General features: G+C 33.7%; 2 protein-coding genes across 3 annotated transcripts in view; both read right to left on the bottom strand.

Moving 5' to 3' along the window:
- Positions 1 to 2,388, bottom strand: part of LOC111057731 (probable tubulin polyglutamylase TTLL2) — a 41,266-nt gene extending 38,878 nt beyond the window's left edge. Inside the window, exons 1-2 of one of the 2 annotated variants that reach the window (XM_039438412.1) lie at positions 2,215 to 2,388; positions 1,331 to 1,461 (exon numbers count right to left, since the gene is read on the bottom strand). In XM_039438412.1, coding sequence (XP_039294346.1) covers positions 1,331 to 1,402 — 72 coding nt within the window. In that variant the 5' untranslated portion in view covers positions 1,403 to 1,461; positions 2,215 to 2,388. Of the gene's footprint in view, positions 1 to 1,330; positions 1,462 to 2,214 lie in introns of those variants that run through there. The other variant, XM_039438413.1, reaches the window with a different exon arrangement.
- Positions 2,389 to 30,401: 28,013 nt separating this feature from the next.
- LOC111057730 (endocuticle structural glycoprotein ABD-4-like) lies at positions 30,402 to 49,753 on the bottom strand. Its single transcript, XM_039438411.1, has 4 exons — positions 49,606 to 49,753; positions 42,632 to 42,756; positions 33,355 to 33,523; positions 30,402 to 31,414 (listed from the first exon to the last, which is right to left on the bottom strand). The coding sequence occupies exons 1-4, from the start codon at positions 49,615 to 49,617 to the stop codon at positions 31,271 to 31,273; spliced, it is 450 nt and encodes a 149-aa protein (XP_039294345.1). The 5' UTR covers positions 49,618 to 49,753; the 3' UTR covers positions 30,402 to 31,270.
- Positions 49,754 to 72,089: the final 22,336 nt, after the last annotated feature.

Genomic DNA, 72,089 nt, shown 5'->3' with positions numbered 1-72,089 from the left:
TTGTGTATTAAAACATTTTGGTGCAGATCAGGCTTCAGTTGAAATGGAATTTGTGGATTTTCAAAATTATCTGTCTCTCAGATCACTCTCTACAACTGGAAATATTATTTTGGCCTCAAGTCCCCAAAGAAAAATATCCAAATATTATTCGAGTTCCATTGAGGTTGAAAGCTATGTTCAGCTCTGATTTTTGTGTGAAACATCTTTTCAAGTATGAAATTCACAAAGATATAGGAACAGACTGACTGATAAACATTTGGACAACTGCATCAGAATGGCGGCTGCAGCGTACACTCCAAACGTCAAGAAAATACTTGATGACCAAAAAGAATTCCACTGCTCTCATTGAAATGTACATTTCAACTTTTGTTATACTTTTTGCTATGAGATAAGTAGATTTCAACACTAGAAATATATCTTTATAGGCAATAAGTGTGAAAATTTCATTTCACTTTCTTCATTCTAATATTTCTTGGTGGCTCACTAGGAGATTTATAAATGCTATTCTATCTCACAGGCTAATAAGTTTGGCGACCATTGATCTATACTATATAGGTGCGTACAGATATACGCGCCGCGAACATGAGCAATTCACTTTTAATCAGCTGATGCCAAGCTTTTTATATCTGTATCTTTCTGTACCGTTTCTGTGAAAATACAGATATAGTCAGCTGATTAGAAGTGAATTGCTCATGTTCGTGGCGAGTATATCTGTACACACCTTAATAGAGGAAATAACTGGCTTATACACGTACGGGATAGGAAAGTTATTATGTTTGAATCATCATTACGTATGAACTACTGGACTGGTTAACTTGAAATTTTTCATATAGATCCTTAATTAACTGAGGATGGTTATAGGCCTATCTTTGAATCTTCAAAAATCATTTGTCAGCCCGGGAATTTTTGAATAGTGGCGCTCATTGAATTTCCATCTAGCTGTTCATCCTGTTGTCAATATTAGCAGTAGCAGAAGTCTTCGAGGTGATTTACAGCAATTGATTTGGATTTCCGTTTGATAATAATAATTAATTCATTAGCGATATCTCAGTAATTTACATCTGTAGACCAAGTGACTCATCAAAATCCTTTAATTTAGTCCACCTTAGTGCCTTATTCATTTATTCAACTAAACAGATCTGTGATAAGACCTGTGATCTGATCAGATCTGTGATAAGACGAATGAGACATCAACATAAACCTACAATTTTGAGTGTGCCCCAACCACTTCAGAGTATTTCGAAAGCTGATAGGTGGTGCTTCTCAAACTACAAGTGTATGTTTATTAACACAAAATCTAATAATTAATCACAAAGAAAAATATTCATACCTGTACGAGAAGATTAGGTCCACAGCCATTATCGTTGATGCGAAAGATGAAGGGTCCATTCTCGAATGACATTCTGTCGCCAAAATGGGATCAGCGTTAGTTTGATGTTACTGTTATTTCTTCATCCATCCCTGTAATAGAAAAAGAAGATAAATATGAGTCCTATATTAAACAAATTAATAACAGAGATAAAATTCTCTGAGATCGCTATGCTCAGCATATCAGGAATTCATTGAGAATCACGACTTCAAAATGTCAATTCAAGAAGATGTTTTAAATAAGATTTTCTGTAGTAATTCTATAAAAATACATGAAATTCTGAGTAGCTGTGGTGTATAGATTTGACAAAATAATAAAGTTGTCAAACATTACAATAGTTGACTAATAATTGAGGTGTAAAATTCCTAATAATGAATCACCAGCTCTACAATTTCTAAATCGATAATGACTGAATATGTTGTCAATAATGTTGGACGATTTTAGGGTGCCCCTTCCCTATAGATTATTCAATCAGTTGGTGAACCCAAAATTTTCTATGAATTATTGTAAGTCTTCCAAGTAAGAAATAATAAACCTCTCATGATCACTATAAGTTTATCTCGGAACAATGTTTCGATGAAACAGTCATTCTATCCTATCCTACAATTTGAAAAAATAGACCAACAATATTAGAAAGTATAATCAATCATAAAATTATCTTTAGATCTTCTAAATATCTCTATATCTTCTATTATCTTCATCTTTGGATTTAGATGTATTTTTTTCAAAATATGGACATTTCAAATTTGAAGGTTCAAGTAAAGTATAAAAACTCAAAAGAGGTTGAAAATTTTCAATGGTTCAGAAAATTCATCCACTTGAAAAAGAATATATCTATTACTTACCATATTGTGCCAGATCCATTCCAAGATTCTCCTCTATCCCAGCACTACATCACGTGATAACAGAAGTAGGGTTAGGAGCCTCGAACGTCATGCTCCTGCTTCGACCCTCTGGAATACCACCCAGGTGGCAACTGTTAGCCGCGTTTATATAAGGGTTGATCGAGTGACGTCACAAGGGAGCTTCCCGCGCAAACTCCACTCTTTTCCCGCGTGTTTTCTTCTATAAATAGACCCACCATACTGATCCATTAGTTACGGCCTCAGCCACTATTTGCCATCTTCACAATCAATTTTCTTATATAGCGCGCGTATTTAGGAGACGGAGGAGCTACAATAGTCCAAAATACCAATTCATTCTGTTACATTCAAACGAAAACTTTTTAAAGGCTGCAAGGTGATATTAATATTGTATTCTAGTCCAGAATAACAATTCATTCTATTTTCTTTTACATTCAACAAAAAACTTCCTTCAGGCTGCGAAATTATATGAATAGTACATTTTTATTCATAGTATGGATATGTATATATTCATATAGTCTACTTTGTTGAAAATTGATAATAACTGGTTAAGTTAAAATTAACTTGAAAATGACCTATGACATAGCCACCTCTAATACAAGGCCCCGGCCTACGATATTGCAACGTCGCAGCGTAGGCCTAGAATCTAATACATGATTGGTGGAAAAGATCAGCTGGTATTTTCAAAAATCTTTTTCACCAATCATGTATTAGATTCTAGGCCTACGCTGCGACGTTGCAATATCGTAGGCCGGGCCTTGTATAAGAGGTGGCTATGCCTATGGTCCAAACTAGTCGTTGAAATATTCTAAAGTTTTTTTCAATAATGGGTTCTACAAGTTTTTATTAGTTTTTTCTATGTTTTTATTAGTGGTGTTGAATTGGTATTGTGATGGATATAGAATACAATAATGGAAATAGAAATAAGGAATATGATTTATTTTAATGCTAATGAATAGATAATAATAATTATAATTATTATTGAACGATAATCCAAAGTTGGATGCTGTTTTACTGTTTTTTTAAACCCTGTTGTCAATATTTGCAGTAGCAGTGGTCTTCAGGGTGGTTTACAGCTTTCAAATTTGGATTTTCGGATCATCCAATTATCTAATTATCATTATCCAATTATCATAATCCACTTATCAGAAATGAAATAATTAAAGCGTTGGAGTCTCAGGCTCGGTTGCACAGAAGCTGGTTAAATTTTAAACGTGATTAAGTCCACGAGAGCCAATCAGAGAAGGCGTTTTTAAAAAGACGGCTTCTCTGATTGGTTCTCGTGGAATTAATAAAATTTAACCGGCTTTTTTGCAACCGGCACTTAGTATCTTTGGAACTTCTACAATGTTTCAAACCATCAATGGAAGATCAGTAGACAATCAATGTTTCATAAAGATTATGCTGGATTTATCGACAAGAAAAAAATGTTTTGAGTGCTACTGTGATCACCAGCTAAAAGCAATGATTTTACATACAAATTCATGATACCTTGCTTGTTTTGAATAAATTATAGTGTGATATTTCAATATTGGATAGTCTCATGATAATCAATGCTAATTATTCATTAGAACAATACATTTTCGTCACTGAGTTATTTAAGTGATGTGAATATCATAGAAGCACAAAAGGTATATTTGGAAAAATGTTGTTTAGTTCTTACTTATGAATGATCATTATTGATCAATAATGAATGATGAAACATTATTGTGAAGTAAGGACAGCAGAGGTGAAATAATACTGATTGTAATTTATGATACATCCATGAATTATCCATTGAGAGTTGTAGATATTCCAAGATTTTCCTTCAAGAAAGTGCTTTTATTGAATTTCCTTCAAGAAAGTTCACATTGACAAAAAAATTCTAGATATTGTCAATACCACTAATCTATTAAAACGATTCGAAAAACTAGTTTTCTTATATAGTTGTATGGGTGAAGCCCTACGATTGGTCATAACCTGTTGGCCAATGAAGGTTGAGCTGTAGGTCCACTGTCATTGGTGGAGGCTAAACAAATCAAAGTATTCTGAACATTCCTCCATTGGTCAACAGCTGATGTTCAATCGTAAGAGTTAACTAAATTCTGTCGCGCAATGTTTACCAAGTGTATGATTGTATAACAACCGTGACTTGTATCTCAAATGGTTAAGTGGCTTCCACTATATATCAAGACGTTCCTGTTCTGAATCTTCTACAAAATCATATTCACTACACGGAAACTTCATTACATAGTTTATCCCTCAGAAATTACCAAAACAATGTACCCAGCTAGTAGAATGCTACTTTGGTCTTCAAATTAATGCATTTAAAAGAAAATTTGCTGTTCATGCTCAACTCTGAGACGTTGCATGCAAATATGCAAATACTGTACTTTATCCCATTCCAGTAGATGAATATGATTTATGACTTCAAATCAAGGCTAAATTTATTACAAAGATTGCTCCAAATTGTTCTAGTTTCACGAAGAATAATTCTTCAAACAACTTGCTTGAGTTGCTTAAGTTCAACTTATCTATCTTTGCATAGTACTGCCCTGAATAATCATCCTATGTATGGGTATATAACTGTAAACATTATCAACTTGATAATGCCAAAATAATGTACTTTATTCAAACATAAAAATTATTGTCCAGGATAGTTGAAAGAAGACAGTAACTATGCAATATGCAATGCATTTTTCGTCTAGTTTGTGCAATTTATTCTGTAGTGTAGTTTTCTTTATAGTTCAGGAGAGCTTTAGAAATTCATTTATTGTATTTATAGAACTATCTGCTTTACTAAACTACCTTTATTCACATATATATATCATGACTCAGATGATTTAAAGCAATGTCAAGGTCTTTATTTTCACAAACTTATTGTATTCTTGGTGTAATATGGACTATTTTTCATATAGAGTTTCAGCGAACAATAATTATTATTCTTTATACATAGGATAACAACTCCATCTGTCAATAGTTCCCTACTATATAAATATATGAAATAACAATCATCTTATATAGATGTATAAGATATAAATATAATCATAGAGGAACAATAGCGTAAGTAGATATCCTATGGTATAGGGAATTTATGTCGCAACTTCTACTGTTATCTCAAGCCGATTACTGTCGATTATTGTTAATTTTTACTGTTTTGTTGGGGTGATAGTGTAATTTGAGAGACTACCATTGTTGTTCTATGATATAATCTTATAAGATGATAAATAGCTTCATCATATCTCATGTTACAGCTATATCATATCTTATGTTACAGCTATATATAACCTTATATATAACCTTATAAGATGTTATATAGCAATATATTATTTATTTATTTATTTGAAAATTTACATATTTGAGGGCACAAGGAACTGAATCCCATTATTGCCCTCATAACACACATTGAGCATACAATTTAAAAAACAATACATTAAAATGAAAATAAAATAACTTAACTAATATACTATTGAGTTTTATAAGAAAACTGAAAACAAAATACAAACAAAAAAGCAGAAAACCTTGCAAATATGAAACTTATAGTAGCATATGAAAGAAAAAGAAAGACGTATGTAACCAATACTGAAGAAATCAAGAAGAAATGAAAAAAAAAACAAAGAATAGAGAATAATGAAAACTTTGCAAATATGAAACTTGTAGTTAAAAACACTACTATATTATGTAAAGATAATTTTGTTATTAGGACAACTATTGGCATGAACCTATTGTAGGAATAAGAGAAATTGAACTGGAAACATCAATAGTATAAACTATTAATATATAAATAGTATAAACTATATGGATATTGCATCTTTTGTTTACAGTAATAAGCAAAAATTCATGGAGGGTAACATTTCACACTGATACACCACAAGCCAAAATTTTTACTCTGCAGTACCCCACTCATAGTCTCTCGCTCTTGGAGGGGGGACCACATTATTCTGGTCTAAAAATTTTCAACCGTTTGATGGAAGAACTGAAGGGTGTTATTGACAGTCTTGGTAAATTTCATGAATCTCTTTAAGATTAACTGACTGAATGCTACCCCTAGAGATTGCTATAAGATGTTCTCAAATCCTCATTGAAATCCTAGAGATCAGAAAATCATTCAGACGATTTTGTAAAATGAAAAATTCTCCCTCAATGGAGGGAAACCCCCTATATTTGATATATTTGACATGCCGTACACCGTTTGAGCTGTGCTCATCGAATAATGCGGTTTAATACGACGAAATAATAATAATTTGGATTTGTGAAGTGTAATCTTCATAGATATACTGTGGATTTATCCTCCATTTAAACCGTATATGAATGTATATTACTACAAGTTAACAAGCTTTTCATAGTATATTGTAGTCTATTTGATATCTACAGTGATAACTCCCAGCAAAATAGAGCATCATGTCTGATTTATTAGCTCAGTAAGATGACGGTTGCATGATTTCTGAGCGAGAATCCGTAATGTTAGTAGCATGCTAGTACCTGCTTAATTATTGCATACTTTACATAACATGCACCGTCGCGAAATTCGCTGCAAAACAGTGATTATTCCAATGACTCTTTCAGCTTTGTTTGAACAATTTATAGCATTTTATGAAGCATAAGCATCCGCTGAACAAGGATTGTATATTATAGCTCTAGTACGGACTATTTACTATCTTTGTCTGCTGAAAACTAGGTGAGCTTCGAGAGTCATGTTTGCAACATTTCAATGTGATGCATAGTTGGTAGAGATGTGAGTTGAATGTAATTATTTCAATGCGAGTTGAGGAATTTTATTCATTATAAAAGTGTTCTTTTCTATATATTTCCGATTGTCCATGAGTCTCAAACAAGCTTATTTAGTAGCGAGTGGTAAAATGAAAATAAGATCAAATTAGTACAAATAAATGTGCTTACAGACTTCCGCTCTGCTCTGCAATTGAACGTGACACGAGCAGATCGATTGATGATCGACCGGTGAGCAAGAGTGGAACGCGAGAAGAGCTAACATCTCCCGTAACGTTCATGATTGGAGCGATCGCGGAGCGATTGCAGAGCGATTGCGAAGCGAGTGCGGGGCGTGCGTATATCTGTACGCACCTTTTAAGAGTTACCAGATTGTTCAATCTCTATGATAATATTGGACGAATAATAATATAATGAGAATAAGGATAAGACATTGATGTTGTCAATAACACAAAATTAATTAATTTGATTACAAGAAGTATAGTGGTATTGATGCCTGTCTTTCAATTATGGTCTTCAAAGTGGAATTTTCAATTATGAAGAAATACAGAACATCTCTCACTATACAATAAAATTATCTGTAATAGAAGTTTGGTAATACTTTTCATGTACATGCAGAAATAAAGGATATTATTATTATGAACTCTATAAACTAGCATAATACCTTTGTGATGAGTAAGTTTTTTAAATCTGGAGCTTGGAGTGATGAGTTCTTATTGAAAATTGAATGAATGTAGAACTTAATAAATATTTTCATATTATAAAATTATGGTCTTCTTGATTCATTCCGAAAAGCGGTGTAATCTATGTAAATAAAAATCGAGCCTCAAATTTTGACGTTCAATAACTTTATTATGTGTGCACCGACTTTGATTTTTTTTTTTTTTTTGGTTGTTTTCGTTATGTTCAGAACCAGGTTTATGGCCAATCAAATTCATAATCCAACTTGAGAACTCTTTTCTATGGTCCTTCAAAGTTTACATGTAATCCTTATGGGAGAAGATTTGTGAGCTGGCCGCAGTTAGAAATAAGAATCAAATGTTATAATCATTTCGTCATCCAACAGCTGTCATATGTATTTTATTCCAAACGTCCCGACTTGAAATCAAAATGACTGTTCTGTGTGTAACCATCCAGCGATGCGGCCTCAGGTTAAAGACTTACATGCTCTAAAGACATTGCATTGTTTCGAATAATTGTGCTGTCTTCGGTGTTTAGAATGTAAATACTGAATGTTGGATAATTTTCATGAAAAATAGTGATGCATCAATTATGCTAAGGCTAAGCACACCTGAGGAGGCGCGGCTTGGTGATACAAAGTGTTGATCTTATGGAGATTGCCTTATCACACCGTTCTACGGCATGCCCGATTCAGAGTGAGTGCTTCCATTCAAAGCACCTGGATGCAAAATGCTGCATCGTGCCTCCTCAGGTGTGCATAGTAACACACTATTTTTATGACGTTATTGACTGCATGTCGTTGTTTTGAACATCAAAATAGTATTATCATATCTCAATCTGTAGAGATGAGAATGATGAACTTTCCTCGGAAATTTCATATAATTCATGTATTTTGTTGTTGAAAAGTAGCTATGTTGTTGAAAATACTAGTAGCTATGTATTAAGAGCCTAGAGGAGAACTTAATTGCACGATGTTTACCTACCAAGAAATCAGCTATTTTCCAGTACATAAAGAAGTGTTTTACAAGCACTTACAGAAAAATTAATATACACGACCTTGAAGTAACTAAATAGATCGCAGCCACAATACACACTCAAACTACTCAATCCGCTTAAAATTGCACACTCAACACATAAAAATGAGCATGCGAACCACAACTCATACCCCAGAAAGATTCAGCGGAAAAATCAAAACTTTCCAGAACAGCTTTTTTGTTCTCCGCAAAATAGTATTCGTAAAAGAGCGCATTAATTGAATTGTTAAATGTTGTAATTGCCGGCAGACATGCGATGATTCCAGCATGCGTTTCTGTAAACGAATAACTTGATGAAACAATATTGTGGGAGATAAGGACTTGTGGAGTGGGGAAGGTCTGCTTTGTACTGAACATCCGCTTCAATTAATTCAAACAAAGTCACCAACTATACAGATATAACTTATGCAATCTCAAACACTCATTTACCAAAAATATAGATATATTGAAACTAATCCCTAGCTACACAGATATAACTTACGCAATCTCAAGCACTCATTTACTAAAAATATACATATATGGAAACAAGTCAACACGAACATCATCATGAAAATCTGCTTCCTTTCTGCAAACTCATAAATACATTAAAGTTATTGTGGCGCCGTTTCATAAGTAGGTCAACAATATTTAAACAATTGTTAATAGAGCTGCTCTCTTGTTCAAGAAAAGTTTGTTGTGAAGTTGGATAAAAATGAGGGTTGATTTATTTCTTGTGAAGTTCAGTTGTTTCTTTAATTTAAGCTTCGTGATGGATGTCTATGTATGAAATACTGTAGTGAGGTCCACGTTGTAATGGCAGACGTATATATAGTCTCCGTAGGGGTATTCCATCCATTTTCACTTGCCCTATCACCATAGGTAAGGAAAGTATTGCTTTCCGAAAAAATTAAAGTACCCCAATTTCCAAATTTCTACACGGACGTTTCAAGGTCCCCTGAGTCCAAAAAAGTGGTTTTGGGTAATGGTGTGTGTGTGTGTGTGTGTGTGTGTGTGTGTGTGTGTGTGTGTGTGTGTGTGTGTGTGTGTGTGTATGTGTGTGTGTGTATGAGTGTATGTGCTTCTATGTACACGATATCTCATTTCCCAATTAACGGAATGACTTAAAATTTGGAACTTAAGGTCCTTACACTATAAAGATCCGATACGAACAAATTTAAATCGAATGAAATTCAAGATTACGGCTGAAATTTCTCAATCAATTTCTCAATTTCTGAAAGTCTCAATCAGTTATGATTGAGACTCAGAGCCGTACGGACGCCTGCTGCTGCTGCTCTCGTTATCTTAGATAGTACGGAGTTCGATAAAAGTGTTCTTGTTACGGTCTGCTTGAAATATTATTCTATAGACTTTACGTATTTTGTGTTGAATTACAAGTTTAGTTATCACACAAATATAATGGCCGATATCTGCAACGTATGTCTAAAGTCACTTAAGAACGTGAAAGTGAAAGTGTTGTGTAGTGACTGCAATAAGAGTTTTCATGGGAAGTGCGTCAACCTATCCGCCGACGACGTGAACTACTTGTCGGATCAGGGCGACGTAAGGCGATGCACGCCGTGCTCCCAGCTGCGACGCAAGAGTATGGTGCTCGAATCCAAATCCACTGTCACATATGATGACATTTTTAAACTAGTCAACGAGCTCAAGGAAGATATCAAGCGTGTGGAAACTAGTCTCGGCACTTCGTTAAACTCCTGTCACGAAGAGCTAGCTGAAACTAAAAAAATCGTACAGGACCAGAAGGAGGAAATCACGAAGCTAGTCGAAACAATTAATGAGCTTCGAGGTGAAAATAATGGACTTCGTAAGCAGATTGCTGATCTCCAGTTGAGGGTCGATGAGGCTGAGCAGTATTCGCGACGCAATACAATCGAAATTCACGGCGTACCAGTGCAGAAAGGAGAAAATGTTGTCACCATAGTCATAGATATTGGCCGATCGCTTGGTTTCCCGGTGAATGATTCTATGATAGACGCCTGTCATCGCCTGCGTTCCAAGGTGGGTTCCGGAAGTATCCTGGCATTATAGTCAGGATGGTAAGGAGGCTGGATGCAGAAGAGCTGCTGCAGAAACGACGGGTGAAGCGTAATTTCAACACGCACGACATCGGTCTGACGGCGAAGCCAGCGGAGCCGGTCTACCTGAATGAGTGCCTATCACCAGCCCGACGTACCTTGTTCAGTGCGGCTCGGAAAGTGAAGAATGGAAAGAACTATAGCTATTTATGGGTTAGAGGTGGAAAAATTTTTCTTCGGAAAGAACAGGGTTTATCTGTGATCACGGTCACGGAAATGGAAGATCTAGAAAAACTGTAAGTCTTTTCAAATTCTTAATGTACTTGTTTTATAAATTCCCTATATTTTTTTTTCCGGTAAATTTATAAAATGTATTTCCTTTTATAACAATTTTTATTTGAGTTTCTGGTTTCAATTATTGTTTTCTTTAGAACTGTCAATGGTCAAAATGTAATAGGCCTACTCATTTTATGGTCTTGGTTATTATTCAGAGTTATTTTTCAGACTTATTGTTATTCAGAGTTCAAAGTAAATTTTAATAATAAATTCTGTTCATATTCATAGTCACTTCAGAATTGTGTGTTTCAAGGAATATATTAGTCGAATTGGTTAAGAGTAAAATAATAAGAATTAAATTTAATACTCATATCCGATTCTAGTCAGTGTATATTAGAAGTCTTAGACAGAACTTTGATTTGTTTTTGAGTAAGCTGAATAATATGAAAGTGTCTCCGGACTTTATCATCTTGACTGAAGTTTGGATATCTACAGATGAGATAAATCTGTTTTGCATCGATGGGTATAGTTCATTAGTATTTTTAAATCAGAATATTAGAAGTCTTAGACAGAACTTTGATTTGTTTTTGAGTGAGCTGAATAATATGAAAGTGTCTCCGGACTTTATCATCTTGACTGAAGTTTGGATATCTACAGATGAGATAAATTTGTTTTGCATCGATGGGTATAATTCATTAGTATTTTTAAATCAGAATATTAGAAGTCTTAGACAGAACTTTGATTTGTTTTTGAGTAAGCTGAATAATATGAAAGTGTCTCCGGACTTTATCATCTTGACTGAAGTTTGGATATCTACAGATGAGATAAATCTGTTTTGCATCGATGGGTATAATTCATTAGTATTTTTAAATCAGAATATTAGAAGTCTTAGACAGAACTTTGATTTGTTTTTGAGTAAGCTGAATAATATGAAGTGTCTCCGGACTTTATCATCTTGACTGAAGTTTGGATATCTACAGATGAGATAAATCTGTTTTGCATCGATGGGTATAATTCATTTGGTTTCTGTAATGATAATTATCGAGCAGGAGGCGTTGTTGTTTATGCCAAGTCCCGATATAGATGTAGCGTAGTGAGAGGTGTAGATATACAGTCAGCCGATTGTTTGCAGCTTTCCTGCTCTGTTGATAGCATTGAATTCATTATTTTAGCAGTTTACAGATTACACAGTATTCCGTTAGTACAATTTATCGAAGATATCGGTAGCTTGATAACTCCTTTCAAAGGAAAGAATTTAATTTTCACTGGAGATATCAATTGTGATATTTTGCCTGATGACAGATTATCTGATTCTTATCTCAGCCAGATGGCTAGTCACGGATTGAACTGTCTTATTGATAAACCAACTAGAATAGTAGGTGATACCCAAAGTTGTTTAGATCACTGTTTTATCCGATTTAGCCAATTGAAATTTACAGTTAAATACAATGCACATATATTACACCTTGGAATAACTGATCATTCAATGATAATTCTAGAACTGGGAATAGGAAGGAGTTTTAATATAAAAGATTCAAGTAATAAAAGTAACTTGGTGATAAACTTCAATGAATTGGAAGCCGAATTACAGAGGCTGCAATGGGAGAGAGTTTTAGATAAGAGTTCTGTTTCAGCTGCTTTCGATTTCTTCATCAGCCAGTTATCAGATCTGATAGAAAAATGTAAATAGAGTGAATCTAGAAATAGTACCAATGCACTACCTGATAAATTAACTCCATGGATTTCAGATTATTTATTCAGAGGTATTGATAGGAGAAAAAAATTGTACAAATTGATGATTTCAAGACCATATGATGTAAATCTTAAAGAGTATTACAAATCATTCAGAAACAGGTTGAAATCTGATTTGAGGAAAGCTAAGGAAGAGTACTACATGAATGAATTTGATAATTGTTCTGGTAATGTGAGGAATCAATGGAGAATAGTAAATAGATTGATAGGAGAACGAGAACCCAAGTAGAAGTTACTAGCTTAGTAGTAAATTCGCATACTGTCTCTGACAAAGAACGTATTGCTAAAGAATTCAATTCATTTTTTATTAACATTTCTCAACAGTTACGAAATTCAGTTATTTTTACAGAAGATCACGAAGAAATAGATTCCCGCTTCACTTGTAAAGATATGCCACATTCATTATTCTTATTTCCGACTGACAAAGCAGAAGTTTTAAAAATAATAGCTGATCTAAAAAGCAATAAATCCCCTGGAATTGACAACATTAATAGTTATAGTGTAAAAAAAATTGCCATTCATATTGCTGGAGTTCTGAGTGAACTTTTCAATTGGAGCATGAAGACTGGTGAATTTCCTGAATGTTTGAAGATTGCAATTGTGATCCCAATCTTCAAGCATGGTAACAGAGAAGAATTGAATTGCTACCGCCCAATATCGCTGTTGCCTGTTTTTGCCAAGATTTTCGAAAAGATAATAAAAATACGATTAATAAGTTTTCTCGAAAGATTTGATTATTTTAGTAAAAATCAATTTGGTTTTAGAGAGGGTTTGAGTACCGAAGATGGTCTGATTACATTTCTTGAGGATATTTATAATAGTAATATTAATGAAGGAAAAAATGTTCAGCCCTGTATGTAGATATCACTGAAGCATTTGATACAGTAGACCACTCAATATTATTGAAAAAGTTGTATGCAGCAGGAGTACGAGGTTTACCTTATAAATGGTTTGAAAGTTATCTCACAAACAGAAAGCAGTGTGTAAAAATTGGTGGATGTTATAGTTATTTTGAAGACATTGTATATGGAGTGCCCCAGGGTTCTGTATTAGGGCCTATTCTATTTCTTGTGTATATCAATGACCTATGTAATGCTAAACTAGATGGGAAATTGACTGCTTTTGCAGATGATACAGCACTTACATATTCAGGAATTGATTGCAATGCATTATATGTGAAAATGAGTGCCGACTTGAGAGTCTTAAACTACTGGTTTAGTGAGAATTACATGGTAATGAGTGAAAAAACTAAATATATGATTTTCAACCTAAGAGGAGATCTATTCTTTAATACACCATTGTCGTATCACCGTCACTCATGCGCTTCTTTAGATAACTGCAACTGTCTGACAATTGAGACTGTGAGCAATATTAAATACCTTGGTCTAGTTATTGACTCAAATCTATCTTGGAAGAAACATGTAGCTAAATTAAAAAAAGAGTTCTGTAGAGGGATTAGGAGTTTTCACATGTTGAGAGAGCTGTGCCCCACTGGTGTGATGATAAATGCTTATCATGCTCTCATTAGTTCCAGGATGAGTTATGGGCTCGTATTATGGGGTGGGACTTATGTCTCAACACTTTATCCCATCATAATTTCCCAAAAGTCCTTCATTCGTATTATAACCAGAACAACAAGACCTGATCATTCATGGCCGATATTTGTTCATCTCAAGATACTTCCAATAAGAAATCTTTATGTTTATAAAGTATTGAAGCTTTTTTTTCTTAGGAGTTTGAATGAAAATCTCATTAGAGATGTGAGATATAACTTTAGACGGTTTATGGTTCAGGTTCCACATTCGAATTTAACGATATTCCAACATTCATATTATTTTAATGGTCCTAGATTGTTCAATCTAGTGTCGCAATATCTAAATTGCCAGGAACTTTCACATTCATTTCTGAAATGTTTGAAAAACTACCTGCTCAGTGTTAATGACTGTGAATCATTTCTGAAAATTGTAAGATGATATTCTCATAGAAGAAATTCCATTATTTATTTTATTAAATAATAATCTAATTAACATATCTTTTCTTAGAGTATGCATTTTGCATTGTAAATTTTCTATTTTTTGGTTTTATCTCTGTATGCCTTTTATTTTTCATAGTGTAATTACTTCATCCTTGTTTTCATGTGATGGGCTACCGTAGCAGAAAAAAATGTATTTTCTTTTAAGTTATAATTTATTATGCCAAGTTTATTTATAGAGCGGAGCTGCCTACTCCTCTAAGTATTTTTAGTTGTTTTATTAGGAGTAGTACACCCCAATCGGGCTTATGCCTAGGGGTGTCCACTTTTATTTCACATTTTTTTATGTCTTTCTTTTCCATTCTGTATTATGTTTGTTTGTGAAATAAATGAATTGATTGATTGATTGATTGATTGAAATGTTGTCAATAACAAGGTTTTTCGCGATTTTCTCGAAAATGACTCAAACTATTTTGATCAAATTCATTTGAAGTCTTTGATAAGCTCTATCAACGGCCACAAGTCTCATATCTGTGAAAGTTCCAGGAGCTCCGCCCCATCTATGCAAATTTGGATTTTAGATTCCCAATTATAAGGCTTCAGATACAATTTAAACGAAAAATTTCAAGGGGAAAAGATTCAGCACGAAAATCTCTACAATTCATGTTCAGTAACATTTACACCTATAATTGAAAATAGCTCAAAATTCAAGAAAATGATATTAAATCATTCACCATGAAGAGATATCAGACTTAGTGTGTCTGCACCGCTATTGTCCTGTCACCAGCTGGCTTAGATCCTAGAATAGTAGACTTGGAATGCGCGTGAACACTAGCGTCAGTTGATCAATTTCATAACGGCAAGGAAAGTTGTGTGAGTGTGCCACACCAATATTCAATTGAATTGTCTTAATAGATTTTTTCTATTACAATTATTGAAATTGTATTCATTTGATATTTTGTATATGCATTTTTGTGGAATAAAATATTTGAAATAGGATCTGTAAATGATTATCATGGGTTTAGGATCAACTGTCACTCAAATAAAGTTCTTTATTTATTGCTATCCTCTTTAGGTATTGCTATCCTTGTCTATCGTTTAAAGGGCACGCCACACCAAGCTCGCTACCGCGGCGGTAGCGAAGTTTTAAAAATCGCTAGCCATGTACTCAGGTTGATCGCGCCACACCGAGTTCGCTACCGCGGCGGTAGTACGGCGCACTACCACCTACGACCGCCTGCTAGGCGATTCAACAAAAGTTCGCTGAGAGGTAGTACGGCGGACAAAGCGAGCTCAGTGTGGCGCTTGAATATTTATTCATTTATTCATTTACAGTATAAAACACTATAATCATAATACAATAGATTATGACATTGGAGGAAAAACTAGGCTGAGCCTGTACTATTCCTCTTCAAAAATTTTTATAAAAACTAATGTTGTCCAAAAGTTAAGGTTATGTAATCACACACTGCTTCGTCACTAGATTTTCTAGATTTTCACTAGATAGTCCAGTAATAATGATTTGAAAATTTTGAAGGTTGATTTTATACTCTGAATGAATCACAGAATTATCACAATAAATTTAAAACTCAAGAAATATTGCACTCATTTGAAAAATTCTAATACCAAATCAAAAACCTACTCACTATAAGTTACTCACAGCAGTTATTATTACTGTAATTTTTGAACATTTTCATTCATCAAATTTCCTTCTGCTATTTTGTTCTTCGGTCAATATTCGCAGTAGCAGAAGTCCTTAGCTTTATCGAAATAGCTTGAATTGGATAGCCTATTTGAATTAATAATATAATGTTATTTCAATATTATTAAATTTTGGACCAAGTTTATAAAAACTTATTATTGAACTTGGGATTTAAAAAAGAGCATAATATCTCTCCTATGACTGTATAATTCCTCCATGTGCACCATAGCAGATTCTCTCAAGATGAGAATAGATTCTTGTGTAACTGTTGAAAACGTTCAATGGACAACGCATGAAGTGAAAGATTGCATAGAGGTCATCAGGACATTCTAGAGGTGGAAGTCGTATAATTATTCTCCTGTGCTATAATTTCAGTACTGAACCAGTACCTTCCTTGTAATTTATGATCGTAACCCTTATTTTATCGCTGTGTATATCATATCAAATTGGATAATCGAATAATAAACGTTCTATGATCATAGACGAATTTCTCCTTATTTTTTCTCTTCTTCTTCTTTTTTTCTTTTTTTTTTCTTCTTCTTCTTCTTCCTCTTCTTTTTCCTTTGTATTTTCTCATTTTGTATCTGCAATTGAGAATATTATATCATAATACATGTACTGGCCAATAATAGGCCTTCTATACGCGTAGAATTGAGCGGCTATGAGAAGCAAGTTTCGCATTTTGACACTTACAACTGAACTCGTAGGAGTAATGGTCACTTTTATATTCATAATTGTCAATTCATATTTTTATTATAGCTCAGAAGTCTGTCCTCGGATAATTCATGAATGATAATTATTAGCAAAGTGAAAGTCCAAAAATCTACTAAAGTAATAGACAATAGGTAATATGCAATCGTCATACTATAATAATAGAAATAAACTGTCAATCACAAGCAAGCTCCACATTTTGACACCTATTAGGACACGCCTCCAAACTCCTTCACTCTCTCCTGATTGGTCGAAGTTCCACTAGATTGCACCTGGTGCTGGGTGATTATACATTTCATTTACATTCTTCTCTCATTTTTGAAATCAAATACTATAGTGAGGTGCACGTTATAATGACAGTGGAGAAAGATAGGAGAACAACGTTGCCGAACCTCTGTTTTATCAATGCATTCTAAAGATGGTAGCTGGAACAGGTTTATTGATGTAATCAAATCAAATCAAATCAAATCAAATTTTATTTGCCATTTCAAATATAATACAAAACAGTGATAAATGTCAAAACAAAGTTAAGCAAGATAGACAATCAAAGTATTCATATGAATAAAAACTTTGTTACACAAAATAACATAATAGGCGCTGCCTGCAAAACCAAGGGTTTGAGTGCTGGCAGCGAGTACCAAAAAAATTCATAAAAAGTACAATACACAAGTGAAAGAGAAGAAAAATTAATACAAATATGTATGACAACAAATGGAGTAAGTTACTGCTCTATTAAATTTTATGATTGGTTGCTGTTATAAGTCAATGTTGATATATATTGTGTTGGAAGGAATATATCTGAAATATAATTGAGAATTGATACAATTATTGATGAACTGTAGTTAGTGAAATGAGATGATGGTGATATTTAATATTATATTATGTTTGTAAGATTATTTATTTAGCGTATGGCATTTTTTTTGTCAATATTATTAAAATTTCACACTTTTATAAGTGCACGTCAAGGGATACTGTATTGCCCGGGGACTTGCTACAGTGAAGTCGTTAGCCTCGCCCAGGCTGTTTGTAAGAATTGAGAAGTGTTTATTGATTTTATCCACTCTGCTATTTTTTTAGGATTTGCTTTTGTTGTTCTATTTGCTATTAAGTTTTCTGGTAGCAGGTTGATGAGTCTATTGCAGATGTAAGGAAATTGTCTTCGGCATACAGTCATGTCAGTTCTGTTAATCTGATAATTATCTTGCATTCGAAAATTGTAGGTTCGAGCTTGAGGTGTAAATAGATTTCTGTTTTTAATTATGTATAATATTATGTTTTTCACAAATAGTTGCCTAACAGTTAAAACTGGGAATTCTGTAAAAAGGAGATTTGTAGGGTAACGTCTGGGTCGACCAAGTGCTGCTTTAATTGAGTGTTTTTGAATTAAGGAGATTTTGTTAAAATGTACGTCCAATGCCCCACCCCATACCCTAATGCCATACTGTAATACTGACTGGGCGTAAGCAAAGTAAATTAATAGTAATATATTTAAATCACCTAACCCGTTTAACCTGTAAAATTTATGTATATGTTTCATCTTTTTACATATATTATCAATGTGAGCGTTCCATTTGAGTTGTGAATCTAACATGACTCCCAGATATTTTGTCTCCCTCACTCTTATCAATGCCTGACATACACAGTTTTCATCCCTCTCCTGCAACCCTTCCAACTCTACATAATGATTATAATATGTACAGGAGTCTGAGTGAGTTTTTACACCATCTTGAAATAGCTCTGTAGGGATAGACCTTTCTGATGGAGAGAAAAGCATGTACACACTTTTTTTTATGTTAAGTGTCAGCGTGTGGTGATCCAGCCAAGATTTAACCCAAGCCAGACCAGCCTCGGCTAAACACTTAACCTCCCGCCAATTTGACCCAGTAAAAATTAAGGCCGTGTCATCTGCAAAGGAGATGGAATGGCATCCATTGATGTCAATTTTCAATAGATCATTGATATATACCAAAAATAATAACGGGGAGAGCACTGTACCCTGTGGAAGACCGTAGTCGGTCAATGTCAGTTTACTGGTGTCAAGGATTTGTATTCTTTCATGCAGGTAACTTTTAAATAAATTTAACACCGTTCCCCGGATACCTATTCTCTCTAGCTTACGTAGAAGGACTTTATGAGGAATGGTATCATAGGCCTTTGCCAGGTCCAAGAACACAGCCAGAGTTTTTCTACTGTTTTTAAAGTTTTCCGTTACAATTCTAACCAACTCAGTCATTGCATCTTCGGTGGATTTACCCTCCTGAAACCCGTATTGATTTACAGCAATAAATTTGTACTTTTCAAGATATTCAACCATTCGTTTTTTTATTATCTTTTCAAATATTTTAGACAGGTTGCTTATAAGGCTGATAGGACGGTAGTTCTCGGGAGCTTTTTTGTCACCTGATTTATGGAGAGGAATTATTTTAGCTATTTTAAAATGTGAAGGAAAATGACCTAACTCGAAACATTTATTAAATAAAATTGACAATGGTTTGGCTATGAACTCTGCTATATTTTTCAAACATATGTTGCCTACTCCATCCACTCCCGGAGAGGAGCTACTTTTTAAGCTTTTAATCATTATTAGTACCTCTTCATAACTTGTTGGATGCATAAAGAATGATTTTGGAGTGTCAGCCGCTGCACAAGGTGGATACTGTAAGTTAACTGGATTTCTTGTGGACCTGTTGAGGATTTTCTCTGCATGGTTTCTTCCTACTTCTGAAAAATATTTATTCATAGTGTCTGGGTCGATTTCGGGTGGTTTATGTGTACGTTGTATGTCTAAAATTTCCTGTATGCAGTTCCAAGTTTTCTTACTATTACCTTTGTAATTTGATATTTTAGTCCTGTAATAATCAAATTTTGTTTTTTTAATAAGTTTATTCAAAATATTTCTGTAAGTCTTATACCTATTTTGTAGCTCCATATTAAACGGTTGACTGTTCATTTTTTTGTGCATTTTGTCACGTTCTCTGATTGATTTTATCAGCCCTGGAGTTATCCATTTTTTTAGTGGTTCATTTCTATTTTTAATTTTTATCTGTTTAATAAACTGTTCATTCTCGTGAATGATCAATTATATTCTATTAAGAGCAATGTTATAATTCGGAAAAAGGGCTGAAACAGGCACTTCGTTCTAGCGTGTTTCGGACGCTATTTTCCAACCGATAATCATGAAAATGGTACCAAATTGTTCAGAAAGATTTGGACATCTGGCGCCGTACCGCCAAATTCCAATTTTCCAACTATAAAATGACTTTAAAATTCGATGAACTTGGAGAAAATTTGGCAAAGTTCGACGTTCAATAGGAAAAAATTGATAAGTGATATCAAAATTTGGCGGTACGGCGCCAGATGTCCAAATCTTTCTGAACAATTTGGTACCATTTTCATGATTATCGGTTGGAAAATAGCGTCCGAAACACGCTAGAACGAAGTACCTGCAAAGAACTCTGAATCGAGAAAGCTTCAATTCCCTACTAGCCTTTCGAAAAAGTGTGGTCGAACTCACTAACACAGTCCCAACTGCTATGATGTGAGTACACACACTCACACCGGAGAACCGGAAAACTGGTTTTCGGTTGTCGAAGCAATTGATTGTTTTTGTTCAATGAGATATTGCCTGTCTTCTTGTCTGCGCTATTGTGTTTTATGTTATATACTATATTCATATAATTATGCTCTATTATTCTATATGCTTATACAGTAGTTTGACATCCATATTATTATTTATTCCCATTTCATTTCAATATCACATGAAATTTGTACTATATTCTATTTGTACAGCTATTTTGGAGACATGGTTCATTCTTCTCTCATCGAATTCTTTATTATCCATGTTGGGCCATGCATGGCAATTCAAATTCAACCCAAGAACTTTACATGAAACTACCCGGGAAAAATTTAGTTTTGGAGATATCAAGTTTTACATGTTTTTTTCTTATACTGTAATTAGAAAACAACCAATCATTTCTAAATTCTCGAGAAAAAGTAAGTTATTGGATAATATGAATGAATGATAGTTCATGCTTCAACGAAAATTTCTGCAATAAAAAAATACTTTTAGTATACTGCAAGATTTCCAAGATAAGCCAATTCTCTGTTCACTTTTTTTTTAATTTACATTTACTTTCTTTGAAGTGGTAATAGGGTACAAGTATTCAATTGGAAGAAAGGTGAAATGCAAAAACTAATGTACAGTATGACACTGTACATTGTCATTGTCCAGGAGTGGTAACGTTGTGGGTGGGGCGGGGGGTGATTGCGCAGACTGCGTCCTTGTCATTGTAGTGAGGGGGGGTTTCCAATAGGGTCAATATTGTAACGAGTGACGATCTTCTTGTTTGGAATGTTTTCTGAATCGTGCAGAATCACAAATACTTTGCTTCTGAATAAAATTATGCTTATATGAATCATAACTTTTTTTGGGTTTAGGGGCCTGCTGGCGTAGATTCTATTATATTCATAGTTGACCAGAAATGAATTCGATTGTTTATAAAATAGAAAAATAGACAGTTATCAACTGTCCATTGTTCAGTTGTTTACAGGCCGTTGTACATGGTGATCTGCACTTGTTTTGGTGAATCAGGAATTAGGTACTTCTCGTAATATTTGCTACCGTATATTAGCCCAGTTCTGAATCGTGCTAATACAGTCACAAGTACTTTGCTTCTGAATAAAACTATGCTTATGAATCATTGTAGCGTTATAATATTAAGCGTTGTTGTATGATTTGAATTTTTGTGCCCTGTTAATTATTTATTTATTTATTAGATTACCACAAACAATATAATGATCGGGAAAGAAAAAACAGGTTATTGCCCAAAACTTTTTCAATTTCCTAATTCAGTTTCAAATTATGCAAATATTATACATAGGTTATGTCCATTTCAATTTTCTACACCAATCACAATCTGAGAGTATAGATTAGAATAAAACAAACAATTTTAAATTTTAATAGATTGATAGTAAAACTTTTGTAAAAACTTTAAATTCACAAAATAAAGAATATAACCACTTGAATTTTGAGCTCGAAAATATAACGTTCAACCTAGCTATATAACAGCTGTTTCATGTTATCATGGATAATAAAAACCAATTTGATTTATTATATTATTGGAATCATTTCTTGTTTGTGATTTTCCCTGATAATATACATAAATACATTGAAATATTTGATCATGTACTCCAAACAATATTATTACTGGAAAAATTAATTCCTATCTAGAATCAAAATAAATATATTTAAATCTCAAGAATGAAGAATCATGATTTTTATTTGTCTATGCATGAACCATTTTATTAACAGCCTTCAGCACTTACTGTATCTATATAATACTGGTCGTCAGGCTTGCTTCGCTCGCCATATCCGTTTAGCCAGACATTTAGTCTGTACCCCCGACTGGATCGTCCTAACATATGATAAAAATGCTCAAATGAAAAATGCAGGCGAGCGAAGCGAGCCTGCTGATCTCATTCTTGGACAATCCAGTCGGGGGTCCAGGGGGCGGAGCCCCCTGGCTAGACGGATATGGCGAGCGAAGCGAGCCTGACGGCTAGTAGTAATATAATATTCCCAGGAATAGCTCTGATTGAAGTAGCAGTACCCAATCAATTTTTCCGCGATAAATCAGGACCTCCTAAATAGGTATTTAGGAGGTACTGGATAATTGGTATTTAGGAGGTCCTGGATAAATGCATTTCAATCTTCAACTTGGTGCCAACCTAACAAAGTCAACTCAACTTAATGCCAATCTGACAAAATTTTTAATTCAGTTACCAGAACAACTCTGTGGGTAGATGACACAAGTTGATAAGTCACATTTTTGAACATATTGAGTTATGCATATGGTTGTGTTCAGAAAAATTAGATCTATTAGATGGTATCTATATAATAAGAAAGAGTAGGGTTGTGTTTGTTCGTTTGTTCGCATCAAAACATGTCAACTTGTGGATTGCATACCGGAAAAACGGGAATGATTTAGATTTCCAAATTTTGCACATAGATTCTAAAAATATCAATCTCGTGCACCTGGAAGCCCAAGTTTTAATTTTCCTTTTAGATTTTTCAGAATTAATGTTTAAATTTTCATTAATGGTACATTCGATTTCATTAAAAAATCACCAAATCATATGGTCGAAATTAAAAAAGGTACATCTGTTTCTATATTGCTTTCTACCTGAAAAACATAGTTTTGAAACTTCGTTTTCCTGATGCAATGTTTAGGCCTTCACGTGGCATGGATTATTAATTTTTCAGCTAGAACAATTTTTTGAGACTAATGCTAAATAAACGTCTACAGTTTCATCAATGCTGTATCGGCAATATGAAAACGCATGCAGTTAATATGTCTTTCAATGAAGGTGTTGTTATTTACATAAAGAAATTATATTCTTCCAGTTTTATTTAATTAAAATTTCAAAATTATTCGAGCCCTGATAGAATGACTGACTCACTGTACATAGGCCTATTTTGAATTCTTCTACATTTCATTACGTCAAGTTTTATGAAAGACCCTTGCGAAGCACGGGTTACCTGCTAGTAACTAAATATGTTGTATCTCTTTAAATAGCTGAGATAAAGGCCTTGCTCAAGCCTGATAGAGCATTTTCTTCCAAACCCCAAGTTGACAAATATTGATAAGTACATATATCTCAACACTCTTCTACCGGTTTGTAGACCTATTATAATCCAATTATCAAAAGATGGCAAAATTTGATAAGTGTATGTACTGGTAGGCTATTATAAAATCTGAAAATCAATAACCTCTATTGAGAAATACATAACCCATACAACTTTGCAAACAGTTCAAGTTTGTTTAACTTGATCAATACTTGTAAATAATATCAATTAATTGTTGAAAAATATATTCAAATTTCTAATAATCGATTTTTAAGATATTTCCTTTACTGTTACATTGTGATTTGAAACATTGGCAGATGGCAAAACATGATATCTCTGACATCACTAGCAAAAATCCTCAATGGTTAATTTAAATAAATGTTTTATTCCTTGATATTTTATATTCAAATAGTCAATGATCAGCTGATTATATTAGTGTAAAATGGGTAAGAAAAATAATATGATAGATAAGTTTTGCAGCTATGCCAAACTTTCAAATTGCTCTCCTGAAAAGTTACAAATCATGACTTATCCTTGTGTCATCTACCCACAGAACTGTTTCGAAGAGGTACTCTCTCTAGATTATAGTTCTATATTAACATATGGTATGGACATTTCAATTATATTTTAAGTTATTGGAATAAGAGAATATACATGCTAAAAGTCGAACTTTAAACCCTTAAAAACCACCCTTAGAGTTAAAATATCGCCAAAAGATTTCTTAGTGCGCCTCTAAAGGCCAACTGAACATACCTACCAAATTTGAACGTTTTTGGTCTGGTAGAATTTTAGTTCTGCGAGTGAGTGAGTGAGTGAGTGAGTAAGTCAGTCAGTGAGTGAGTGCCATTTCGCTTTTATATAATATAGATAGTGCACTCATATATTTATGAACTTGTATGTCAATTTAGAAGAATTAGTCAAATGAAGTGTTCTTTGATAACACTGTTGAAGCAATAGAATACCATCTATAGCCAGGCTACTCAAAAGCAGATCAGTCATGTTAGAACAGCCACAGAATGAGTAGACAATGCAGTGTATAATAATAATAATAATAATGGACTTTTCTAGGAAGAGAAGACTGATGTGAGAGTGAGTGCGCGTGTCAATTGTGATAGTGGTGCTACTGAAGTAATGAACTTCTTTCTCTAGAAAGAGAAGACTGATGTGTGAGAGAGCGCATCGATTGAGAGAGAGTAGAGCTATGAAGACCAATGTTTGTGAGCCAGCATGCTTTTTCACCCCGTTCCCCATCTCATCAGTTAAATTTACCTAGTACTACACTTTTTGAACAGCCTTCCTAGACATGCCCCTTAAGCAAGAAATAATATTTTTCAATAATTTTATAATGAAGATGAAATATTTTGTTGATTAATAATCAATTCTACATTGTTAAATGACAATCTGACAACAGAGCAAAGCAAGAAAGAGATAGCGGTATCCGCTTTGTTGAATGATAGACAAGGATAGCAATACCATTGCTGATAATCAATCACTGCCATTATAAAGTGGACCTCACTATAGAGACTAGACAACCGCCTGGGTAACTTGAAAGTCTTCTCTTAAACCGGTGAAGAAGGAGGAAAGAGGAAGAAAAACAAGAGAAAGATTCTTTAAAAAATGAAAAGAAAATATAATAATAAATCAAATTTCAAATCAAATCATAATAGGAAGAAGAAGAAAAATTGGACGAATAAGGAGAAGAAGAAGAAGAAGTGGAAGTTGAAGGCGATGAAGAAGGAGAAGGATATAATAGAAATGTAGAGGAGAAAGGAAGAAAAAGGTGCTGAAGGTGATGGAGACGGACAATGATGTTGAAGATGAGAAGAAATAAAATTACGGAGGAAAAGACTGAATAAAAGCAAAGCCAAAGGAAAAGTGATGCAAATACAAAGTGGACAAGAAGAAGAACAATTAGAGAAGGAGGAAAAAGTAGAAGGGATAGAGGTATGAAAAATGGGAGAAAGGAGGAGATGAAGATGAAGACAAAAACGAAGAATGAAAATTGAAGGAGGAAACTGGGGGAAGAGAAAGGATATGAGTAGGAAAGAGAGAGTAGCAAATCTAAGAGGAAGGAGAACACAGAGAAGGATGTGGAGAAAATCATATCTTCACATCTTCATCTGAATCATGTGGATGAAGAAGAAGGAGAAGGAGAAGGAGAAGAAGAAGAAGAAGAAGAAGAAGAAGAAGAAGAAGAAGAAAAACAACAAGAACAAGAAGACGACGAAGAAGACAGAAGAAGAAGAAGAGGAAGAAGACAGGAGAAGAAAGAAACGAAATAGAACTTGAAAAAGAAGGATGTATACGGTCGAAAAAGGTCAAAAAGTGCATCCTTGTAGGTTAAACATAATTGATCACGATAACCACCCACTAAGCACAAAGCCCCAACTTTATGTTACCAAAACAAGTTTGAACCGTGTTTTGTAAGACTGGTTTTGTCAGCTGCTTATTGTGAAAATTGTCTGATCAATGATCTTCCCGCTAATGAATGACAGCTAACAAACACTCCAACTTTGGGAAGATGTCAATCAGCTAATTCGAGATCTGTTGCATAAGCTGAAGAATATAATGTGCCTGAAGCCTTTCACAAAGGTTGAATATTTGGGATATTATAACTTGCTAGCATTGGGATTATAGCCTACCATCTATCGCTATCCTAAACTATTAAACAAGCAATTCCTGTTTTAAGGGCTACTTCCCTTTTAAGGGCTTAAAAGGAGGAAATGGCACACATATGGCTCAGGGATTATACATAGGGGCTGTAGGGAAACACCTGCGAAGTGCTGGTGTGTGGGAGGATACCGAAAAGGGATGTTGAGATAGGGGCTTCTAAAGACTTCTCCCATTACTGAAAGTAAATAGATTATCATAACCGTTGCCGTAAAGATAATATTGCACGTTTTGCTCAATCTTTCGTTCAATACACCCATGAAATTTCATCAAAATTTATTCCATTCTACTGAACTTTATTATCTAATCAATTCGCTTTAACAAATTCAAATCGATACTAGGCTGTGCAAAACATTTTAAAATAAAGTGGAGTAGATCTTGTTTTTTGATATTCAATGAAGCCTTTCATCTGACTGGAACGCATCTTTGACTCATAATTGACCGAGCAAAGTGAGGTATAAGATTCAAGTCGACGGTTTTGCATTTCTCTTTATGTATGTTGTTTATATGTGCCGCATTTACGGCGAAACGCGGTAATAGATTCTCGTGAAAATTTGACAGGTATGTCCTTTTCAAATTGCGCGTCGACGTATATACAAGGTTTTTGAAAAGTTTGCATTCTAAAGATTATATAAAAGGGAAAGGTGCCTCCTTGATACGCCAATATTAGAGTGAAAATAAGACAATAGAATATAAGCTAATTATGTATTGCCTATTCATCATAAATCATATTCTGTCGAGTGGATTATTAATTGGTTGCAATTTCATATCCTATCATATTAAGCGAGCAATTTCTGTATATCTGTTTATATTTTTAAATTTTTATATCTGGTTATATATGTTCAACGGATCTCGAAAATGGCTCTAACGATTCTCACAAAATTCAGAACATAGTAGGTTTATAATAATAAAGATTCGATTGCACTAGGTCTCATCCCTGGAAAAACTCTCTGAAGGACATTAAAAGGATAATTCATCCTTGGAAGGACAGATTTCGTCGTCTGTCGATAACAGAAGATGCGTGTGCCTGTGTGGGAGATCAGCCGTGTAATCATTCAAACAGCTTACCGTATCTCGCGAGAAATATTATCTAGAAATTTTAATAGACTCTATCAAAATAATCTGATTTGTTGACATGACATGGTTTATCACTCTAAATTAGAGTAGCCTATATCATGATATTCAAAGTTAATCATTATTTTACAGTTTTAAGTGATTGGTGAGTGTTATTTTGTTATTTAATTTGGTTTGTAAACAATCTGAATTAGAATTTCTCTGTTTTTGAATATTTTGACTGGAAATTGGACCTGGATTCAAGTGTATGAAACATAACCTACTTTCCGGACCATTTATAGTGTATAAATCAAAATTCGGGGAAGAAACAGTTTTGGGCTGTGCCTGTTTGTCCTCCCCCAATCATTTGGAAGAATTGTGCTCTGTTTATCAATAAATAAATAACTAGCAAAGCTCGGTGCCCCGATATTTATAATAAAGTTAAGAATTGGTGCATACACGTAGGAGATAGGCAATATACGAATGACGCATCATCACGTCTGAAGCACTGATCTGATTAAATAGGAACTTTGCATGAACAGAGTGTTCTGAATAAAGGTGCCAATGAAAAAGAAAGTGAGCTTCTTCCTTTCTCTTTAAAGTTCTCTTTTCATGCCTTTTGTATGTAATTAAGGACTATTTTTTAAAGGTTGCGTTTGTATATTATAGACTTATTTTACATCTTTCTCTTCGAAATTACATTTTCTACAAGTTCTGTATAAAAATCTGGCGTGGCACACTCACACAACTTTCCTTGCCGTTATGAAAATTGATCACCTGACGCTAGTGTTCACGCTCATCTCAAATCTACTTATAAACAAAGATCTGAGCCAGCTGGTGACAGGACGATAATGCTGGAGACATACGGGGTTCTGCTATCTCTTTCATAGTGAATCATTTAATAGAATCAACAGTAGCCAACAGTTTGCAATTGGATGATCACATTTTCTCGAATTTCGAGCTTATTTTCAATTTCCGGTGAAAATGTTACTGAACATTAATTGTAGAGAGTTTCATGCTCAATCTTCTCCACTCAAAAATTTTTGTTTAACTTGTATCTGAAGCCTGATAATTGGGAATCTACAATCAAACCTTGCATAGATGGGGTGGAGCTCCTGAAATTTTTACAGATATGGAACTGGTGACAGTGATGGAGCTCATCAATGACTATTATGGGAATAGATTTAATCAAAATCGTTGGAGCCGTTTTCGAGAAAATCGCGAAAAACCCTGTTTTTGACAACATTTTCTCCATTTTAGCCCCAATCTTGAATTGAATTTGATCAAAATTGTTCGTGTCGGATCCTTATATTGTAAGGACCTTAAGTTCCAAATTTCAAGTCATTCCATTAATTGGGAGATGAGATATCGTGTACACAGACGCACATACACTCATACACACACATACACACACACCCACACATACACATACAGACCAATACCCAAAAACCACTTTTTTTGGACTCAGGGGGCCTTCAAATGTATAGAAATTTAGAAATTGGGGTACCTTAATTTTTTCGGAAAGCAATACTTTCCTTACCTATGGTAATAGGGCAAGGAAAGTAAGAATATGTAGTGTTTATTGTACATTAACATAGTAAATCTGCTTCAAAATTTGAAAGAACTTGTTTTTTCAAACAAGTTTTGCGTATTTCGTCAAATATCTCAAAAATCATTGTAGCTACAGGCCTGGAAACGGTAATATTTTGTTTTTCAGTTCATTTCACATGAAGTACGCAAAATAGTCCATCTTAATTAACAGCCAACAAATACCCGTAGGGCTCCGTTTCAGCAGGGGAAATAAAATTCAGACGAAATCTTCCACCCTGTATAACTTGGTAACTGAACATTTTCGGACCTATGTTAATTGGAACTTTCTTTCTTCTTTTGATGTGAAGAATCACTTACTTATAGGCCCCTTTCTTCAGAGCACCCTGTAGTTTCCTTATTTAAGTTACCAAGGATCGTGATTGAAACTCGTCAACGAGTCTTAAAATTTGCTGGCAATAATGACGATTGAATGAAAATTACTTTGAACATTGTAATAAAATAGTTATTTGTATATCTAGAGTGAAAAGTGCTGTTTTTTCTCCCTGAGGGAAAAGTTTGAAGCCCGAGGCGAAGCCGAGGGCAACAATTTTCCTGAGGGAGAAAAAACATTTTTCACTCGTGATATACACAACATTTTTCCTCCACCTACATTTCTATAAAAACTGCTAATAAAATAATTTTTAAAAACGTATGTGACCAAACAATGTGTTACAACATAATCTAAAAAGTGAACAGAAACAGCTGGCTTGTAATCACAGTTCTCCTCCGACAGCACTATCTTTTGGCTAAAGTTGTAACAACAATGACAGCCAAAACTACAGCTATGATGAAGTTCCCGTTTCAAATTTGATTAGTTAATAAGTAATATTCGTTGGATGATATTTTGAATAACATGGAATAAAAGAAAAAAATATATACATTTTTTTTAGTATGGTGAAATGAAGTTTGTAATAATAATTTCAGCATACAAACATAAATTTTATATATCGATCAAATGTCTGGTTGAGGTATTGAATTTAGTTGGTTTAATGACTACTCTATATGCTTCCTCATCTGAGCTTAGACCTTCTGACCTATTCCAAATGAACGTTTTTAAAATAGAGATGCTTCCCATGTTATTTAAATGGAGTCACTTCTACTCCCTAGGGAGTTTTTCTGTTTTTTAGTACCGAGAGCAAAAAAGTGACACTTTAGTATCATGTTTCAGGGAGTAAAGTAAGTACTTTTGACAGTAGGTGGAGGAAAAAATATTTAATAGTTTTATTTACATTCAATACAGAGGAAAGGTCTTACGATTATCAATTCAAAGCTATGAAGTCCAATATTATTGCAACTGCACTTAGTAAATTGTCACCTAAATTTGTTTATTTCTTTATTTTTCTGACAATAATGAAAATGGGATGAAAATAACTTCGAAAAGTGTAATCAAAAAATATTTATTCGTCTTATTTACAGTCAATACAGTGGAAGAGTCTTACGATTATCAGTTTAAAGCTATGAAGTCCAATGATATATCTATTGCAGAAGTGAAGAGTGTCCCCTAAATTTCTCACGAATATAACTGTTACAATAATGGACAACTGAGAATTTAATACATCTTCTGAAAGTGATATAATTGTTACAATAATGGACAACTGGAAATTTAATACATTTTCTGAAAGTGAATCATTATCTCAAAAATTTCAATCCTGAATTGATAATAATTCAAGTTTAAAACTATCTCAAATTTATAATACATAATCATACATAATATGTTAATAGTAGAGTAGATAAAAGATCTACATCATTAGATATCTATGATCATCTATCATCGTAGATAAAAGATACATTCTCCTTTTTCCATGTCAATATTGTCTAGATTTATATCAAGCATTTACAAATCGTCAACAAGGGACCTATTAACCAGAGAATTCAGTTTGATCTTCTTTCAATTCGTTCATTAAAACTCAAATTTAATCCTCATTCAAATAAAAAAAAATGTGGAATTTCTAGTATCAGATAACAAGTAGTATAGAAATGAAAAATATATATGAAAAGTCTTAGATACAATAGTATCACTCAGCTCTCCAACGTTTCTTTTGGTCCCTATCCGTTCCGGATGTTGGCAACCATTATGGCTATAGTTTAGCTGGTTCAACGTTTAGCTAGCTCATATACTTTGAAACCCCTATTTCAACCTTTTACCCTGTGATAATCCATCAGTTGTCCACCAGTATCGTAACAATCATATTGCATCAGATGGGGTAATACCATAGAGTTTTACCCGTATATTTCTATGGGTGATGGGGGTTACTTCCTTCCAAACCTGGCAGGTTGAGCTGGTCCAATGGGGAAGCCCTTCTCGTCGTAGTCCTGTTGGGGTTGGGTGGCCAGGAAAGCGAGGGCCTTCAGGATGGCTTCTGGGGTTGGTGGTGGGGTTGGCAGATGAGCTCCCTGAAAACCAAAGATCAAATTAATTTCAATTCGAAAATCTCATAACTAGTGTGTCACACCAGTTTTTTTTTTTTTTTTTTTTTTTTTTTTTTGAATGGGGTAACTGAAATGTGGGTTTTTTTTTGAATGGGGTAACTGAAATGTAAGTCTTTTTTTCTATAGATAAGAACAATATCTAATGTAATAATAATAAGATAATAATAATAATACTGAGGATGATGTCCACATAAGCTCCTAGGCTTGTGCGTGTGTAATGAGTGAGAGGGATGATGATGAGAGATGACAACTACTTTTTAGGTAGACGGGACCGACAGCTTAACGTCTTCTCCAGAAGAGAGGAAACTCTGTATTGTTTTTGATATGAACAAGAGTGTCGGTTCTATTGAACTATACAATATTCTGTTGTCAAGTAATATTAACTTTGATTCTCAGTTATATCAGCATTAGTGAAAGTGACCATGACAGTGAAAATATGATTCCCATGAGTTGTGATCGGACTTTTCACACTCGACTTAGCACGGCCGTACTAAAATGAATAGTTCTAGTGGAACTTACAGGAATGATATTTTCACTGTGGCGGTCACTCGTAATGACACTCATATCATATGTGGGAATTCAGCCTCAGGTCATGAAATTTGGCGAAATGAGTAGATAATAATATATGATTCTTCAACAACTTACTTCTTGCATTCTGAAAGGAATAATATATCAGTAGATAGCATAGATTTTTCCTATGAAGTAAGTAACTTTAGTCTATATTTTGGAAACTTCTGATCAAGATTCGCTTTCTTGAATGTGGATTTTTATTCTTTCTTCTTCATAATACTACTCGAATGCATTCACAGTAGGTTACTTTCAATTATTATCCTCGCACTGACTAAAAATGGTGTATCTCTTATGTTCTTATCTCTTTCAATAGTTTAGGTAGAGTGTGTGGTTCACAAAAATTTGAAAATTGGCTTTGATTTCAAACTTTATTCGAGACTCAGTTAAGGTGAAATGTGAAAAAGTAAACTCTGTTCTTAGAACTTATACATTGTGATCTTAGCCTTTCTTAAGGTGCGTACAGATGCGTACGCGCCGCGAACATGAGCAAATCACTTTTAATCAGCTGACTATATCTGTATTTTTACAGAAACGTTAAGATACAGATATGAAAAGCTTGGCATCAGCTGATTAAAAGTGAATTGCTCATGTTCGCGGCGCGTATATCTGTACGCACCTATTGGTTTCTCTTAATAGAAATTCTTCGTAAGGGCATGATAAACCTGATGAATATTTCAGATATTTAATTTCTATGTAGGATGTTAATGCTTATTCTGTAAATTGAGGAGATAAAATGAAATTATGTAGTCTACGATTTAGTATTCGTTGAAAGTTTGATGCAGATACTTGTTTGATTCTGCTCTCTGTGAATAATACTGTCATAAGTAAATTATCCCATGGTATAGGGCGTTTATGTCGCAACTCTTACCGTTCTCAGGCCGATAGTTCATGTAATTCTTTCCCGTGAAGCTGTGTGACACTAGTAGTCTCTCATATTGTGCCGTTCATACACTCTCACCCCAACTAAACAGTGAATTTCGGCAATAATCAACAGTAATCGGTTTGAGAGAACGGTAAAAGTTGCGACATAAACGTCCTATACCATGGGATATCTACTTACGCTATTGTTTCTCTATGATACTGTACAGATAAATAATGAATAACTGATGTATCTTCTCATTCTGGGAAAGAATGCTTTCTGAGAAAGTTTCTCAACTGGGAATTGGAAACAAATAGTATGCTTATACTTGCATGTACAGTATTTGTTATTCACTTTCTGACAACACACACCAAAATTACTCAAGTCTACATGTATTTATCCATGTCATATATTAATATGTCTCCCAATACACTTCATTTCCTTTCAGTTTTCGTCAAGTTCTCTATAGCCTTACCTGTGGAACGAATCCGTTTTCGTCAGCGGTGTAGGTGAGTTGTACGGGCACACCGTCAGGGTCGACATACGAGAAGTAGCCCTGAGCCGATTGGATTTCCTGCTCTGGAATTCCCGCATTCTTCAGGAATCCTGTCTCTTCCACTTGGATGTTGTTTCCTGTCGCGTAGCTGCAACAGAAAATAACAACAGATTACAATCACTGGTGATGGAGACACAAAAATAATTGTTGTAATTGAAGATCAACGAGTAAGGTGGAGTAGTCTAAAAGAGTATGTGGAGTTTAGTATAGTTCAGTCTTATGTCATCATATCAACATCATTTTCTTCTTTTTCCTCTTCTTCCTCTCCTTCTTCTCCTCCTCCTTCTCCTCCTTCTTCTTCTTCTTCTCTTCTTGAGGAGGAGGAGGAGAGGAGGAGGAGGAGGAGGAGGAGGAGGAGGTGGAGGAGGAGGAGGAGGAGGAGGAGAGAAGAAGAAGAAGAAGAAGAAGAAGAAGAAGAAGATGGAGAATTTGACTCGAGGGCTAATTTTGATTAAAAATCTCAATGATAAAACTTAGATTTCAACTCACAATAATGTATCGATGAATAATAAAATATTTGGTTGTTTGTTACATCACATTACAACGCTGGTAAGGAGTATAGAAACCTTGGTCTGCAAGCACGGTCTGGCTCGTGGGTTTGAATCCCGACGACTGCATGGACGTTTGATCATCGCTCACCAATTCAGCAATGCACTTCGCTCTTTCCATAGCATCATCCACAATGAGAGAGAAGAAAAATTTAGGAAATTTATAAATATTTTATGGAAAACACAGTTTCCAGTTCAGTTAGTATCTCAAGATTTAGTCCAGTGAAAGAAAGGTTATAGAGGGAAATGTTTTGGAAGACAATTTTTGACCCCGCAGTTCTGTTTAGGGTAGTAAGGGTAAACATATCAAAAGTTCTCACCCCTACCCCTAAGGCGATGGGGGTGGTTCAAAGGTACAATTTTTTGGTTTCTCGCATATAACTAGAAAACTATGTATCTTACGGACATGATTGGTCCATACAGAATTGAAGCTTGCATAATTTCCTACAATATTCATCTCACAACTTTTTCTATACATTTCCTAGTTTTCGAAATTTTTGGAAAAACACGTTTGCCTACAATTTTTTTCAATTTTTGCTCTTATAACTTTTTAAAAATTGATGGGGAAAATTCAAGCTGATCATGAACTCATAGAGCATTGAATTCTCTGTAATTTGATGTATAATTTCACACTTTTACAAATTTCCCTACACCTATTGCAGCAGCTTTAGTTATGATTGTGGAATCTTCATTTTTGCAACAATAGACCAATTGACAAAGGAATTTGGAGGGAATGTTTTAAACACAATTTTTGACTTTGCAGCTCCGTTAAGACTAGTTAGGAGAAAAACATAATATCAAAAGTCCCCATTCCTAACTCATGTGATAAAGGGATGAGGGTGGTTGAAATGTTGAGTTTTTCAGCGTTTTTCTCTCACGTTCATATTTTGAGAACAATACGTTCAACCAAAATAACTAACTATTCAAAAATGAAACTTGATAATTTCTCCACTATATATATATATATATACACTACAGGGTTTCAAATTTTCTATGATGCGTGCTCATCAGTAGCCTATCAATATTTCCACATTTGAAAAACAAATTTAATAGGTTATTGAGAACAGAATAGAAAATGATTAAATTTTCTTAATAATGCTGAAGAAAATATAATATTCTTGATTGGAAAAAAAAATTTTAAAATAGTTGAGAAAAATATTTTTATCAGATGGGAAGATTATCATGGAACTGGATGATTATCATATGGGATACAAATTCAAACGTTAGCTGAGTAGGCTATATTAACATAAGTGATTTTTTGATCTTGGAGAAAACAAATGACAGTTTTCAAGAATGGATTATGATTCAAATGTTAATTGTGATTCAACTAAATCAACAAGAACAAGTGACATCAGATACTTGTGGATGAGAAAACTGCCTGAGGTCTGCTGTTCACAGAACTACTAGTAAATTATTCTCTCAATCTTAGAATACTGCTAAGTAACATGACTGCAACCTTCTTCGTTGCATTAGAACAATGCACGTGAGCTGAGTAGGCTATTTTAACATAAGTGATTTTTTGATCTTGGAGAAAACAAATGACAGTTTTCAAGAATGGATTATGATTCAAATGTTAATTGTGATTCAACTGAATCAACAAGAACAGGTGACATCAGATACTTGTGGATGAGAAAACTGCCTGAGGTCTGCTGTTCACAGAACTACTAGTAAATTATTCTCTCAATCTTAGAATACCGCTAAGTAACATGACTGCAACCTTCTTCGTTGCATTAGAACAATGCACACAGATTTCAATTTCATTATCAAGTCAATCCAATTAGTAGAATTTCAGTGAGGATTCCACCAGCTGATCAAGTCACTGATAAAACCGGAGCAAACTACTCATTTCCTTCGTTATTCTCTGGCAAGACTCACTTTAAACTGTCAGCATTTCATATAGATATTATCAATACTTCTCATTCAGCCAACGCTGACACTATTCAGAGTGAATCTTACTGTAAACAGTTCAAGGACGGATTAAAATTGTCGGCTGATTCTATTGATCTTGATTCTATTTTGTGTGAGATAGAGTGAGGAAGTGTGTGAGCATTATTTGAGATCTGTAATGAAATGCTGCTGATGGTTATCAAGATGAAACTATAACAGGCGTTACATCAGATTTGTGCTATTTCTTATTTATAATATGGATTTATCTTTTTATCACTTTCCTTGCCCTACTACCATAGGTAAGGAAAGTATTGCTTTCCAAAAAAAATTAAGGTACCCCAATTTCAAGTTTTCTATACGTTTCAAGGTCCCCTGAGTCCAAAAACATGATTTTTGGGTGTTGGTCTGTGTGTGTGTGTTGTGGTGTGTGTGTGTGTGGTGTGTGTGTGTGTGTGTGTGGTTGGTGTGTGTGTGTGTGTGTGGTGTGTGTGTGTGTGTGTGTGTGTGTGGTGTGTGTGTGGTGTGTGTGTGTGTATTCTGTGAACACGATAACTCCATTCCTAATCAACCGATTGACTTGAAATTTCAAACTTAAGGTCCTTATACCATGAGGATCCGACAATAAGGAATTCAATAAAATTGAATTCAAGATGGTGGAAAAAATGGCGGATGATTGCTATAAAACCATGTTTTTCACGGTTTTCTCAAAAACGGCTCTAACGATCTTCTTCAAATTTATACCATGGATAGCTATCTATAAGCTCTATCAACTGACATGAGTCTCAGTTCTGGGAAAATTGCACGAGCTCCGTAATATTCTTGAGAAAAATGGCAGATAATTACAAAAAAGACATGTTTTTCTCGATTTTATCAAAAATAACTCGACCGATTTTTTTCAAATTCATACCCTGTATAGATATTTATCAGCTCTATCAACTGGCATGAGGCTCCTTTCTGGGAAACTAATGGGGGGTCCACCCCATCCTTGAGAAATGGACTTAGTAACCTCCTTCTCGTGCATGAGGTGGGTAGGTAGCGCAGTCCATGAAAAGAACACATAGTCGAGATATTTTATCTGTAGAACAGCTGTTTTGACGACTTTAAAAAAATGATGACTAAAAAAAATCATCGAATTTCACAATTTACACAAAGGAAAAAGTACTCTGAAAACAATTATATATACAAATATACAGAAGTCTGATCGTAGTTTCAAATATGAGCAAGGAAAGTTGTGTGAGTGTACCACACCAGATTTTTTTTCTGTGTTGTATAAATAGTAGTTATTTAATCTGCGGTATTGAATTTATGTATCGTTCACCTTTCTATTTAAAAAAATAAAGTTGCATTCAATATGGCGGATCCAAGATGACAGACCACATCAATTTTAAAGTCATAGTAAAATATTTCAATTTGAGTAGGATCCCCGATCACACCTACCATCAAATTACTTATGTGTATGATATATCAAGCCGTTCTAAGACTCCTTTCTCTCTTTTCTGCTTTGTATAATATTTATTAATAATGTGAATATCTTCGGAACGGTTTGAGATATCGATATGCGGTTTTAGCCATTCATATTTTCTTGAAATTCCGTATCGAAATCATGTATCGCATGACAACTTTCCTATTTAAAAAAAACAAAACATCAAAGATGGCGGACCAGATTTCTGAAGTCATAGTAAAGTAGTATTTTCAATTTTAGTAGCATTCCCAATCACACTCATTGTCAAATTACCTTTGTGTATGAGATATTAAGCAGTTCTCGGACTTTTCACCCACTCTGTATCTATATATATAAAAGCGAAATGGCACTCACTCACTGATTGACTGACTGACTGACTCACTCACTCACTCACTCGCATAACTAAAAATCTACCGGACCAAAACGTTCAAATTTGGTTGGTATGTTCAGTTGGCCCTTTAGAGGCGCACTAAGAAATCTTTTGGCAATATTTCAACTCTAAGGGTTGTTTTTAAGGGTTCAAAGTTCCATCTTTTAGCATGTATATTCTTCTCCCAATCTCTTAATTATAATTGAAATTTCCATATCATATGTTACTATAGAACTATAATCTAGATAGAGTACCTCTTCGAAACAGTTGTAAACTGGCAACTAAATTAATAATTTTGTCAGGTTGGCATTAAGTTGAGTTGACTTTGTTAGGTTGGCACCAAGTTGAAGATTCAAATGCATTTATCGCGGAAAAATTGATTGGGCACTGCTACTTCAATCCTGGGAATATTATATTACTAGCAGTCAGGCTCGCTTCGCTAGCCATATCCGTTTAGCCAGCCGTTTAGTCTGGACCCCCGACTGGATTGTCCTAACATATGATAAAAATGCCCAAATGAAAAATGCAGGCGAGCGAAGCGAGCCTGCTGATCTCAATCTTGGACGAACCAGTCGGGGGTCCAGGGGGCGGAGCCCCCTGGCTAGACGGATATGGCGAGCGAAGCGAGCCTGACGGCTAGTGAACATATAAACAGGAGTTGCTCGTTCAATAGTATGGGATTAATAATTTTATTATATTGCACTTCTTCTTCTTCCTCTCCTTCTTCTTCTTCTTCTTCTTCTTCTTCTTCTCCCCCTCCTCCTCCTTCTTCTTCTTTTTCTTCTTAGTCTTCTTCTTCTTCTGACAGTTATAAAAAAAGACGAACTGAGAAGAAGATTTGTAATGAACTGAGAAAGGTGACCACAACTCTTACGAGCAGCAAAATTACATAAATCACATCTAGTCTGATTCACTTTATCCCTCTCAGCATTGGTTATATGAGAAGCGTTGATGTTACTTATGAAGAAAGCTGTCAGTATCAAGTAAATTGCAGTACTGCAGCCGACGAATGCATGCAATTAAATGCTGTAATTTTTTTTTTTTTTGCATAAGCTTATCCCACTGGCTGTGTCATATAATACGCGATAGATACTTTTTGGGATGTAATGAAATATATAATGATGTCATACGGCGATTATTATTCATTGAGTACCCAGTACATATAGGTTACTGTCCTCTTGGTGAATTATTGGTATTGGGGCAATGAACTATACTACTTTTTGTACTATACAGAAGCAGAGAAAATTTATAAGTTTTATAAGATTGTTTCATTGTATGACAGTAAAAAGTGGAAAATGTTGATTCACTAATGTACTATGCAATATTGAACTATGTTCTTCTTCTTCTTCTTCTTCTTCTTCTTCTTCTTCTTCGCTGAACATAGATATGAATATCTCCTTTGATTGTAGTATCATCACTGTTAGTAAACTATTATTTGGAATATTCTCAAATTCTTTCAATTACTATAGTGATGTTAAAACGTGGTTGTCTCCCAAAATTTATTCCTGCGAATTCAAATCAGGGGCTCTTAAGTGAAGGAATAGATTTATCAAACAAAATATTTTTCTCCAGAATCGATTGATATGAGTTGAAAACTCTACTCATTGAAGCTTTGACCTATTCTTTTGATCTAGAATTCTAGATAATTATGACCTGCTTCCCCTCTCAAAAACAAACTCAGTTTTCCATTGAGTGTATAAATAATACAATAGAAATATCGTTGGATATTTGTCTTAATCTATTACACAAAATTACCACCAAGTAACCTGTCTGCCTTAGGGCTTTTGTCAGAGGTTTCAGGTCGTATATAGACTAATCAATTTCATGATTTCTGCTGAGATGAATCTCCATGAATACTAATCGATCAATCAAGAGTGTGGATAAATCAAGACTAATTCATAGGTCTTGTCATTACTCGTCAAAATAACTTATTTGAACAAGTTTTTTTCACGTTATAGGCTTTTTGTGGCTTTCAATAAAATCCACTTCAATATTCAGATCATTTCCTAACTTGTCAAAATAGGCTAGAATAAGACTTTTTTACATGATTCCAAATAAATTAGAATCGTCTTACAAGAGATTTAAGAAGTTACAAGAATAATAGCCATATGCTAACACTACGTTTAACGCTAAACCACGTTTACGTTATTACGCCTCCTGGACTCCCGACTAGATCGTCCAAGAATGAGATCAGCAGGCTCGCTTCGCTCGCCTGCATTTTTATCATATGTTAGGACGATCCAGACGGGGTCAAACTAAACGTCTGGCTAAACGGATATGGCGAGCGAAGCGAGCCTGACGGCTAGTAATATAATATTCCCAGGAATAGCTCTGATTGAAGTAGCAGTGTCCAATCAATTTTTCCGCGATAAATGCATTTCAATCTTCAACTTTGGGCCAAACTAATAAAGTCAACTCAACTTAATGCCAACCTGACAAAATTATTAATTTAGTTACCAGTTAACAACTGTTTCGAAGAGGTACTCCCTCTAGATCATAGTTCTATATTAACATATGGTATGGACATTTTTCAATTATAATTAAGAGAATAAGAAGATATACATGCAAAAAGACGAACTTTAAACCTTAAAAACCACCCTTAGAGTAAAAATATTGCCAAAAGATTTCTTAGTGCGCCTTTAAAGGGCCAACTGAACACATCTACCAAATTGAACGTTTTTGTCCGGTAGATTTTTAGTTCTGCGAGGAGTGAGTGAGTGAGTGAGTGAGTGAAGTGAGTCAGTCAGTCAGTCAGTCAGTCATCAGTCAGTCAGTCAGTCAGTCAGTGAGTGCCATTCCGCTTTTATATATATAGATGTGCTTCATACGGGGTTTAGACGAACAGCTGAAGTTACTCCGTTTAAACCGAGTATCTGCATGCGGGCCTAAGTTGTCAAACTACTTAAAATTTACATTCATGAAGTTTCCTTGTAAATTATCTCCAACTATTTTTATAAAATATAAATCCAATCTTGGTCTTGGTTCATCCTGCTAACATTGACCCTGTTCTATTGTGATAACACATTTACACAATATCCTCAGATGTTCACCTGTCAAAGCAGTCAATCATCAATTTTATGAAATGGTCTGTAGTGTGTGACTCAATTTCAAGGACAAGAATTTGAATTCTCTAATGAACTATGTTTAGTTGGAGGCTGTTTCAACTTAGTTTTGATGTAACGATTGCTTAATCCGGTTAGTCAAGCAGTGTTTTGACCTTCTGTCTTATCAAGAACGTATTCCATAATTCCAATCCTAGCTCTAACTCTATTGGACAATTTACTGTCGAAAAGTCCCATTTTCCACTGATTGAGTCCCGACTTGTTCAGTGCATGGAACAATAAGTAATAAGTTTATCAAGAACGTATTCCATAATTCCAATCCTAGCTCTAACTATTGGACAATTTACTGTCGAAAAGTCCCATTTTCCACTGATTGAGTCCCGACTTGTTTCAGTGCATGGAACAATAAGTAATAAGTTTATCAAGAACGTATTCCATAATTCCAATCCTAGCTCTAACTCTATTGGACAATTTACTGTCGAAAAGTCCCATTTTCCACTGATTGAGTCCCGACTTGTTTCAGTGCATGGAACGATAAGTAATCAGTTTTACAGTCAAGTGGGGAGTATTATTAAAAGAGAGGGTTATTCCCTCGAATGTGAATTTGTGAGGATGATTCAATTTGGAAGATTTGAGACAAAATTGAGAAATAGAAGAAGTTTTGGACCATAGCCTGATTATCTTCTCTGATATAGTATTGTTTGCTCTATCCAATGAATGAATGGATGATTGTTTGATATTGAATCAATAGTACTCTTCATATCAACCAACCATATTTATTTTAATACATTCAAGACTAAACTGTTATTAACGTTCTGGTAACTAATGTATTGAAATCATATGATAATAATGAATATCATCTGTAACATCTCCCTCTTTAAGACTTTATAATTATTAGTCATCCCTTTTTTTTTCGTATATGAATTGTGTTTCTTCGCTGAACACCGCCATTATTGTTTCTAACCAGGAATGAACGATATATTCGAAATATTTGGGTGTTAAAGCTCAAAAGATATTGCAGACAATTTGAGATACTTGAAATGTTGTCAAAAATCCACTCCATTTTAATTAAAATTAATATTCTACAGCGATCGCTGTAACTTACAGCTGATGATGTGTGAGCACACACGAAAGCATGCTGCAGTAAAATTAGCTATTTATGTATTAAGAGCGTAATGCGCGACTTTATCGCTCGCGCAAAACAGTTATCACACTACGCGAAGCGTCGCGTTATAATTTTGCAAGAGCGATAAAGAAGCATTACGCGCGAATTACATACAAAATTTTTTTACAACTGCCCAAACCTGTTAAATCAATTATATCGGCGGAGTTACAATTACCTACTTTTTAGGTTAAGATCTGACCTTTTGGCGAGCTGCTTACCATCAGCTGATTAGCGAGCGTAAAGAAACTTTTCATTACGCATGCGCGAATGATTACCGAGCGTAAAGAAAATCTACTGCGCATGCGCGGATGGTTAGCGAGCGAAAAAGTAGATTCTCCTCAGAAATAAGCTGTTTTACGAGGAGAATTGAGTATGTAAATTCTTTTTTTTTACGCGCAGTTGTAGAAAAAATAATTTTAATCAGAATGAAGTGGATTTTTTGACAATATTCCAAGTATTTCAATAATGGAAAAGTTCTACAACATCAATATTCATGCCACAAACTTGATTAAATATTGCAGACAAATTAATTTTATATTAGAATTAGTAAACTTCATAAGTTGGATGAGAATTCCTCTCACAAAATTTGTAAATGATTAGAAGTGATGTTTTATGTACAAGAGTAATGAGAATAGAATACATAATAGTGAAATATGTATGGTTTTTTTATCAAAAATAACCTTTGAATATGATGATTAGTACCTGTATTTATAAGATCCATCACCGTTGACCTCTTGCTGTTGACTTAGAATAGGAATTGGTGTCGTGTATTGCTGCTGGGGTGCCGATAATACTGCGCCCAGCATAGACATTAAAACAGTACACCTCTGCAAAAATACAAAGATAAAAAATACATTATTCGAGGATAGATTATTTTCTAGAGCAAATCAATATATGAATACATCAATCATGAATGAATCTACTCGCCAGGTCATCATAGATAAATAACTCAATTCTTTGTCAAATTTGGCTAGTGATGAAATAAAATACTACAGTGTAATGATTGACTGGAGAGTATGTTAGCTGCTTCTAATTATTTTTTCCTACAGTTACGTTGAAAAGTGGCCATTGCTGCACTGATTACAGAACGCAAAGAATCACTTTTCCGCTCTAGTGCGGGAAAAATTTTTCTGCACTCCAGATTTGCAACATGGCAACGCAAAATACTTAGTAGGTTATATGGAGCAACAGTGCAGCAAAATCAAAATGAAGTTGGTAACAGTGACTGCTGTGGCTGATATAGGGAGCAGAGGTGCAACGAAGCACAACGCGCTAATTATTAAGTAGATATTATAATGGAGGACAGCAACAGCACAGTGCCACTACAGCACACACCACACAGCTGCCCCCCGCCATTTTAAACACACATACATTATTCAGGCAATTTTACCCATAATTACCCACTTTTCATATTCAATGGTAACTGTAGTAAAAACTTAATGTGAAATACGTGCGCAAAGTTCCTCTGCTGCACTCAAGAAACCATTCCGCCCTCGCCTACGGCTCGGGCGTAAACGTTTCTTTCGGTGCAGCAAACTGTCACTTTGCGCACTAGTTGCACAAATAACTATTCTGATAATTCAGGAAGTATTCTTTGTTAAGCGTTCAGTGGGACATAGGAGAATTTGTTGATTGAGAAACCAGAGGGAAGCATTCAACTGCACGTCACAGGACCTCTTCCCCGCAGCAGTTAACAAAGTGAGAATTTACATGGTGATAGCCAACCTCCATATAAATGGACAAAGGTAAGAGAATAAAGGAAAAATGGAGAAGGTAACTGAAGAAGAAGAACTTTTCTTCTGATCCTTCTTCTCTTATTCCTTTCCCTCTTTTCATTCTACGAATATCCAGTGAATTCTTGATCATGTACTAGACACTCCAGTCAAATTTCAAAGATGTGGTTGAGTTTGAAATTTATTTTATTTATTCTTATTTATTGTATTAAATACTATAATCATAATACAATTATGACATTGGAGGAAAAACTAGGCTAAGCCTGTACTATTTCTCTCCAGAAATTTTGATAAAATGTTAATGTTGTCCAAAAGATAAGGTTATATTATTATAATCACACATTGCTTCGTCACTTGATTTTCGGTCCAGAAATGATGATTTAAAATTTTGAATTTTGAAGGTTGATTTTATACTCACAGAATGTATCACAATAAATTAAAAACTTTACAAATATTGCACTTTTCTTCAACTTTACAAATAATTTTACAAAACTTTACAAATATTGCACTTTTAAATTGAGTACTTCCGAACATCGAATATTTTTGCAATTTATTCATGCTACCACGTGAGACTTTTCATTATAGCCAACAAAAAAGTGGATTGAGATAAAAGTGATTACAGGAACAGAGCCTGACATGTACTGTAGTAATCGAATATAGTTTCACAAAATTATGTTTGGAAACTAATCGAATTTTCTCGAGTTGTTGAATTTGTATTTCAAATCAAAAATGAAATGAAATGGAAAAAATCCTTATTGGGCGGATGGATGAAAGATAAATGATAATATGGATGAAAGATGGATGGAATGAAAATATCTCGGATCAGAAAGTGGTCATATGAAATGTTGACTAGTGGAAAATCATGTAGGGCTCTCACTTTGAAAATGTTAGAGTTACATATTTAGATAAAGTGTTTCAGAACAAAATTGAACAATTCGATCAAGGTTGATTGGTAGAGAGGACTGATAAGTCCCAACTCCGCCCAATTAAGAATGTTTTCATTTCATTTCCATTTCAAAAGAGACGTTCATAATAATTGATATCAGAGATGTTGAAAAACTATTTTGTACAGAGAAAAACCTGAAATGGAATCGGATGATGTATAAATGTTACAAATTTCTTGGTTGCATTAGAAAGAGAAACAAAAGAAACGAACAATTTATGAGGAAAATTATGAACATTATTCGATAAGGAAAATCAAGAATAAATTAAAGAAGAAGAGAGATTATGAGAAAGAATGATAAAGAGGAGACTATGTGATAGAGATAAAAAACGAGAATAAAATCGGATGATTTGGATGATGTATAAATGTTACAAATTTCTTGGTTGCATTAAAAAGAAACAAACAATTAATAAGGAAAATTCTTATGAACATAATTTGATAAGGAAAATCAGGAATAAGTTGAAGAAGTAGAGAGATTATAAGAGAGAGATGAGAAAAATGATAAAGGGGAGACTATGTTGTGGAGATATAAACGAAAATAGAATCGGATGATTTTGATGATAAATAAATGTTACAAATTTTGTGGTTGCATCGACAAAAGAGACAAAAGTAATTTATAATTGATAAGGAAAATCATTTACATTATTCCATAAGGAGAATCAAGAATATAAGAAGAAGTAGATTACAAGAATGAGATGGAGATATAATTATAGAGTGAAGGTGAGTGAGTGAGGGAGATGAGAGTATTTATGACCAAAAGATGACATGATTCATGTTGATGTTTTTTACTTTCCACCTCTTCCGCATTACAAAGAGTCATTATTTTGTGAGAGAACGAGTAGACAAGGATGTAACACTTTTACTGTGGTAGTGAGTTGGATGTAACACTTGCATTGCCCAATACATTTCACTAGAAATGCTCCATTCATTATTCCCCACATGTCATTCTAAATCACAACTTGCGTACAACAAAAACGAAAAAATTCTACCAAAGAAATTTATTCCACTGAACCGGTACTAGGTTGTGAAATGATTCTCTCTTGGAATTCGAGGATCTGTTGTTACGAATAATTATTGTGTGTAGTGGAGATGAGAGAGAAGAAGGAGAAGTAGTAGTAGAAGAAGAGGGAGAAGAATAAGATGGAGATGAAGAAGGAGAATAGAAGATGAAGTTGGAGAAGGAGAAATGGAAGAGAGAAAGGAGAAGTGCAGGAAGGATGAGGACAATGAAAAGAAGGAACAACAAGAAGTGGATGAAAATGAGGAAAAAGAGAAGTGGGATTCGAAAAAAAACTGTGAAAGAGAAGAAGGAGGTGTGTGAGAAGGTGGAAAGGAGAAGTTGAAGTGATGGTGAAAAATGAGGAGAATAGGAGGAGAAGAACGAAAATGATGGAATAGTGAAAAAAAGTGGAATAAAGAGCGAGTGAGGAAGGAAGATGAGATAAGTGGTGGTGAAGAAGAAGAAGAAGAAGAAGAAGAAGAAGAAGAAAGAAGAAGAAAAAGAAGTAGAAGAAGAAAAAGAAGAAGATGTTTATGACTTGCTTGCCCCATAAAACTACTATAATAGTGAATCGAGTTGCACAATTCTAATTTGGTATCATCGTAAAATTTGTTGGTTTGAATTCAAGAGTCTGTTGAAATATTTTATAGTTGTTGATAAATAACTATTTTTACATGAATGATCTCTTCAGATTGATTGTATAATGTGTAATGAGAAGTGTCGAGTTTACATTAAAATTATTGTATATTGCGTTATTTTAACAGGATGAAGAGTTTTAGATGACGTCTTGCAGGCTCTGATTCTCGTAGAAAAAATGTATCAGGATTACCATAGAGAAGAGATAGCATGATTCTGAGCTGGAAGTGATTAATTTTTTATTTGGATTATGATTAATAGGATTGAGTTGAATAGACAAATATGTCGCATAGTTGTGATACTTGAAATTTCCCCTTAGAAGAAGATCATGAGCTGATTATAGTTAAATTTATGTCATTTTCTGGGTGTTTTGAATGTCCTGTAACTGAGAATTACCTTCGACAAAAACACTTCTGATGTACTGTAGATTATAATGTATGTATTTTTGAAAACAAAACATTCACTAAGGTACCGTATTTTATCTTTCAAAATTTTATTTATTTATTTATGAAAAACATGGAAGCATACAGGATTTCTCCCAAAAATTGCTTCCATAACAACACAATTACAATAGTTCATTATACATAGTAAGAGTACAGAAAAGAATAATATTGAAAAAATACAATGAAAGAAGAGGAAAATAATAGAAAAAAAAGAAATGAACAAAAAACCGAGAATCAGTACTAATCATACCCTTGAGGACTAGTACAAAAGGGATTTAAAAAAAAAAACACAACATCAACTCAACAGACAAGAGACACATTAAAACACTCGACAGTCACACTCGCAGAAGTCGCTACATTCCTACGGAAGCGACTGTACCGAATGACAGGTCAAGATGATACGAGAAGCAATTGAAAATGAATGATGATCTATATAGGAGAGTTCTGATGATTTAAAGTGTTGCAATAAGGTATAAATAAATAATCTAAAACTGGAACGGCGAGCACTGCAGAAATGTACACATTTACTGGGAAAGCAAAAACATTGAGCTGATTCTGCCATTGAATACATTAAAAACGAACAAAAGCATATTAAAATCACGTCTCAATATTTTAATGATTCCACACCGAACATCATTGTGAGTTGTGATGTGGGAAAGTCGAAGGGGCATGTATTGTTGAACTTTTTAAAATATAAATATCTAAGGAATCTGTTTTGAACACACTCCAAAGGATGTATCAGTGAATTCTGGTATGGGTTCCAAACCCATAAAAAATAAAAGTCAAAGATATGATAGGATTGGAGCTGTTTCTTGTCCTATTTCCATTGATAGAGTATATCCTACTTTGATGTTATTCATATTGTTTTTGGAAATTTCCAGTTGAAGAGATATTCTAAATTCTACTTTCTAGTCGCAAAGATGCAGCAGACAAGGTGGAATAGATTACACTATGCGACAGGTTTTTCTATTCAATTTTCACGGTCTTCCGTTTCAATGAATATGGTTTGTTTATCATTTTTCTTATATTTTCAAGTTCTGAAAGTTTATTGGATGTAATCATTCTATTACATTCGGGTTTCAATCGAATCAAATTCAAAATTTCTAGTTTATTCATTTCTGGACTGAAAAGTGGACTCAAATCGATTTAAGTGGTTAGCATAACCTATAATTTCTATCCATTCATAACTCGACCTTCATTGTATTCATCCCATCATCATCACCTAGGCTTAAAATACTTTGTGAAATAATAAATAAATAATAAAATAATGAATAAAAATGGATAAATGACACCTAAATTACTGTCCAGCCTTACTCTTGTCTAACATAACGCAGTGTACTTAAATCATTACAGGAAACATGTTTCAGCGAATAAAGTAGCTTTTTCTGGAGATTTGAGATCAAAATATTGGACGAGAGAATTTTTCAATCATAAAATGTATAATCCTCAATAGATAATTCGAAATCAAAGAAATGTTTTAACCTCATTTTTTTAAATGAAATGAAAAGATCTTATTCATCCAAACAGTGCAATGAATAGAAAAATCGATATCTCATCATGAAAAAAGCTCTGTAATATGATGATTTATTATAATAATAATAATATAATGATCTGACACAATAATAAGATTCTTCCACATGAATGAATACAACAAAAAATGCCTCAAGGTTCAAACAAACAAAACCCGTCACTGCCTGGGTGGGGTGGACCTCTGTAAGAGCTCTTGTACTCTATCACAAGTAGGGAATGTATTCATTTCTATCCTAGTTTCAAGTGGAATGTTAGAATATTCTTTGCGATAGAATGTTTTTTGTTCGTATTCGTATTTGGGAATTAATCGGTCTGATAAATTGAAACACTCAGTAGATACATTTTTTTCGGGACTCAAAATTGTTCATGAATTAAGTAATCATTCCTACATAATTTCCAGACTATTGTATTATGAATTAAGGTTTCAATCAGTCTTTGACGAATGCCTGTTGTTTTCACCCAAATTTTCTATGCATATGGATAAACCTTAGTTCTTATTATATGTAAGAACTGTATATCTTATCATAGAGTAACAGCTTGATCATAATCTGAATTATTCATAAATAATTTATTGAAGAAAGTGACATAGAATGATTCCTTCCGTAGAGAATATCTACTGTTGAGTAAGTTATAGCTAGTTATACACACATCGATTTTTGGACGTACAATGTTTCCCGTATTCATGAATTCTTCTAGATTAAACGAGACTTGACAAAAACATCATCTGTTTGACAATATCTGCTCAATCTCATAGAATTTATAAGGACGGCAAAAAAGTCGTACGTTCAAAAATCGATGTGTATGTGACTGGCTCGAGATCTTGAGTATTTACTGGATAGCTTTTTAGAATTTATTTATTTATTTCTTTCATTGGCAATTACAAATCATAATTATAATGATTATAATATGATTGGGAGAAGACAATAGGCATAGCCCAAAACTGTCTTCTCCCAAATTTTTACAAATGAAAGTTTCAAAAAAGAATAAGGTTAAGATTTCACTTTCACTTCAAAAAGTCCAATTTCCACTTCAAAACTAATGAAACTAAACTGAAAATTTTGAATTTTGATATTTGAAAACTGATTAAAAACAAAAATATTTCACACAAATCTCTAGAAATTGGAAATTTTTGAGTAATTTTGCAAAATTTTGAGCCAGAAAAGAAACACAACTTCATTATTGATATATTATTGTTTGATCAATGAATTCTTGGGAAAAGTGAGATGAATGGAATCAGATCAAATTTAATTTATCAAAGTCTCAATAAAAATAGACAGGATTCACAAAATAAAATTAATAATTTTTTTTATAAAACTACAACTTACAAAATAGACAACATTACATAATGTAATTTGACAACATTATCTTTGAAAATAGGTGTTATAACTTACAAGACAGTCCATGTTGTGGTGTGTGTGAGGTCTCACAATATCGCACTAGTGAAATATAACCGAATGGATGGGCAGCCCGACACCTGATATTACATAAATGATAATGCGTCCAGACTTTGTGAGAAGGCGGTTTTATATAGCAGAAGAACAAGCGACGATACTCACTGAGTGCATCCTGACAGGAGATGGTGGGGGGAGGACGAATGGACAAAGGATAGACTGATAGAGAGTGTGTCAGACAGTGAGAGAGAGAATGAAAGAGAAATAGTGTGAGGGTTTGAGAGTGTAAGAAAGAGCGAGTAAGAAAGGTGAGAGACAGAGATGAAGAGTGTTAGAGGTTAGAGAGACAGAGTGAGTGAGTGAAAAACGGAGTGTGCTAGAATAAAAAAGGAATAGTGAGAGGGTTTGAAAGAGTGTGAGAGAGAGTAAGTGAGTGTGAGAAAGGTGACAGAGAGGGAAGGAGTTGTTAGAAGAGTGAGATGAGAGTAGATGCAACTGAAAGGACGAACGAGTTGCATTGAGATAATGTATGATGGGATCTGTGATAGATGATAATCTTTGAAAGATGGGCCGAGGATGATTAAGAAGTTTATGAGGAAGAAAAATAAGAAGAAGAAGAAGAAGAAGAAGAGAAGAAGAAAAAGAAGAAGAGGGAGGAGAAGGAGAAGGGGAAGAAGAACAAGTAGAAGAGGGAGAAGAAGATGAAAAAGAAGAAGAAGAGAATGAAGGAGAAGAAGAAGAAGTTGAAGAAGGAGGACCGAAGAAGTGAAAGGAGGAGACGTACAGGAATGATGTGAATAAGGAGAAGGAGGAACAAGAAATAGATGGGAATTAGAAAAAGAGAAGTATGATTCAAAGAAGACTGAGAAGGAGAAGAAGAGGGAGTGTGAGAAGGAGAAAAAGAGAAGCAGAAGTGGTGGTGAAGAATGTGGAGAATGAAGAGGAGAGGAGATAGAAGAAGAGGATGAGAAGAGAGAAAAATTCGACGAAAGTATCTTATAATTTATAAGAACATTATTGAATATTATTGAGTATTAAATGCTGGAGAAGGAGGGAAAGAAGGAAAAGAAGAAGAAGAAGAAGAAGAAGAAGAAGAAGAAGAAGAAGAAGAAGAAGAAGAAGAAGAAGAAGTAGAGGAAGGAGAAGAAGGAGAAGAAGAAGAAGAAGGAGAAGAAGTTCTAGAAGAAGAAGAAGAAGAAGAAGAAGAGGAGAAAACTGGAGACCAGGATAGTAGAAACAAGTAAAAGAGAAAGATTAAGGGAAAAATCAAATGGAGAAGTCATGGAAATTAGGAAGAATCAGGGATTCAAGGCGAAGAGACAATTTTATCAAAGAAAAAAAGGGTAGAAGGATTGTAATCAACAGAAGGTAGAGAAAAGCTAGTCTTCAATATATTAAATTAGAAGTTGATTGTGTTAATAATCTCAGTTCCAGATAGAATCCAAAATTCATTAAGAAAACAAAAGTAACATGAAATGATGTGGAAGAGAGGATACATACTAAGAGAAAAAACAGAACAAGTCGATAGTGGGAGAACCTTGTGGAGGAGTGATAGTATGAGAGAGAAAATGTGGTGAAGGAGTGAAAAGGAATATGCGGTTTCAGAGATGAACCAGCCAGAGGCAAACAATTAAATTTGAACTTTCGAGTGTTTGTATTTTCATGGCAAGTGATAGATCATGATGTGGTAGTATAGAGAGAAAATTGACAAGAATTTCGTAAACTTAAAGTTTTCATGATAAAGATAGTGTATCCACAATCCAGAGTTCGAATCAATGAAAACTGAAATTTCTTTCCCATTCTTCTTAAGGGTTTGAAAAAAGAAAATCTATTTGAGACAAAATTAGGAAATAGAAGAAATTTTGGACAATGGCCTGTTTTTTTCTTTTCCGACTACTCTTTTTCTTCAATTTTGTATTGATGATAAAGATAGTATAGCTCCAATCCAAATTTTGAATAAATTAAAATTGAAATTTATTTTTCGCCACACTGCACAGAAAGCAGCTGTTTTCCAGTCCCCACATAGATCTGAAAGGCATTGCTTGCAGACGACTCTCGTCTGACGTCAGAACAGTTTTCTTTCCGGCCTAGGCCGGAAAGAGTACCCTTTCCAGCAGCTAACATGGAACTAAGAAAGGCGATCAAAAAACTTTTCATTATTTGTGTTTATTATTTAATAATTAAAACATTTATAATAATATCATCGTATTGCCATTTGAAGGAATAAAGAAGTATAAACTCAACCTCCCACATAATTGAACATAATATTTTAGGTTATTTAGACAAAACAGTATAAGAATACTTGGACAATTTCCTGATATCCAGATTGCCTCAGATTTGCTAGAGCTATCACCTTCCACTTCTGCTTCCGGAAGTGCTTAGTAAACAACTATTCTCATATATTTATATTGTTTATTTTTCTGTCTAGCGAAAAATAACGTTCTCACCATGGTCAAAAATGTATTTCCGGCTCTCAATCTTTTCTAGTCCTCGGCCTCAGAAAAGTCTCATTTTCGGCCCTAGGTGCGAAATATACTATTTCAATCTTTTTAATGGTTTGAAAAATGAAAATCGATTTTAGACAAAATTGGGAAACTGAAGAAGTTCTGAACAATAGCCTGTTATTTTTTCTTTTCCAACCATTGTATTGTTTTCTCTATTCAATAAATAAATAAATAAAAACCAGTTATTGATTTGTGTATTCAATGTTTATGTTGAATTGCCTAGAATATGATTTTTTGGTTTTCAAAATAATATCACGGATGATCAGGGAGTGTGTAATTGTTATTATATAATCAGTCTCTCAGTGTAGGTTTTTGGTTACATTCGGAATATTCTCTCAGGTTTTTGTTTCACAGCATGGAATGAAATATTACAGATAGTCTCATCTGAAGTTGTCATCTCCAAGTTACCTTGTAGTCAATAAATAATAAGGATGATCTATTGTATTTCTCCAACTATTCAACTTTTTGAGCAAACTATGATTTGTTATTTAAATATTTTACAAATTCTGTACTGTTATCAAGGCACGAGGCACATTCAGTTCCTTATTATTGACTAGCAGGTAACCCGTGCTTCGCAAGGGTCTATTCAAAAACCTGACAAATTGAAAATTTGACTTGATGAAATTTTGGAGAATTGAAAATAGGCCTGACACCATCCTCGATCAAAGGGCCGGTTCCCGAGCTGGGGATTTAGCTAAGTTCTAGGCTTTAAACAGCTGTGGTCAGAAAATTGGCTTTCCAAAAAGTGCGTAGTCGCAGTTTTTATGATAATCTTTATTTTCTCATTTCTATAATTATTATTGGAAACGTTTATCCTTGACGGAATGAAATATTCCTTAATAATCTAAAATAACTGGAGATCTACACTATTTCTTTATTTTATTACTATTTATTTTATTTTGTGTTCAATTTTCTAGTTTTTCGAAATTTAATTTAAACGTGAACTGCGACAACGCCCCGTTTTGGAAAACCAATTTTCTGACTCCAGCTGTTTAAAGTCTAGGACTTAGCTAAATTCCGAGCTTGGAAACCAGCCCTAATAATCTATATATGCAAAATTTCAAGTTAATCAGTCCAGTAGTTCAGATGTGATGATGCGTCAAACATGATTTCCCTATCTTGTACGTGTATAAGCCAGTTCTTTCCTTTATTATAGTACCAGCCGTCAGGCTCGCTTCGCTCGCCATATCCGTCTAGCTAGGGGGCTCCGCCCTCTGGACCCCCGACTGGATCGTCCAAGAATGAGATCAGCATTTTTCATTATTTGAGCATTTTTAACATATATTAGGACGATCCAGTCGGGGATCCAGACTAAACGTCTGCCTAAACGGATATGGCGAGCGAAGCGAGCCTGACTGCTAGTAATATAATATTCCCAGGATTGAAGTAGCAGTGCCCAATCAATTTTTCCGCGATAAATGCATTTAAATCTTCAACTTGGTGCCAAACTAACTAAGTCAACTCTACTTAATGCCAACCTGACAAAATTATTAATTCAGTTGCCAGTTAACAACTGTTTCGAAGAGGTACTCTATCTAGATTATAGTTCTATAGTAACATATGATATGGAAATTTCAATTATAATTAAGAGATTGGGAGAAGAAGAATATACATGCTAAAAGACGAACTTTAAACCCTTAAAAACCACCCTTAGAGTTAAAGTATCGCCAAAATATTTCTTAGTGCGCCTCTAAAGGGCCAACTGAACATACCTACCAAATTTGAACGTTTTTGGTCCGGTAGATTTTTAGTTATGCGAGTGAGTGAGTGAGTGAGTGAGTGAGTCAGTCAGTCAGTCAGTCAGTCAGTCAGTCAGTGAGTGCCATTTCGCTTTTATAGATGGATTATAAATATTCCTGCTTGTAATGAGGCTCAGAATCTCGGATAATTTTGGCTTCATTCACAACTTTGTATCAAAATCTTTAATTTCAAGTAGAGCTAACAGAGCTGATGATAGTCTCCTCAACAAGATAAGAAACACAACTTGAAACGTATTCAAATGATCTCTCATTCTTATATAGAAGCCTCCCAATAAAACCGTACTGTTCATTGAAGGTACCTCTGATAACAATGTCTTCAGTTACTAACTTTGATAGTAGAAATATGCAAATCTACACTCAAGTCTGCTTTTACTACTTTCATTGATAACGCTGTACACCATTCCACTATCCCATTGATAAGAAACCTTGCCATTTGAAATCTCCCGCCAAATGTTAATTGACGGAACATCTTTATCCATTACCATAATGGAACAATGGTTTCTGTGAGGCTGGAGACTCCATTATCTTATTTTGTTGATTGTCAACATGGAAGGCTTCGTAATTTGCTTCACTTTATGGTGTGCTAACAGTTCCATTAGTGACGTCATCAGAAGATGTTAGATTGTATTGTATTATTATTCTTCTCAAGAAATTCTTCCTTTTATATCGCAGTAATGTGTGTTCTCCTAGCAGATAATAAACATACAGTCAGAGATTCTCCACAATTGAGAAAATCCATGTTTATTTTTCATTCATTAGGTTAGCACAAACAATACAATGATCGGAAAAGAAAAAACAGGCTATTGCCCAAAACATCTTCAATTTCCTAATCTAGTTTCAAATTGTTCAAATACTATACAGAAACATTAAGTGGTTCGATCATACCATAATGTTCAATTGACTATTCATAATTATAATAAGATAGAGAATATGAGATTTGATATTATAATCAACCTATAATATTAATATAATAAGATAGAGAGTAAATATGAAATTTCACGTTCAATTCACAATCATAAATTGACTATCAAAATAGGTGATACAGAGAATTCATTCAAGCGAATTGTTTATTCCAAGAGATATTTCAAAAATCTGAAGAAAATGGTAAATTGATGATTGAATATCCTTCTAGAGGAGGCGGCTAAAGGAGGAAAATGGTGACCCGATATGATTGGCTCAGCCGAAGAAGAAGAAGAAGAAGAAGAAGAAGAAGAAGAAGATTCATAAAGATGTTCATATAAATCATATAAGTCCGTACATTAAAGGTAACTATCGGGCATCATTATCTGATGAGTGTTTCCAATATTTTTTATTATATTTATTCAATACTAGCAGGTAACCCGTGCTTCGCAAGGGTCTTTCTTTAAACTTGACGTAATGAAATCTAGAAAAATTAATAATCCATGCCAAGTGTAGGCCTAAACATTACATCAGGAAAACGAAGTTTCAAAACTATGCTTTTCAGGTAGAAAGCAATATAGAAACAGATGTTCTTTTTTTAATTTCGACCATATGATTTGGTGATTTTTTAATGAAATCGAATGTACCATTAATGAAATTCAACATTAATTCTGAAAAATCTGGTAGGAAAATAAAAAATTTGGACTTCCAGGTGCACGAGATTGATATTTTCAGAATATATGTGCAAAATTTAGAGATCTAAATCATTCCCGTATTTCCGGTATGCAATCCATAAGTTGACATGTTTGATGCGAACAAACGAACACACGAACAAACACAACCCTACTCTCTCTTATTATATAGATAGATATTCACAACATCACCTTCGTAATGTTGAAACGTGCATTTTTGGCCAATTTAAACTCTCCAACCACACAATAGTTATTTGTGCAACTAGTGCGCAAAGTGACAGTTTGCTGCACCGAAAGAAACGTTTACGCCCTCGCCTACGGCTCGGGCGGAATGGTTTCTTGAGTGCAGCAGAGGAACTTTGCGCACGTATTTCACATTAAGTTTTTCCTACAGTTACCATTGAATATGAAAAGTGGGTAATTATGGGTAAAATTGCCTGAAATGCATCAAATGTTTTTCTGTGTAATTTTATTATTGATAAAAACCTTAATCCTAAAATCCTAAAGTCCTCGTTGTCCTTGGTTATAATATATAATGAATAATAATTAGCGCGTTGTGCTTGGTTGCACCTCTGCTCACTATAGCAGCCACAGCAGTCACTGTTACCAACTTCATTTTGATTTTGCTGCACTGTTGCTCCATATAACCTACTAAGTATTTTGCGTTGCCATGTTGCAAATCTGGAGTGCAGAAAAATTTTTGCCGCACTAGAGCGGAAAAGTGATTCTTTGCGTTCTGTAATCAGTGCAGCAATGGCCACTTTTCAACGTGACTGTAGGAAAAATAAATTTTCATGGTTAATATTAAATATTATGTTAATTAATTGATAAGTCTACCTTGTTAAAAGACGTTAAAGGTAACAGAGCAAAGCGAGAAAGAGATAACGCTATCCGCATTGTTGAATGATAGACAAGGATAGCAATACCATTGCTAATCAAACACTGCCATTATAAAGTGGACCTCGCTATAGTTCAACCTGTTACTAGACCAATACTTACTTTGATCTGTCATCAGTGGTTAAATTAATAATAAGCTATGATGTGTTTTAGGTGGGGAATCCTGTCAGTTTTAAGTGAATCCCACTGTGTAAAAGTTCGGGACTGGTATATGCTACTGTTTGATCCATAAGGTGAGCATCAAGTTTTTTCATTGGATCCGTTAACATTTATACAAATAATTGCTGAAAACATTATCATGATCTTTCGATTTTTTGTAGGTCAAGTGCATGTTGTACGCAGAGAGTAAAAAAATTAACTACATTCTATATTGGTACCTATTCACGTTTAACCAAATCGTATGGACCATAGACTAGATTCTATTAAAATGAATTAGAATTGATAAATATCCTGTTAATGAATAAAAATAACTTCAACTTATCTTTATAAATATTATATTGATAACTAAGCGATTGTGAGAGTATTATATTTATATTGAATGAAAAAGACTAAGAAATTGTCAAAAAACCACTGATTTATTGATAATTAGAAAGACCGGTTTCGGTTATTACACCATTGTCAATCTCTGATAAACTAAAACTAAATACAAGAGCAGCAGAATTTATACTAGTAGGCGAGTACTGCTATTGGTCGAGGGCATGAACGCCTGCCATTGGCCTAGCTAGACAGTCTCCTCCCCCTACACGGTGTGACAAAATGGTGCTGCTCTTGTATTTAGTTTTAGTTTATCAGAGATTGACAATGGTGTAATAACCGAAACCGGTCTTTCTAATTATCAATAAATCAGTGGTTTTTTGACAATTTCTTAGTCTTTTTCATTCAATATGAATAATTACCACAATATCAACTTCTCAACTACACAAAAAGTATTATATTTATGTAAACTTCACTCTAAATTGACGATTTTTGTACATGAATCGAATATTATATAATCCTTGTAGCAAATTCATTAAGTTCAACTCCAATTATCAACTTGTTACTTTTCTTGCCCTACTACCATTGGTGAGGAAAGTATTGCTTTCCGAAAAAAATTAAGGTACCCCAATTTCTTAATTCCTATACGTTTCAAGGTCCCCTGAGTCCAATAAAGTGGTTTTTGGGTATTGGTCTGTATGTGTGTGTGTGAGTGTATGTGCGTCTGTGTACACGATATCTCATCTCCTAATTAACGGAATCACTTGAAATTTGGAACGTTAAGTCCTTACACTATAAGGATCCGAAACGACCAATTTCGATCAAATGCAATTCAAGATGGCGGCTAAAATGGCGATAATGTTGTCAAAAACAATGTTTCTCACGATTTTCTTGGAAACGGCTCCAACGGTTTTGATCAAATTCATACCTGAAAAGGTCATTGATAAGCTCTATCAACTGTCACTAGTCCCATATCTGTAAAAATTTTAGGAGCTCCGCCCCATCTACGCAAAGTTTGATTTTAGATTCCCAATTATCAGGCTTCAGATACATCTTAAACAAAAAAAATCAAGTGGAAAAGATTTAGCATAAAAATCCCTACAATTAATGTGTGGTATCATTTTCACCTAAAATCGGAAATAAGCTCGAAATTCGAGAAAATGTGATTATTCAATTGAAAACTGTTGGAAACTGTTCATTCAATTAAATCATTCCCTATGGAGAAATAGCAGACTTCGTGTGTCTGCAGCGCTATTGTCCTGTCACCAGCTGGCTCAGATCTTAGAATAGTAGACTTGAGATGCACGTGAAAACTAGCGTCAGTTGATCAATTTCCATAACGGCAAGGAGAGTTGTGTGAGTGCGCCACGGCAGATTTTGTATCAATATATTGTGACAGCTGAAGACGCCTATCTCTCATTCCATAACACTAATTTCATTGATTTTACAATCCTAGAATAACTTTACTAATATGTCCAATATAACTACTTATAACTATCTATCAATCTATGCTGAGGTCTAGACGGGATCAGCCTACAACTGGTAATTAAAAAGGATGAGTCTATGATATTGGACATTTCAAAAACCATCAAATGGAATATTGGAATGTGCTGAGCTAAATTCAGGTCAAAACATAAATCAAGATGACAGGTTTGAACTACTCAATAGAAGAGAGGCTATTGATGCCTCCAAGTAGCCTCATCAATATTATACTTCTTGCAAGAATAATTATTACACCAGTGATCTATAAGTGTACAATGAGTTATATGCATCAAAAACTTTATGTGATCTTTTGCAGTTGAATTATGCAGTATATGAGCTATAAAAGCTGTAACTCGTTTAATAAGCTAGCTACTGGTTGATTCAACAGTAACTTCTATACTTTTTCTTGAGTTTCCCTTTCATTTATTCTTCCACATAATATTCCATCTGCTGAATTATCTTCATATTCCTTCTCTTTGTTCTTCCATTCGTATTAACCATCATCTTCTCACTTCTCCTCTTCCTTCTTCGTTTTTTCCAGCAATCCTCTTTCTACTCAACACATTTATCCCCCGACTCATCGCATTTCTTTTTCTTCTTCTTTTTCTTATCTTCTTCTTCTTCTTCTTCTTCTTCTTCTTCTCTTCTTCTTCTTCTCTTCTTCTTCTTCTTCTTCTTCTTCTTCTTCTTCTTCTTCTTAATCTTCTTCTTCTTCTTCTTCTTCTTCTTCTTCTTCTTCTTCTTCTTCTTCTTCTTCTTCTTCTTCTTCTTCTTCGTCTTCTTCTTCAATAGAACGAGGTTATTATTATACAGGGTGATTCATAATTATGTTGAAATATTTTGATACGTGATGAATAATATAATTTGATACCGATGCTGAATTGTTTGGGGACTAGTTTTTGAAAAACTTATGCTGGATTCATATGGAAAAATATATGAAAAATTGAATAAAACTAGTCTGGAAGCTGTAGTGAGAGTAGTTTTTGAGAAAAAAGTTGAAATATGCAAAAAATGTAAGTAGAAAAACACAGACTTCTACGTTTGATGCCCAATAACTTTCTTTGATGACCAGTAAACAAATAATTTTTTGCAATAACAATTGTAGAGAATTTAATTCTTAAAAGAATGATGTAAGCTGTGTAAACTAAATTTAAATAGAAGTTGGATAAAATGTATTCTTATGTAGTACATTACACCACAAAATTTGCTGCCCAAGTCTGTGTTTTTCTACTTACATTTTTTGCATATTTCAACTTTTTTCTCAAAAGCTACTCCCACTACAGCTTCCAGACTAGTTTTATTGAATTTTTCAGATATATTTCCATATGAATCCAGCATAAGTTTTTCAAAAACTAGTCCTCAAACAATTCAGCATCGGTGTATTTCACCAGAGGAACTGAATACCAGGCGAAATCTTTCACCCTGTATAGCTCGCTAATGAAGCGTTTATGGATATATGTTTATAGGAACTTTTTTTCTTATTTTTACCTCTACTATCACGTGTTGAATTATTTTACTATAATTATGAATCACCCTGTATAGTAGAGATTTTATATGAATATAAGTTGTGTAGCTCCATGTAGAATGCACTTTTTGATACATGGAAGTTCAATTATCAGTGAGCTCAATCATCAATCTAGCATCTTCTTTCTTCCCAATGATATTGGGATGAACAGAGGAGTAATATATCATAATAATACCAATAATTTACTGATAGAAGAATATGAATAAGTAATTAGTTATCAGGGTCTTCAAGTTCCAGAGTTTTCAACCTTCTCGAAGATTTCATTTAGTTGTTAATGTTTTAATTGTAAATAAATTCATGCCAGATAGAAATACTATTGGCCAAGATACTTTATTGGACAATCTATTTCAATTTCAAACAAACAAAGATGACCTAGTGTACTTCCTTACAAAACTCCTTGTGCTATTAGTGTTTCAAAAACACGTCGACACATTGCAAAACATGAAAATAAGTGGCATCCTCACCTACAATCAATAACTCGCCCACACAAGGCGTGTGGAGGCTTCAAACTGGATAGTGCATCAATTCCTGTTTGGCGCAGGAAACCTATAATCTCGAGCCCAGAACGACTTCAGAAACGTGTGAACTCCAGCCTTCCAGGTTTTCAAAGCAAATTTGGACAAAATCAAGGCTATTGGATTATCTCGAGGCTTCACGACCCCGTTTACGAGACCATTGAGCAATTTTTGTGTCATTAAATATTAGCCGTCACTATTTGGGATATTCAGCTGTCTATAGACTGATACTAACCACATTTATTTCTAATGTAAACGAGTGTGTTGTTCGGACTAGCGGGGTCAGGCGGGTCAATAGATTCACGAATTTCAAATTCAAAGGTCGGTTAATGTATGTGTATTATTTGACGTAGGTTACATGTATGCGAAACTGCACATGTGGATATTTTTGTAATAATCACTGAGCATATCTTCGATATAAGAGAAATAGGTGACAAATTGCATTTACTGGAGATTTTCTTGTACATTGATAAAATTATAGAGGTGGGAATGACATGTAACTGCTGAGGAAATGTGTAAAAATTGTATTTCAAGGAGAGTTTAGTGTAAGTTGTTAATTTTATGTGATGCAAAACGTATTGATGAATAATTTATCCATTTGACTATGAACCAAATAGGTGAATGATTTATTCTGAAGAGATTCTCGTGTATATTGTTGATATTACGAGGTGAAAATGACATGTACCTGCTGAAGAAATTGAAAAAAAATGTGTTCTGAAGAGGTTTTATGTAAGTGGTTGAAGTTATCGAGCTGCAAATATTGATGGATAATTCATCCATTCACCATAAACCAATCTAGCTGAATGATTTGTTTTACAGAGATTTTCGTGTACATTGATATCATTATGAGGTGGAAATGACATGTAACTGATGAAGAAATGAGTAAAAAATTGTAATACGGAGAGAGTTTCATGAGATTGATAAGTTGATAAGATTATGCACTGAAAATATAGTTGAATAATTTATCCATTTTAACTGTGGATGAAATAGGTGAATAATTTATTTTGCAGAGATTCTTGTGTTCATCGATAATGTTACTAGTAGTTCTGTGAACAGTAGACCTCACGCAGTATTCTCATCCACTAGTACCTGATTGAAATTATAGACCTTAATATGGAAATATAGCATTATTGGCGTATGAAGGAGGCTCCTTTTTCCTTTTATAATATTATCCTTGAAATGCAAAATTTCCAAAAAACCTTGTATATACGTCGACGCGTAATTAAAAAAGGAACATACCGGTCAAATTTCATGAAAATCTATTACCGCGTTCCGCCGTTAATGCCCAACATATAAACATATAAACATTTAAACATTTAAACATTAAGAGAAATGCAAAACCGTCGACTTGAATCTTAGACCTCACTTCGCTCGGTCAATAAGCTGAGATGTGTGCTTCATGTAGGCTACATGATATCTGAGTGTTTTATTCTTCTATAATTTCCATTCTGCTCAAAAATATTCCTATTATTTTAGTTTCGTTTCATTCTCGATTAAATCGATTAGTTTCTCAAACCAACCTAACCTAACCTAACCCTTGATGAACCTGATCATGTGTACTATTGATTATTATGATAAATTATAATCTCAATAATGTTTTAACATTAATATAGGAGTACATCTCTGTTTACCTATTATTTGTCATTTCAAATGGTTTTATATTCCATCGTTATACTATTTTTTCATGATGCCCACATAAGCTTATTGCTTGTGCGTGGATAATAAGGAGTGTGTTGGTGAATATTGATGAGATAATCAAACCTCCATGCCAAAGGCGGGATTCGAACCCACAAACCAGGCGGTGGTAGCAGGCCGAAGTTTTTAACGCTCCTTAATAGTTGGTTAGAATAGAATAGAATAAAGAAGTCATTCTATTCTACTCTAGTTATAAGACCAACCCGGCCGGCGTCTATCATTTCAAGTAAATTAAAAAATATTGTAATCGAGTATACTTTTTCAATTCATAATACTTTTTTAATTCTTCTCCTTCTTCTCCTTCTTCTTCTTCTCCCTCTTCTTCTTCTTTTTTTTCTTCTCCTTCTTCTTCCTCCTCTTCTTCTTCTTCTTCTTCTTCTTCTTCTTCTTCTCTTCTTCTTCTTCTTCTTCTTCTTCTCTTCTTCTTCTTCTTCTCCTCTTCTACTTCTTCTTCTTCTTCTTCTTCTTCTTCTTCTTCTTCTTCTTCTTTTCTTCTTCTCTTCTTTCTTCTTCTTCTTCTTCTTCTCTCTTCTTCTTCTTCTTTTCTTCTTCTTCTCTTCTTCTTCTTCTTCTTCTTTTCTTCTTCTTCTTCTTCTTTCTTCTTCTCCTTTTTCTTCTTCTCCTTTTTCTTCCTTCTCTTCTTCTTCTTCTTACATTTTTTGTTCAAGTGAATTATGATTTGGATGGAGAGAGGGTTATTGAAAAGAGAAAATTCACTGTATAATATTTTGTTGTGAGTTTACTAAGCAAGAAGTTTACTCGCATGTGATTGGCCAACGCAGTAGGCTCAAAATGAATTGTTGAACAGAATTGAGTCTACATTGTGGTTACGTAGTGGTGTCAGCCAATGAGAGCGTGTTGTGGGCGTGGCCTAGCAGCTGAGCTCCTCTAGTGTACTCGCGCGTGATTGGCCGACAGTGACGAAAACATCTCTCAGTTGAAGTTGGATATAGAATTCATGAATGGAAATTGACATAGGAGTTTCATCAGGCTCAGAACACAGTTCATTCATTCATTTATCTATTTCATTTACTTATCATTCATGGATTATTCATCCACAATAATACATTAAGTTTATTCGAATGATACTGTAGGTCTACTGTGCTAACAATACACGACGCAATTTTTGGAAAAAATAATATATTGAATAGATGAAATAAATGATAAACACTATAATTCAGGGCAAATGGAATAGTATCAACTAAAAGAGTGAGCTATTACAGAGGAATCAGTTGGAAAATGTCCATTCACTTCCGGGCAATTCAACAGACAAAAATCCAGTGCCTCATTCAAAGTACTGTTTGACCCGCGAAAGAATGCCCCCGGCGAAGTGGAACAATCTTAGGCTGTTCTAGCTTTTTCAATCTGTCTTAAAAACATCAGTCATAAAATGAAAAATATCTCCAAAAACTTCAGAAATATTGAATTAGTAATGTAAAATAGGTCAGGAATCGTTTTTGTTCAGTGCATTTTTTTATAAATTGACTCATTTTAAAGATAAATTTAATTTGTGACTAAATGAGTATTTTCATTGAGAACCTTTAATTTTTTGTTTACAACTCATCTGTTCAATAACATTGAACCATAGAGAAACAATAGCTTTAGTAGATATCCCATGGTATAGGGCGTTTATGTCGCAACTTTTACTGTTATCTCAAGCCTATAGTCCATGTACTTCTTTCCCAAAAAGATGTGCGACGCTGGTAGTCTCTCATATTGTGCAGTTCATACACTCTCACCCGGCCGAAACAGTAAAAATCTACAATAATCGATAGTAATTGACTTGAGATAACAGTAAAAATTGCGACATAAACTCCCTATATCATGGGATATCTACTCAAGTTATAGTTTCTCTATGATTGAACGGAATTATTTTTTTTTGGCATGTATATTTATTGATTCTCCTCTGAACCGTTGTTATGTATATATATTTTTTTAAATTGTTTGTTTTCCTAATAATGGGTAATTTCTTGGATCAAGTTCGTGAATTTGGATCGTAAAACATGAAAAAGTTGGTAATCGACAAACTTTTTTATGAGTGGAATAAACTACACATATGCATCATATGAAATGATCATAACATCCCAAATTTATTTTCTTTTTAGTACTGTGAGTATTCAAATGCAGTAAATTCTAAACATCTTTAATTCTAAATTCTGAACTAAACGAGGTTTAGTTTAGTTAGCCCGTAGCTCTTTACTTGCCTTGTTCTCACGCACCTATAAACATTGTCAGCGTATTGTTACAATGAGAGTGAGAATCAAGTTTTACTGTCAGCATTCCATATGAAATAACCTCAATCCTTCTCATCTAATTAATGCTGACAGTTTACAGTGTTTAAAGCGAGAGTTTGATTCACTTTGAACTGTCAGTATACCATATGGAATAACGTCAATGCTTCGCATTGAACCAATGCTGACAGATTCAAATGAATCTTACAAAGCAGTGGTTGGGTAGTTAGTGGAGTTGGTCAATTATTGCAATGCGGCATAGTTGGTAGTTGGTAGTTCAGTTAATTTATGCGCAAACTCAGGGCTATTTGTTGGGGTAGTGTTGGCAGCAGTGTTTAGCTGTAATTATTGAACTAACACGCTTCTAGGAGCTTTAAAATTGACTCAATTGTTTTCACCGAAACAATCTAGTTTTCACCAAATTGATTGAACTCTGAATTTCTGGGTGTTTCCTTCTTGGTTTCGAGCCATTTTATGTTCCATCACTTCTTCTTCTTCTTCTTCTTCTTCTTCTTCTTCTTCTTCTTCTTCTTCTTCTTCTTCTTCTTCTTCTTCTTCTTCTTCTTCTGAAATCCTCCTTCAATAATTATTATTTCCTCTACAATTCCTTGGCAACTAGCTCCTCCTCCATCACCCTATCTCACTCTAAAGCTGTGTTTTCGTAACGGGCAGAAGCAGAATCGATTGCAGCGCACCCAAGCGGGCAGAAACAGTAACACTCAAAGAACTAGTTCTTTGACATGAATTTTGCTTTATGTGTTATGGGTAATGAACTTTTTGGGTTGTCCAAAAGGTAATTCTGAAATGATTATTGGAGATTTAATTCAATAAAGTGAATTAATTGCTTTTTAAAACTCAGATAACTTTTCCACAATTATTAGTTACTTCAATAATTATGCAAAATTCTATGCTTTATAGGCATGTCAATCTAAGAGTTAACTTTTCATTTCCTATGCTTGAAATTTGTAAGGGTAAATTATTTGAAGTAACTGATTGTATTTCATTATTAATAAGATATTATTTTATTAACTAGAAGCATTCCATTATTAATAAGATATTATTATAATTATTTTATTAACTAGAATCAATTGCCTTCAGAGTCAATGCATGTTCTTTGAATCACATCGTTTATAGGTAGGCCTACCTACTATGAGTACCGTATTCAACTTCAAAGGCCTATTGAAGCTCTATCGAAAAAAAAATCAATAAATAAATAATAAATAAGTGCTTTAATTTTGGCATTTTTGGAATCTATGGGATATATTACACCAAGGGATATCAATATTGTAAACGTTTTTTAGGCAATTTTATTTTAGCAGTCCCCTTTTTGATCATTGGATGGGTACGGTCCCGGCTGATATACAATCATGTATAAGAATCGTGAGGCCAATTGACTGCCTAAATCAATATGCCTTCTCAGGCAATGTTCAATTAGGGACTCCTCACCAGTAAAAGCTATACGAATATTGGAAATTATTATTATAGATTAACACATATGACATGTACAAAGTGTATTCAAACAGGCGAACTAATTCTAATAATTATTGTTGAGATAACTATATCTTGCTTTAATAAACGAGTTCTGTTATGGTACTTTAAATAACACATAGCCTATTTTAAAATGGATGAATATTTATTAATTATAGAAGGTAACTAGTACCCTTGTGATATTCCAAAATGAAACATGATTAGTTTCGACATTTTCAATAAGGACTCTCTTGACAATGACATAATTAGAAACTGGTCATGCTTATTTTGAATATTTTAGGGTAGGCCTACTAGTTATTTTCTACAATTAACCATTAAAGTTGCCCTATTAAAATTAATACTTTATTAGGGTATTAATTAGAATTAGAGTAGCCTTTCAAACTCCTTATTCACTATAATGTTCTAAAAGCTTATCAATTTTAATCAAAACCTTGGAAATATAGCCTAGAAGGTAGAATTGAAAGTGATTATATTTGATGTGGCTTGGAACATCATATTTTCAACTTTTGCTTAAGTTATTTTTCATATTCAAAGAATTATTACCCCTTCAATGCAGTAAATAAGTACTATTACTTAATTCTTAATACAATACATAATAATTGTGATACCCTATTTTATATCCAATTCAAGTCTATTATTTAACTACGTGTTACCTATAGCATTTGCCAGTCAGCAATGTTAAATAATTTTATTAGTTCCAAAAAAGCAGAAGACATACAGAACCAATAAAGTTGTTAATAAGAGTTCGATGCTTTTGGGTTAAATATAGTTTTAAAAATCCCTCAAGTATAAACAATTAAAACATATTTTATTAATTTCATGTCACTTGCTGTTTTCTTCAAAACTACCTGAATTGAAGCAGTTAGCAGGAGCGATCAGAAAAAGAAGATATTATTATGAATAACATGAAATAAACACATCAAGATGTACTGAAAAAATGAATATATTTCTTAGATTAGTCCATCTCTTTCTTCTGTAGGCTACTACATCATACATGAATCATATCCATGGAATATTATTCATAGTTGATTTTCTTTGTCATCCTCTACTTCTGGCTGGTACATCACTAGGCCTGAAATCAAAAAGTTATAGATAATTTATTATTCATTATAAAAAAAAACTTTGCAAAGTGAATTCTGAAATTGATTGTAATCTGTATAAGTTTTTAATTATATTTCTTGGGAAGGAACCCTCCAATAATGACAAAGTAATATTATATGAGAAATTCCAATAAACCAACATTCAGTTGAATTATTATTAGCATCAATCTGTTAGTTGTGTAATTCTGAATGATTGAATAAATAAATCTCCATGCAGGAATTGGGATTAATCAGTGTGCCCCTAGGTCAAAAGAACTTGTTGGTGAACAATATATTTTTGGATACCATGAACAATTATTTATTTATTTCTGTGGTCAGTAGGCCTACTTCTCGACCGTTTGGTTTACTTAACTCTTCCAAAATGTACTGCATAAAGTAATTTTTAGTTCTACATTTAGAGAAACAAGTTTAATGAAACAAATGGAAATAATCAATAAATTAATTGCTTAATCTGAAATGATGATTATCTACAACATTATAAGTAGAACTAAGTGATTTGAAAATGAATACCAAACTGCAAATACATAAATCTCTCTCAGAACAATGTGGGTATTTCATCCATGAATTTAATCATAAATTTTAAAAGGTGGAATGACTGTCATTAAAAGCTATTATTCAGTGTTTTCTACCAGCACTTGCTGGGTGAATTTTTGAAGTCATCTATTCATAGTTCTAATGTATGGTCATTTATAAAGTCATCATCCACTCAAGATCAAGATGGACAGTTGAGAAGAGTGTTTTAAAAACAATTTTAACATCAAATTATTGATGTAATGTTATCACATTATTAGATAATGTTACATAAATTATTTCTTTATGGAAGGAATCCCAAATATTATGAATAACTCTATTCCCTGAATGATAAGTGAATACATTGTTTTTTAAGCACTCTTCTCAACTGTCCATCTTGATCTCATGTGGTTTCAGGTAGTTTCGAAATATTAAGATTTCCTGTAAGCTATTAATGATTTCAAAATTCAGTCAGTTTTTCTATTATTTTAGTCACGTACCATAGTTAAATCTTACTATTTGAATATCTACCATCAAATCGATAATAAAACATTGAAGTGGATAAACCTTTTTAAAAAATGGGAAACTGTATAAAATGACATCGCCTATATAAAGTTTAAAAAATGAGTGGAATTTTATCTTACCTAACTAACTTATTCTAAGTATAGGTTCCAAAGAATTGTTCCATCCTGGTCAACAAAAAAGAATTCATATGCATTTCCTTTGAGCACATTCTCTTCAATATTTTGTTTGTAAATGGTACCTGAAAAAAGAAACATAATCTTTCAGCATATTCATTTTGGAGATAATGTGAAGTTAATCATCAATGATAAGACATAGTTTGGACTTTGAATAAATTAGAAGTGAACTGGGCCTCAATAAACTATTTACATTAGATATAAATACTATAAGTATACACTTACATTCGTAGCACTTAACAGAAAACACTTTAAAGTTTTATAATATAAATTAAAACAGGTGACACACGACATAGATAGATTAAAAACACTGAAAAACTTACATTACACTCTCTGCTCGGTTAAGAAAGGGGACACAGTTCCTCGAAAATTTCCGATTATAATGTAAGTTTTTCAGTGTTTTTAATCTAGCCTATCTATGTTGTGTGTCTCCTGTTTTAATTTATACTATTCACATTGATATACCTGGCATCACGCAATATATCGATCGATAGAGCATGAATAAGTTTTTCGAATACATTACTATTGTAGTTTTAAATGAGTTTGGTAGCAATGGTCAACCAGAAAAATAGTACCTATTTTATATTTTTTCAATGGCAGTCTTTCAATATTCAATTAGCCTACACTGACTCTGATCAAGTTATTACTATAACAATATATTTAATATTGTTTCCAAGTGATTTTAAATTATAAATTAAAAGAAGATTAATTCATAGATAGTTACCAAAGACAAAGTAAATGTTCTAATAGTCAGGTTAGTTTTGTTATTATATTGATAAACTATGGGTTTACAATATTTTGAGGTGCAACAAGGATAATGGAAGTTTAGGACTTAAATGTAATGAAATACTTCTAAGTCAAATTATGATGTTATTTTCAATAAATTTGTTTGTGAAAACTACTAGATGCATTATAAAAAATGTATTTTGTGATTAGGCCAACTCAATGAAAGTGTAAAAGATTGTTAGCATGAAATGCTATCTTATCAAGAAATGCTAATTATGTTATCTAGGTTGAATAATGTTTTGAACCTGATTATTTAATGTTAATCTAATCAATCAATCTTGAATGAGTTTAAATCTAATCAGTTGATTAGATTTCTCTCTTTCTTGTGATAATTCTCTACCATACACAAACTAGCTAGTCAAGGATTTACATTATTATTAAATACTAGAAATTAAACTTTAAATAAATAAACTTTTGTCAACTTCTAACTTCCTGAAAAATGAAAAAGATAGCAGTTTAAACCTAGAGACTAGGTTATTAAAGGCCTGCTAGTAGGCTACTTATAAAATTTACGGTATATCAAATAATTGTGTACGGTAGATCTAGCCTACTTTATTATGAGAAATTTAAGTGTACTTACTTGAATCCTCTATTACATCAGCAATTTTTAACCATATTCTATTTTTCAAATAGGTAATTCGTTGTGCAGGTCTGGAAAGTACAAAACTTTGAACTTTGAAAATTTCACGCCTTTCTGTTGTAAATCCATTTTCAATTTTTCTTGTAAAAATAATAAGAATAAAGAAACCAATAGAAATATTTTATACCTCAATTTTCCACTACAAATTAATTTCACAGTATAATAGTAGCAATCCGAAATCTGACAACCAATAGCAAAATAAATCAAAACAAACCATCCAACAAATAAAGATTGAGGTTAAAAAGAACATGGCGTCTGATCCAGAGAAAGATTTTTCTGCCGGTGTCACGTGATCAGAGCAGAAAAGTAATTCGAAGCTGTCTGTTCTCGTCGACAGAATCCCGAAATTAGTTCTTTTTCGACAAAACGGTTCACGAGCAGTGATCGGTCGAAGAAAAATAGCATTGTGTTGATAGGCCTTATAAAGAACGGCAAAATGAACGACAGTTCGTCTCTGATTTGAACAGTTCTTTTTTTCTGCTCAACTTTCTGCCGATGGGTGAATACTCCCATAAGAACCAATGTTAATTTAAAGTGAATTCTGTCGTCTGCCCGTTACGAAAACACACCTTAAAGCCGTGTTTTCGTAACGGGCAGACGACAGAATTCACTTTAAATTAACATTGGTTCTTATGGGAGTGTTCACCCATCGGCAGAAAGTTGGGCAGAAAAAAAGAACTGTTCAAATCAGAAACGAACTGTCGTTCATTTTGCCGTTCATTTTAAGGCCTTTCAACACAATGCTATTTTGCTTTGACCGATCACTGCTCGTGAACCGTTTTGTCGAAAAAGAACTAATTTCGGGATTCTGTCGACGGGAACAGACAGCTTCGAATTCTTTTTCTGCTCTGATCACGTGACACCGGCAGAATAATTCTTTCTCTGGATCAGACGCCATGTTCTTTTTAACCTCAATCTTTGATTGTTGGTTGGTTTGTTTTGATATTATTTTGCTGTCGGTTGTCAGATTTCGGATTGCTACTATTATACTGTGAAATTAATTTGCAGTAGAAAATTGAGGTATAAAATATTTCTATTGGTTTCTTTATTCTTAATTTTTACAAGAGAAATTGAAAATGGATTTACTACAGAAAGGCGTGAAATTCGTTATAAATTTGATGCGACAGTTCAAAGTTTTGTACTTTCCAGACCTGCACAACGAATTACCTATTCGAAAAATAGAACATGGTTAAAAATTGCTGATGTGATAGAGGATTCAAGTAAGTAGACTTAAATTTCTCATAATAAAGTAGGCTAGATCTACCGTACACAATTTGATAATATAATTTTTATAAGTAGCCTACCAGCATGTTTACAATTTTTATTCAGGTAGCCTTCTGTAGTAGGCCTTTAATAACCTAGTCTCTAGGTCTAAATTGCTATCTTTTTCATTTTCCAAGAAGTTAGAAGTTGGCGAAAGTTTATTTATTTATTTAAAGTATAATTTCTAGTGTTTAATAATAATGTAAAGCCTAGACTAGCCAGTTTGTGTATGGTAGAGAATTATCACAAGAAAGAGAGAAATCTAATCAACTATTTAGATTTAAACTCATTCAAAGTTGATTGATTAGATTAACATTAAATGATCAGTTTGTAAAAATTATTCAACCAAGATAACATTTTGCATTACATGATAAGATAAGATAGCATTTCATGCTAACAATCTTTTACACTTCCATTGAGTTGGCCTAATCACAAAATACATTTTTTATAATGCAGCTAGTAGTTTTTACAAACAGATTTATTGAAAATAACATCATCATTTGACTTTGAAGTATTCCATTACATTCCAAGTCCTAAACTTCCATTATCCTTGTTGCACCTCAAAATATTGTAAACCCATAGTTATCAATACAATAACAAAACTAACCTGACTATTAGAACATTTACTTTGTCTTTGGTACCTATCTATGAATTAATCTTATTTTAATTAATTCAAATTCACTTGGAAACAAAATTAGTACATAGATTGTTATAGAAATAACTTGATCAGAGTCAGTGTAATTGAATATTGAAAGACTGCCATTGAAAAAAAATAAAATAGGTATTTTTCTGGTTGACCATTGCTACCAATAAAACTTAAATAGTAATGTATTTGAAAAACTTATTCATGCTCTATTGATCGATATATTGCGTGATGCCAGGTATATCAATGTAAATAGTAAAAATTAAAACAGGAGAAACACAACATAGATGGATTAAAAACACTGAAAAACTTACATTATAATCGGAAATTTTCGAGAAACTGTGTCCCTTTTCTCGACCAAGCAAAGAGTGTAATGTAAGTTTTTCAGTGTTTTCAATCTATCTATGTCGTGTGTCTCCTGTTTTAATTTATATTATAAAACTTTAAAGTGTTTTCTGTTATGTGCTACGAATGTAATAGGCTATATACTTATAGTATGTTTAGTCTATCTAATGTAAATAGTTTATTGAGGCCCAGTTCACTTCTAATTTATTCAAAGTCCAAACTAGGCCTATGTATTATCATTGATGATTAACTTCACTTTATCTCCAAAATATATTTTGAAAGATTAATATGTTTCTTTTTTCAGGTACCATTTACAAACAAAATATTGAAGAGAAT

This window comes from Nilaparvata lugens, chromosome 11 (genome assembly GCF_014356525.2).
Source record: "Nilaparvata lugens isolate BPH chromosome 11, ASM1435652v1, whole genome shotgun sequence".
In the NCBI taxonomy this organism is placed as follows: Eukaryota; Metazoa; Arthropoda; class Insecta; order Hemiptera; family Delphacidae; genus Nilaparvata; species Nilaparvata lugens.
This window is presented reverse-complemented; position numbering and strand designations above follow the sequence as displayed.

Coding starts and splice junctions, on each gene's coding strand:
- LOC111057730 (XM_039438411.1), bottom strand. Junction 33,524..42,631: donor GATGGATCTTATAAATACAG/GTACTAATCATC, acceptor TTTCTGTTGCAG/CTACGCGACAGGAAACAACA. Junction 31,415..33,354: donor AAAACGGATTCGTTCCACAG/GTAAGGCTATAG, acceptor TTTGGTTTTCAG/GGAGCTCATCTGCCAACCCC.